At 39.3% G+C, this 60948-nt stretch overlaps 1 protein-coding gene across 3 annotated transcripts; it reads right to left on the bottom strand.

Annotated features, from left to right (window-relative positions):
• Positions 1-295: 295 nt before the first annotated feature.
• Positions 296-34193, bottom strand: lrrtm4l2 (leucine rich repeat transmembrane neuronal 4 like 2). 3 transcript variants are annotated; one of them, XM_035380152.1, is made up of 4 exons: positions 34094-34193; positions 33480-33504; positions 16217-17829; positions 296-2293 (listed from the first exon to the last, which is right to left on the bottom strand). In XM_035380152.1, exons 2-4 carry the CDS (start codon positions 33481-33483, stop codon positions 2228-2230), a joined length of 1683 nt encoding a protein of 560 aa, XP_035236043.1. In that variant the 5' UTR covers positions 33484-33504; positions 34094-34193; the 3' UTR covers positions 296-2227. The 3 variants fall into 3 exon arrangements, with proteins under 3 accessions (XP_035236043.1, XP_035236042.1, XP_035236044.1); XM_035380151.1 differs by having other exon boundaries at positions 33962-34167; XM_035380153.1 differs by having other exon boundaries at positions 16162-17829; positions 33480-34167.
• Positions 34194-60948: the final 26755 nt, after the last annotated feature.

Raw genomic sequence — 60948 nt, 5'->3', positions numbered from 1 at the left:
ATCAGACACGAGATGGGTATCAACCTTAATTGGAAATTGAAAAGCCCACCGAGGCTTGGCACGGCATTCTTGATACGTCAGCACAGGAAACGAAATGAGAGGAGGTACGGTGGTACTTACTGGAAATGGCTGCCCGCACTGCTGTTGTAGCAAGCAGCTGCAAAAGCATAAGGCTGTTGACTGTAAAACCATTTAACTTGCTCTTCTTTTTCACGCACGCTGTGAACTAATAGCCTGCTTGATTAAGTGGCACAAAAATATACATCTCCATGAGAGAGCAGTAAACCTGCTCAGCATCTTTTTATAAAGTGTTTATTATTTTGCACATGTACTTATTTATTTTATTTTTTTTACACAATAATCTCATTATAAAAAAAACATTACAGACTTTCATTTCAGTGACAATTCATATAATTCATTAAAAAATATCTATACATTTTTAAAGGGTGGGGGTCACTCGGGACAAAGAAACACTGTGTACACTGTGAAGTACAAAATGATTTTCATTTACTGTTCACTGCTATCTTCCACAGAACAGCAGTGTAGAGGGGCTTCAGCTGGTTTCAGAGTACTGTCCATGACGACATGATAGCAATCAATGTAACTGGGCACTGAGACTGCATTGGAGTATATTTGCATTGCATTCTTTTGTTAAACAGACGGAAAATAAGAGGTGAGCCATAATTTAAATGTTCTGGCCCAATCTCGCTACCAACACCTGAGGCTGCAGCATGGCTCATAATTCCATCTTCAGAAAGATCAGGCTTACGGCAACTAGGTGTAATCCATCAAACTGTCCGGGGCTTATAGCAGGTTGATTTCATGTTACAGACAGAGTGCACTGCGTGAATGTTTTAGTGGGCGCACTGGTAAGGTCACACCTTCAGAACATCCCCACCTGACCCAGTGGGATATGGCATTGTCCAACCGTTCTTTATAACCATTCGGACACCCAGTCAGCTTCTTAAATAGTTTTATAATTCCTCAGGTAAAATCCTTTCCTTTACTCCTGCATTTGTTATTGGTTCATTTGGTTCTGTTTTCAAGCTGTCAGAAGTCCGCATCCACTGCCGTGAAAGAATAGGCTTTTTCTATTTCTGAAATTAAGCAGACACAACAGTTCACTTACGTCCCACGCGATGCCATTGTGTTGCTTGCAGCAGCTTCTAAATTGCTGTTAGAAAATTCCTCATTGATAAAAAATGGAAACAGCTCCGGATTCTTAAATCCCATGTTCTTAATTGTAGTTTAGAATCACCGAAAAGAGATTTATTTATTTTTTTTGTCAAATTTCAATAGTTTCTTGATCCATCAAAAGGTATGGTGCAGGGGGAACTGAAAAATGCTGTCTGGTTTTTAGAAAAGAGGTAACCAAACCTGGCTGCTAACCAATTCTGAATTCCCCTATCTGAATAAAATAATAGTGAAGCTTTACCAGGCAGGTTTCTCAGCAGCCTTCTTTTGTCCTTTTTCAAATGAACTCACAAAAAAATCTAACTCTTCCGGTATAAGAGCTTCCAAGAACTTCTGCATGCGCAACAGAGAATCCTCTGCCCACTCAAAGTCCTCCTCAGAGGTGTCATTGAACAACCTGAACTGTACCCATAGAGCAATGACGGATCTGCATGTGCTGTGGAGACATGCTCATAGGCATGAGAGCTGTCTGTATACCAGTACCTTTCCAGTTGCCTTGATGGAGGAACTAGCGGAAGAGTACATAGTTATTAAACAAATACATCTGCCTATTCACCGAACACTTCTTCGTTCTTCATATGCTTTTTAATTGGCTCCAACACTGTTGCATTTTTCTGCGATTTGTATGATTTTAATTGACATTTTTGAATGGTCTTTTTTGTATCTCACCTTCTTTTTGGATGAATGCTGCTCTTCCCACAGTACAGCTTCCATATTTCCGACAACCAGTTTATACATGGTGTTCATAGCAGGAAATCCATTGCGACTCTAATCTAGTTAAGGAGAAACCTCTATTCATTATGGATGGGTGGGAGATACAGGTGGTGATTCAGCACAATTTACCCTAAAGCTATTTCAGGGGGTGGTTTGATGGCTGCTTCACATAACCGCAGAAGCAATCACCGGAGTCTGTTTTCATCGGAAGGAGGAGAAAAATCTCTGAGATGGGCAAGCGCAGAGGACCATGGGATAGACAAGTTCTACGCATGACCCTCCTGTCTGCGGTCGATCTGGTGGACATACACTTTCTGTTTCAGTGAATCGTCGGAATATCCCCAAGCCAAGCTCCTGGTAGTGGTCTAGGACAAATGTATTCACTCTGGGGGGAAGAAATGAGACATCATACAATTAAAAACAATTACTGCAGTATGTGATGGTCTTGCAATTACAACTCTAATGACGAACATATGTGGAGTTAATTGAAGCAGCACAATATCAGAGTTTATTGCAGCAGCACAGAGAAATATACTAAAACAAATTAGCATTTGCAATTAGAAATATGATGAAGAACTACTAAGCTTCACATTTTTTCTCTGTCACTGTTTTAAGTTAAGGTGATTCAATCTAAGCCTGTAAACACTGGCAGAGGAGATAAACATATTCATTATTTGAATTCATTTAAAAAATATGAATCAACTTTGAGCAGATTCAATAAAAATAGTTCCATTCTGTCATTGGAATCTTGCTTACATTTCCTCTTATCTTAAATAGAACTACCTTAATGAATACTAATTAACACTGTACGCATTTGTTTTACAGTCCTCTCCTGCCAAGCATAAACATGTTTCCAGTTTAAAAAAATGAATTTAATTTAAATGAGTTTAATCCTTGTGGTGTCCTCAGGGTCAAAAATGACGCTATACAGAGTTTAACACCACTGAAAACCCCTGCAATTAAAAATGTTCAGTGTGAAATGACTTTTCCTGGAGTGACCCAACCTTTTTGAAGTCATTTTTATATTTTTATTAAAGTGGTTCACCATCAGGGTACAAAGATTGTATTATTGAGCCTTTTTAACCTTGCGGTAATAAAATCAGAAGTCATATTGAAAGTTAAGTGCCATCTATTACAGCAAAAAAAATCAATTATGATGTGCGATTTGTAGTAAAAATGAGTGCGGTACAAGAAATAGTCTCTCTGGACTGTGAAGTAGGAAAACAGTTATTCACTAATTTATTGATAAGTGAAAGGTTATTTCTACGTGAAAAATATTGGTTTTGAAATTCAATGAAGAGGCTTCATCACAGGGACCGGGTGAGGGTGGGTCATTTTTGTCCCTGTGGACATGTGTAACATGCGTAATAAGAAGACAACACAGTGGTTGAATACAAATATAAATCATGACCATTTTCTCTTCCTTGCCATATATTTTGTATTCTTGCTGGAGGTAATAATGTGACATATTTCGCAGTTTGCCCCTTAGTTTACACATATCCAATATAAAGGTGAGAAACTATGTATTAATATAATAATTTATATGTATGAAGAGCAATGACAGAAGGGATTTATTTTCCCCCAAAGCCGTTCAACCCCCACACACCCTATAAAATAATAACACAGGCATAGCAAACAAATAAATCCCTGCATATTACAGTCGGTTCAACTCCAATTATACTGCAGTGCATAGCACTACTCTGTGTTCACCTTGAGTGCACAGTTAAATTGTTGAATCTTAATGGTTATTTTTTGACTCAAATGCTGTGAGTGGTGAATTAATTTTTTAACAAAAGGCACAAAAATCCCCATAGAAACAAAAATAACAGATGAGGCTCATTCCAGAGGTTACTTCCTAGCATTTCATAATCATGCGATTTTCATTTCAACCGGAGAACAACAAAGCGCAGCAAAGCAAAACAAAACAAACAACAACCACAAAAAAAAAAAACCTGTGTGTCTAAGACACCTGGTATATTTGAGACAAATCTGATGGTAGGATGGTAGGAAGGTAATTGCAAATGTTAAAAGCTAGATATGCACAGCAAATAATGTACTGAGATCACAGCGCCAGCATTTCTTGCAAACCTTTGATCCCACAGAGCATAGTGCTCGAAATAAAATCTCATATACATATATCTTTGGAGGTCATTTCATGTTTTTAGAGGTTCTCTAAAGTAACAAAAGATGGGAGATTTATGAAGCTGGGAAACTCCTTTAAAATAAACTAAACAGTATCATGAATTTTTTTTAAAACTTATTTATACATGTTTTCTGCTTTCATGGAGTTATCTCACTGAAATGAACATGATGCTTCAAGCATTTACATGTTACAATACACGGTTATTGCACTTGCTTTGGACCTTAAATGTGTCATATTGATGCCCTGTGGCAAATTACCACCTGTATTTTGACAGGAACCTCTTGGCAAGTAGTATATTCACACTTCCCATGGCAACGAAACTCTGATAATATGAGCACAGATGCAAGAATGCCCTGCAGATAAGGGGACAGGCCCTTGAGATAAACACTCACTGCAATCAGCTCCCTGAAATCTATGTGAATTATCATAAAAGCATACAATATGGAAACCATATGTTTAGCTTCTGAGATATCGTTTTAGCCCAAGGTCCAATTTATCACCACATCTTGCAACATAAGTTCATCATCTGACTATACAGCTGTGCCAATTTCAAATCTGCTGGTTATTTCATGCACAATGCATTATAAGTAGCTACGTCTATGAACTTCCAAGATTATGAGACAATTCCACTACCCCCTCCCCCCCTACACTTTTTCAGAAGATATTTTTTAATATATTGTGTTTTATACACAGTCCCCCCATTTCAGGTCACCGTAACGCTTGGGACAAATGACTTCACAGGTGCTCCTGATTAGTCATGTGTGTTAAATTGCGGCCTTAGTGCAGGTATAAGAGAGCTTTCAGTATCTAATCTTGATTACCTTTGTTGTCTGTTATTGGTGTAAATATGAGGACCAGACCTGTACCAATGAAAGTCATGGAAGCAGGAAGAGACATATGCTAAACCTTAGGCTTATCAAAATTAATTGTTTTGAACAACAACGCCTGTACAACAAATCAGAAACACTCTTCAGCAGGCATGCGTGTCACTGACTACTGTCCACGGAAGACTTCACAAATATAACTACAGAGGCTACACTGCAAGATGCAAACCACTAGTTAGCCGCACAAGCAGGATGGATTGGGTACAGTTTGCTAAGAAGTACCTAAAAGAGCCTACAGAGTTCTGGAAGTGTGGAGGCCGCAAGGAACTGCACCAAGATCCAAAGCATCCCCGCCCCCCCCACCTCATCTGGTGGGGGTGTTATGGTTTGGGCAAGTATGACCTCCAAAAGTGCTGCCTTTTCTTCATTGATGATGTAACTGCTGATAGCAGCAGAATGAATTCTAAAGTGTACAGAAGCATCTTATATGCTCAAGTTCCAGCAAATGCCTCCAAACTCACTGGACAGTGTTCCATCCTATAGAAAGACAATGATCCCAAACATACTTCAAAGCAATAAAGGAGTTTTGAAAAGCCAAAAATGGGAAAACTGTTGACTGGCCAAGTTATTCACCCAATTTGAATCAAGCAGGAGCTGAAGATGGCTACAGTACAGGCCTGGCAGAGCATCCTCAAAAGCTGAGAATATACAACACGGTCCAATATCTCCAATAGGTGCTCAATTGGGTTGAGATCTGTTGACTGCGTAGACCATAGCATATGATTCACACAATGTCCATACTCATCAAACCATTCAGTGACCTCTCATGCCCTGTGAATGGGGGCACTGTCATCCTGGATGAGACTACTCCCATCAGGAGAGAAATGTTTCCTCAAAGTGGTCTCTTCCAGGATGACAGTGCCCCTTTCCACAGGGCATGAGAGGTCATTGAATGGTTTGATGAGTAGGAAAATTATGTGAATCATATGCTATGGCCTTCGCAGTCAATAGATCTCAACCCAATTGAACATCTATGGGCTCTCCACCACCATAATCAAACCACCAAATGAGGGAATATCTTTTGGAATAACGATGTCCCATCGCTCCAGTACAGTTCCAGAGACTTGTAGAATCCATGCCAAGGTGCACTGAAGCTATTCCGGCATCTTGTGGTGGCCCAACACCCTTACTAAGACACTTTTCCTTTAATTTGTCACCTGTCTGTGTGTGTGTATATATATATATATATATATATATATATATATATACATATACACACACACATATGTAATGTAAGTAAACAAGCTACAATTAATTACTTTTCACTGTGAATTATGACAAAGCACCCATGAGGATGGCAGTGAAAGGTTAATGTCCCACAACGTTAATGTTCATTTCACCTTCATTAAGGAATGCTTCTCATAGGGGTGGCAAATACTGCAGTAGTTGCAATAAACAACAGATAAATGAATACATTAATAACAATGGATGGCAGCTATACATTTCCTTGTATCTCAGGATCTCAAAAAAAGGAAGGGGAGTAGACATGCCTGAATTGGTGGAGAAGGATTATTGTTCATTTTGAACAGGAAAACATCCCATTGAAAGGTAATGGCAAACCTTGGATTTTATTAACTAGCCATTCAATAACCATCACTATTTTAATAACTCAGTGACAGTAACCACAATTCACTGATGTTATATTAATTACTTTTTCCGAAGAATTTTATTGTCACTTCATAGCTGACGTAAGTGCATTATTGCTAATCCATTCTTCTTTGTACATTTCCCCTGGCTTCATTTCACTGTCTTCTGACATGTTCTTCACACTAGGAGAACACTGTTTTATAATGAGTTTTTAACAGGCTCTTTTTTAGACAAACTCAAGGCAGTCGAGGGAAAGGGGGAAAACAAGGCTAAACACAGAAATTAAATGCCTTTTCTCTATCAGGAAGTTGTGAGGTTTAGAAAAGAAGAATCTTTTTTTGCATACAACAATAGGTGAAAACAAGTATCAGTTATTGTCACATGTGATGTGAATTACTGTCATATTGTTCTACTTTATATCAAAACTATTACTTTTCTGATACAATAATAACATATTGTAACATTCTAGTATAACAGTATTTATAATAACATGATTACATTACTTCTAAGACAAAATCTACATACATTTTGAAAAGATATTGCATTAGTGATGTTGTGTGAATAAATTAGGCAGTGAACAGTTTTTTGCTTCAAAGCTCCAACATAATTTTTACCCCTGCTGTTTTTCTTTTAATATCGACACAATAGATTTGCGACCTGTCCAGGGTGTATTTCTGCCTGTTGCCCAATGCATGCTGGGATAAGCTCCAGCACCCCCCGCGACCCTGAGCAGGATAAGTGGGCATAGATAATGGATGGATGGATGGCTATCGACACATCACAACAAGATGTCTCCCATTGAAAAAACAGTGTTAGAAAGTATTGCCACAATATGATGGCACAGTTTAGACCACCGTGGCAAAACAACCTGCTCTTCCATTGTTTTTCTGCTTAGCCATTGCTTATAATCCCTTAAAATTGATTTTACAGTTGTTTTCACCACATATTCTTCAATTCTTTTTGGAATGCACCCATAGACAAAAAAATAAAATTCATTTCGAAAGGCAAGCACTAAAAGCATAAATGCACAGGTGCATAAATCTTCATTGCTAAAGTACCTCTCTTTGCTTGGACATTGAAATTACTCATGTTGAAATTCAGACTGAGAGACAAGGCACCCGACTGCTAACAACGCCATTAAACACATCAACAACAGCACTTCTAAAAGTTTTCACACAAATCTCTTTTACATTAAGCAGTCATGCTGCGAAATGTGAAGGGGGGAGAGGGACATAAATTGTTTGCATAAACACATGGGTAACTGACTGCCTCAGTAAGCCTGAATACCCAAACCATGTCGATTTGAAGGGTTTCAGCTATTTTTTCAAGTTGCGGTGAAAATGACTGTACTGTATTTTTAAAAGAATATATCAAAAGCCATCTCACTGAGTGGTCTGCAGCCAGTGATGGATTGGGCAATAATGATGACTGATGATGATTATGAGGATGACGATGATGATGGATAGGTAATGGATGATATTATATGTAAGAAAGAAGAAGTAATGGCATTTTGGTGGAGTCATGGAGCTAGCTCATTAATGCACATGGAAAAAGATAATAGACATGCATAGACAAAAAAACACGTACGTACTCTCTCTCATACTCATGCATGCACATGAACATACCGTCTGCTGTGCTGATATTTAATGCCCATGGAGAAACAAAATACAGAGACCCTTATGGGAGTTTAACAAAGGACATTTTGGATGGAAGTAGGGACATAAAAGACAAGCACACGAATGGGTGATGAATGAGTGGGGTTTGCAAGTATTATAGTTTCAATTCAGTAAAATGAACCAAATTATATCATATTTTTTAGAATAGCATGATGGAAATTGTGTGCACATGTTAATATGAAGCCTTAGGGTCATGTCTGCAAGTGACAAATGTGGATTCTGATGTGGTATCTTGTCCCTGATAAAACCAAACTAATGGAATATTCTCACTCAGTCCAAAGGAACACTATATTCCAAGAATCTGCAGCTGTGCTGCAAGGTTTAAATATTGAAATTCATAATAAAAAGCAAAATCATTCTAATCCACCCCACTGAGGCTAACAGTTTCATGCCACTGTTATTGTCTTTTTTTGTACGAACTTCCTCTTTTCATTCACAGGGGCTTTCATTAACATTTTTTCTTCATTTTTTTATTGTTGGGCAAGGGCTCAAAGCAACTGCACAATTGTCTGGGTAACAGTAAACCATATCGTGTGCGCGTTTTATTGTATTTTTAGCCATTATAAAACATGTGCACAGACATTTATTTTTATTTTTGTATTCTGCAAACCCTATCTAGTGTGTAAGGGAGATGAAGAGAGGCAGGGCAAGATTATGGGCATGTAGGTCAGGCTTGTGTTGGTGCTGCCTGACTGATGTGGCTAAAACTTACAGACAGGCAGCATGCAAATACATGCCCACAGGAAATGAAGCAAAATGTAGGTCTTGACAAACCCCCTCACATAGTAGCTTACACGGTACTTAAACAGGAACCCTGAGACATGTGATGAATAAGTAAAAAACAAGGACAATGACAGATGCGTTCCAAAGTGTTAACTTATGTGGACCCACAACCGTTACATGCTCTTCACAGAAAAGGACCATTTACAATGCATGATAAATCCATTCCAATCCTTCAGCTTCTCTGTGAAGTGTGTGGTTATTAGATCCCAGTGTCACAGCGAGCTTTAATAAGTTACATAATTAAAATGGTCCCTGTTTTATAATTCATGCGGCTGGTGTTTTCAGTCCTCTCGCGCTGCTTGAGTAACGGAGCAGGCTAAACATTTCTCTTGTGTGCTGCGTATTAACCCTAACTGAACATGACCTTTGGAGGAAGCAAGATGGAATCCATCTGTCTGAAACTAATTTGAGTTTAGGTTAAAAGCCAGATTTAAGAGTCACGATCTAACACCACTGGCCATAACTTCTTTTCAGCTTAGAATTTTAGTGCAGTGAAATGGTTTAATGCATTTATTTTGAACAGAATATAGTCCATAGCAGGACCATAGATTTAAGCTTCCTGAAGGGACCTTAATTAAATTATGGCCTAAATTATTAGAACTGAGACTGTGATACATCAGATAGCACTGAGGTCTCAAGTACTGAAACTAGAACATAGCTGCTTGGTTGTAGAGACAAAAGCGCTCAGATTGCGGAACTGGTACTCCTTCAGCCAGATTTGTTGCTGCTGATCAGTGGGCAGCGGACACACATTTTGTCTGAGGTCCAGCTCATCTGATTGAGTTGGATACCTCAACAACGTAAACAACCTTTCGCACCCTGGCATGGAAATGTTGTTTTTAATCAGTGCCTATCCCCCTTTGTGAATTCATTCCTGATCCACTGCCCAATTTAATTTCACTTGATGTCGTGGGGAGGCAGGCAAGATGGAAAGACAGAGGGAGAGAGAAAGAAAGGGAGGGGGGGCTTTTGAACAGAATGGGGGCCAGTGGGGCTTTTCTAATAAGAAAAGCGGCCTGCCCCCTGGAGGCCCCCCGTGAGCACGGTTGCTGTCGCCCGTGCCTCTCTCAGCTCCCGCGACTCTGTGGGAGTGCCTCCCTTCCAGATTGAGACGAGCCGTCGCAGCGCGGGGGAGGGGCGGCGTGTCACGAGCTCCAGCTAGTGCGCCGGGCGGGCCAGAAAGGAGAAGGTGAGCAATTAAGGGCTTTTGAAGCAGACGGGGGCTACCAGGCAGGTAAAATGGCGAGCGACACATCCGAGATCTCTCCCATTTGCTACGGCAGTGCGCGGCCGCAAGTCCGCCGTTTCCGGCTGTGCGGAACCTCTTGCCGAGGCACATCGGCTTTAAGGCCTGGAGCCTCTCGAAAAACGACATATTCCCATGTCTAATCTTGCCTAATTTTGCCTTCACTTGATGGACCAATGGCGGCAGCCGCAGCCGCTAATGAATCTAAATCAAGTTACGCGGTTTGCGTTCAGGATGCTAAGTGAGACATCACACGGGGCCCCGCGGGCCCTAAGCTCCACTGCCTTCCTGACTTCAGCGAGAGCTTTGTGGAATGACAAGGCGCGGGCATTTGCATGGTGCCGTGATGTCTCTGTTTGACGGAGGCCTGAGTACAAATAAAAGGGGACAACAATAAAGAGCAGTATTTATTTCCCCCAGTTCTGAAGTTGGAATTGATTGTTTTAAACTGATAACAGTTTTATACTCTATATAAAAAATGCCTAATGCAACCTTGGGTTTCCAAATAGTAAAACAATCTCTTAACATTTAAGTAGCTGGTATTCCCACTCTCCCCCATAAAATAGAATAACTTTTCAGGGCTTTTTATGTCTTTAATGTATTAACAGCTTGCAAACTCAATGTTCTCCGCTGCCAGACCCTTCAGAAAATCTGATAAAGTTATTGTAAGCTACAAGCACATCTCAACAACCTTTTCATGGGTCTCAAGCAAAGCTCCCATATCAGTACAAACCCACAGAAAAATTAAATTGGACTGGATCAAATATTCATTACCAGGTCTCTATGGTAGGCACTTACACATTTAATGGCCAGTTACCATAAAGCTTACAAGAGGCTGTAGGGAGTGGATGGATAAATTGCTTTATTAAATGATATTCAAGGGAAATGAGATGTACAGGGAGGAATAACTGCAGGGCGTGCACAGTCTAGCCTGTGCTGAAAACATATGGAACCTCTGCAATTCTATAGGGGAAAGTCTGATTAGCCAAAGTGTAAAATGGAGGCTAAAAGCCTGGTGACAGACAAGTTCAGTGACTCAGCTTTTTAGATTTATATATCTACAGATATATACAGATCTTTTCTGGTGGCACTGCTGGACGCCGGTTGTGGAGGATTGTTGTGAAACAAGCGTGCACGTTTTTTTAAGCTTATACAGCATTACACTGGCACATTTATCCCTGGACTTATTGCCTTTTCAAACAAGTATGAATAAACATTGCATTAATATATCAGCAAGTGACTAAAAAAACGACCTCTCAATTTTATTTAGATATACAATCATACTAATTTGATGTTCTGTACCTGAAGTTACAAAAGGGTCACTGCAAGGTCAGTATAATTTTGAAATCGCCAGTAGCTGGGGTACAGCGTGAGGGGAATATTAATTGCCCTCGGGAGATAAATAATGGCTCAAATTTTATTTTATTTATTTATTTTTGCCGCGCAGTTTGCTTGTGCAGTCGTTCCTAAAATTAAGCACAGGCTGGCACTTTGATTTGCTGTTCTGACCTACACTTTCTAACAGCTGTCTCTTCTGTCACTACAGCATATCGCATAGGGCTTCAACATAGCTTTACACGGCTCCACTGGGAGATTGCATACAGCACTGCAACCGCAATCAAAAGGCCCAGAGATTGAAGTCTTCAATGGAATAATGCTCTCGTCAGGTTTTTATTGAGTTTATGTACCTTCCTAAATGATTTAATATTGCCAAATAAAGAAAACAGCTTTTTACCAAGCCCCCCAACTCACTCATCCAGCCGTCTCCTAACAGATGGCAGTACATCAAGATATTTAAAGTTTAAAGTTGAAGCACAGATTTATGCAGTTTTCATCGCATTTCCAATAACCTTATACTTTGCGAGGAATATTCACTTTCACTCATAACTTGCAAGACATTTATTCATGACGATTTGCAATCCCTAAAGATTTATTGTGTTATGAATTCTAATTAGTCAATTGTCCCCACCCCACCATATTCCTAAGCTAAACTTCAGTACTTGTAAAATGATATTAGCTGATATACTGTATGCCTTTAAGGAAGACACTAAAGCACTGAACAAGAGCCACTTAAATGAGGGGAATCATGCGTTGATACAAATGAATTAAATTAGTCACGCACCAATATAAGGAAAAAAGACATGCCCTGCAGGTCTTGGAAGGGCTTTGCTGGTCAAAAAAGTCATTTTAATTAAGAGCTGGAAGGACTGAGGCATTTCATGAATTATTTAAGAATCAACTTTCTATAGTTCAAGTAAAACATTATATGCAACCTTATAATCAATGCAACTGAAAGCAAGGAGAGAAAGGAGTCTTATCAAACCAAAATGACATTATGAATACAAGGCATTAAAACTTTGCAACTACTGTAAGACTAAAACGTGAATTACATATTGTGGCTCCAGTTAGCATGTCATGCATTTGAATTATTCAAGCAAACAGTTGGAGTCTTTGATGTCCTACTTTTTATTTTATGCAGAATAAGTAAATAAATAGATTATTTTAATCCGGATTTCAGCTGTTAAAAGCCTGTACTGCTTACCATAAATAATCCATTTTGATATTTCAGCAGGTGTCCATGTGTACACATTGATAAAAAAAATGCTATTTGGGGAAAATAAATGTGGGTTTTCAGATTAAACAGAAATGAACCAGAATTTTTATCCTTAGATAATTTATTTAATTGACTATTTGCTTCAACAACAAAAATGCTTCCCATTGTGACGGAAGATAACCCAGAATTTAAAATGGACAAATGGCTCACATTTCAAACACATATGATGTCTCTGTTATACTTTTATTACACAAAAACTAGGGGTGCATTCCAACTGCTTATTTTCTTACCTCCCTTTCATGTCATTCCCTTGTCTCACTTCCTACTATGGAAGGCCAAAAATACATTAAACTGACGTCTGGAATCACGCGTTATCAATGAGAGTGTGTTCCTAACCGCTTAATTTATTCATCCTTTGTCTCCAAGACATTCCAATCCATTAAATGCTCCTTCAGTGAGATAGGAGCTAGCAAGCTCCTGAAGAATTTTTGAGCAAGGAAACAAGAGTGCATCCTTTGCGGCACTATTTTTTTGGAACGCGTGACATATAATGACCGACCTGTGGTTCCACCTCTCCCCATCTGCCACATCTGTAACTGATGTGGCTACAAACTGACACTTGAAAGCAAAGACGTTCCAATTGCCTTATGCACGTTTCCTCGATTCCTTCTTCCTCACATCCTTTCCTTGCTTTCTTTCCTCAGATGGGTGAGGTTAGGAGCAAGGAAAGGAAGCAAGTAGATTAAATAAGCGAATGGATTGAGCCCACATTGACAATGCGTGTTTCCAGATGTCAATGTAACGCACTGTAATTTTGACCCCTATGGCCTTCCATACTAGAAAAGGAGGCAAGGAAAGGAAGCAAGGGGTGAAAAAATAAGCAGGTGGGATTTGTCCAAGATAAAACGGAATGTGGGATGTCAGAACCTTCGTTTTTCAGATGAGCACCCATGTAGCATTCTATGGGAAGCACATTATACCCTTATCATTGACTAGGTTAGGGAGACCTTTCTATGGGAGTTTTAGTCACTTGTATACATGGCTAATTCATGGACATAACTAGTGTGCTGATGTGTATGATGACCCATTCCACTACACTGTGACCTTGGCCAAAATGTTGAAGACTGTAGCATAATAGAATACAATGGACAAAGACATGTTTCATATGGGAGTCATACAGTATGTTCATTTACACTGTATTTTCTCTTATTTTTTCCACAGCTTTGCACATTTTTCTGCTGGTAAGACTTATCACTTTTCAAATTACAGTATCCAGAATTGAATGGTAAACAACAATATATGTTATTCCCCACGAGGGGAACACTAGTACAGATTTTTACAGTAATGATTTTTTAGGTTAGTTCTTCCAACGTTTCCATATTCTCTTTGACACAAATATGTCATAGATTCAGTCCTCATAAGAATTGTTGGTGAAAAGGTTACAAAATTGAAAATAGTAGACCATAATAATTAATATTTAAAAAATTAGAAATTTCCAAATATAGAAACAATTCACTAATAAATCTGGGCAAGCAGGCCCCTTTTAGAGTTTAGAATTATGTAGCAATAGGTGAAGCAGTTCACATTGTACATTCCATAAACATACACAAGAAACAATAATAAGATCATTCCATCTCATATTTGTATCTGTGATTTTACATGTCAAATCTGGTTGAATTAAAAATTTCAGTCTTTTTTTTTTTTCTTTTCTCGTGTACAGTAAATGAGGTGCTCTGTGTTATGGAAATAACTGACAATGACTGACCCTGTGCCCTCCCACCTAGCAAAATGTGTACATTGTACATGTTATTACATTTTTAAAATACTTAATGAAGCTCTGAAACTGAAATACTTTATCACTAATTGCTGATATTCACTGAGGTTGTTTAGTGTTTATTTAGAAGAGTAATCTCAGAGATTACTCAGAGAATATGTTATACAATAATAATATTCAATTATTTAACTGGCTGGAATAATTTACAATTAAAGAAATGAAAAATTAGAGAGTTCATGTTCTGTGATTAATTCTGGCATAAGCAATGAAAGCAACATTATGCTAAACAAGCATCAACAGTGAAGTATCACCCTGTTTATGAGTAGATGTTAATTCCATAAAGTGTATAGATGTTGAGTAATGTTTTAAATGTATTGCCATCACCTTGATTAAGTTATAATTATCATTTGTAAATCAACATACATGATAATCAATCATTCATGAATGACCAATTCATCAAACTGCCACCAAAACATTGAGTAAAATATTCAAAATCCATAGCCCTTATTTATTCAGAAAACATACACTTCATTCATAGAAAGATCAATATGAAGTATATATGATCTCAGACATTTTATGAATGCCATTTACTTAAAAAAAATAAAATCTTGTAAAATCTAAACTAAGCTGCATGCATCATCTTGCCAATTTTCCAATTGCTGAAGATGAATCTAATTATAAACTTCATAACTCATTCTTTGTCTAGTCCATATAATTCAGAAGTCATATTTCTTCTTCGTAAATCTGCTTGAGCAGGTTGAATCTGCTCAATGAACTTTAATATAAAAACTGCCATGGGCTGTTTTGACCTCATTTAACTTTCTCCTTAATTGAAGAAATAAGTGCATTTGTTCATCCAGTGAAGATAATTATAGGAAGAGGCAAACCAAATACCTGATTTAGCACTTGTCAGAGAATACCAGGAGCAGAATTCAGTTTTAAGGTAAGTTAAAAATGTAAAAAAGTTGTCTGGATTACTTTAACTGATTTAACTTATATCACAGCAACATTTACTGACATTCTCTGTGCCTTACCACCTACCAGTAATTCCTCCACATTCAGTGACATGCAGCATGCTTAGAAATGATATCAAGGCAGAATGTTTGAAATATGTGGCGAATCACCAAAGTGCAGAGTCAGCTTGTATCTGTGCTTTAAAATGCAGCTTCTGTGCCTCTTCACATCGCGGTTGTGCAGTGACTGCACCTTAGCAGATACATGCCGTGCAAAGCAGACATGCAAGGATGGCTCTCTAAGCCACTTTTCCTCTCCAAACGTTAGCACAGAAAATGGGGAAGTACATCAGGAGAAGATGACACAACATTGGACACAAAATGAGTCACATATGCACAGACTTAAACTAAAATCACATTCCAGTAAGAAAAAGGGTGGGGGGGGGGGGAGGTGGTTGGTGGGGGGTTGTCTTAATAAGGGGTAGGCACACTTGATTCCAAGCATTCAATTTGTGAATTTTTATCAGCAAGATGGATTCAGTAATGAAGAAGCAATTAACTTGTTTTTATCACAACTGCTCAAATGGGACAGTCAAGAGTGCTTAGCCCTACTCTCAAATCAGTCTTACGGTACATTCCAAGAAAACATTTACCTCTCACTCCCAGCCGTAGAAAACGTTTTTAGAGATGGGTTTCGAAGGATCATACCTCACATTCTCTGGAGCCCGAGATGGTGCAAGTGCAGGAGCTCGTGCCATTGACCAGCACGTCCATGGTCTCAGAGTTTGTGGGGTTGTAACTCATGTAATACTCCTGCAGCTGGGAGTTGAGGTTAGGCTCAGACTCCTGCACCTTTTTCCTGCGCTTGCGGCCCATGGAGTGCTGCTGCAGCTGCCTCATGGTGTTGGGGTAGCGCTTCCACGACACGTAGATCACCAGCAGGATCAGGGACACAGACAGGAAGAGTGCCACGCTGCCTGCGATGATCTTGTGGAAGGACATATGTTCAAACTCTGGCTCTGGGGTGAATGGGAGGTTGTCGGAGGAAGGGGGGGTAGCAGGCCGAGAATTCCTGGAGTCCATGTCTGCCAGATTGGGAATTATGGGCTGTGGAAGGAACCAGCGTTTCGATGAAGTTGAAGGAGATTGAGTTGTAGTGGTAGTGGGAGGTGGTGGAGGCTGAGTGGTAGCTGCAGCTGACGTAGGAGTTAGCCTCTGGGTCGGTGCGGGGGTTGGTGCTAAAGTGTGAGTCTCCTCGCAGATAGTGTAATTCCTCACTGCCTCCATTACTTTCTCTCCCTGCAGTGACTTTGGGCTGCTGCATATCATAGTGGTGTCCTTTGTGCCTCTGAAGTTCCTCAGCCAGGCCACCAGGGGGCAGATGCTGGGGCTGCAGTCCCAGACATTGCCTGCCAGGCTTATGGTGGTCAGGGAGATCCAGGCTGTCACTGTCTCCTGGGACACATTGCTGAGCTTGTTAGACTCGAGATTGAGTATTTGTAGATGCGGCAGGCACTGGAAAACAGCTGGGTCCAGGGCTTGGATCTCATTCCCAGAGAGGTCCAACTTCTGCAAGGTGTACCAGGTCCAGGGCAAACCCTGGTTCACAGTGCGGATGCGGTTCCACTGCAGGTAGAGTGCCCGCAGGTTGGACAGGCGCGGGAAGAGGAAAAAGTTGATCCTGGAGAACTGGTTGTGCTCCAGGTGCAGCTCCGTCAGCTTGAGCAGCCCCAGGAAGGTGGTGCGGGTGAGGGTGCGCAGGCGGTTGTATCCCAGGTCCAGGAACTCCAGGCTGCGACACTCGAGGAAGGCGCGTATGGGGATGCTCTTCAGGCTGTTGGAGCGCAGGTGCAGATTCTGGAGCTTACGCAGCCCGTGGAACTGGCCCGGCTGCAGGGCCTGCAGCTGGTTGTAGGACAGGTCCAGGTTGCGCAGGTTGGGCACGGCATGGAAAGTGCTGTTGTGGAGCTGCATGATCTTGTTGGAGCTCAGGATGAGCTCCTTGAGCCTCCGCACGCCCTGGAAGGCTTGGCCGTCCACGCCGCTGATGGCATTGTGGTCCAGGTAGAGCCAGATGAGCTGGTTGAGATGGGCAAACTGGTAAGGCAGCAGACTCAGCAGGCTGTTGTAGCGCAGGGACAGACCCTGGCACCCGGCAGAAATATTTTCCGGGATATCCTGGAAGGCACCGGACTCGCAGTAAACAATCTTCCCCTCACAGCGGCAGCTCGAAGGGCACATCCTCTCCCCTGTGCAAAGGAGCACCAGAACAGAAACCTGGAGAAGGAGACATACCAGGCGCCCTTCCCAAAGTAGGAACCCTGCAACAAGGAAAGGAACAAGACAAATAACATCACAGAATGCCCCACCTGAGCTTGCCCACACAAACAGGCATCAGTGATATTTACACTGTTTCATTTCATTCCATGCTTTTAATCCTCGATTATTTCCTTAAATGAAATAATTATAATAATAATTAAAAATGTGCTTAATTTCAATTAACAACAAAAATTCAATTTATTTTTAATGAAGGATTGACTGCTAATGGTAGATAATTTTTCTGATTTAGCCTCATAACACACAGTCACCTGTGTCTTCCCTATGTGATATCCTAGCATGTACTATTTAATCTTCAAACCAGTTTTATTTTTATTCTGTTTCACTCCTTTTGCTTTGTGTGAGCTTGCAGCATACCAGAATCACATCTCTAGTCATGTACAGACATTCCAAGGGAATTGCAATGTAGCACTATAAAATAAGACATTTGTAGGTGATTTATGTATGTTACAGCAGATAAAAATGCTATTAAATATGTATACAGTTACATTTTGTTGACTAGCAGCCTTCATTATCAGTATCAAACAGCAAACATTTCTTGCCGGTTATATAGCTTCTCCTGTTCACTCAAAAATTCCAATCTATTATACTGTGATGCTGCATCAAACTTAATTGTTCCCATTACCCTTAATTCTGTTCTGGCCAACTTTCTCCAAACTGACGTTACTGGCTTGATTTTCTCCATTAAACTCTATGGGCCTGATGAACCTGTGCTGTTTTTATGTATATAACCTCATGAAGATTTTGACATTAATTCCAATTCTTGATTACATGTGCATGTCCTTGGTGAAATCCACACACTTCAACCAAGAAGAGTGACTGGATTTACCATGTCAACTCTTAAAATATCGAGCTTCTTATTTCATGATGTCTGGGTTTGCCAGCTTTATCTGTCTCAACAACAAACCACATCAAAGCAACTTTTAACTCCAGATAGAAAACTGCATCGCTTTGAGAACGGTAATATGTACAATCTGAAGATAGCAAAGAGGTATGAAAACGAGGCCCAGAGGTTCAAGGTGATTTTTTCCCCGGCACTTTAAAAAGCAGAAGTGCACTAGAGAGAGGCTAGAACCAATCAGGCATGTGCAACAATTTACAGAGTCATCAGTTTTGCCCAACAGTAATCCTGTTGATACAGTTTGCGCGCACAACTCTGTGCCCGGAAATCACTCTCCACTTAATTCAGTTATATATCAGTGCAGCTACCCTTCGGAAACCTGCCCCACGAATGTGCGAATATTGAGAAAGGGGTTTAATGGATGCAAATGCATAGGTCTCGGTAAGAACCATGCACCCATATCTCACCGAGGGCAAATCCCAGCTCCCTCTACTTGATATCACAAGACACAATGATCAGTGCTCACCGACTTAATACCTGAGGTTCACTCGCTGAATCCAATATAGCGCTGCCATCGCTCACAAGAATTTACAATGGAACACATTCAAAACGTCTTATCAATTTCCTTGAGTGCTTTTTAAGTGTGAGGGAAGGAAGTGGCTCCCTCGGTCTCTGATTGATCTGCTCGTTGTCGCTGATTGTTAATGGAACATACTACTCAGTAGTGATGGGGACCGTTCCTTTCCTGTCCTTGGGTTGCTGTCTGCAATCTGTTTGATTTTGAATATCTTAAACCGCTGGCAATGCCATGCATGAACGTACTGACCATTTTTAAAATTTATTTTCTTTTTATAGATATTTTGCTTTTAAGCCTCCTTTGGCAATATTTGCTTTCTACAGCCTGTGATCCATTATGCAAAACACTGTAAAAATGCAATATATTTTGTTCATTAATCAATTTAATTACTTGGAAGAACTGCATACAAGCCAGGTTGGTTTCAAACCCTTTTATCTTAGCCTCAGCATCCTTTCATCCAAAGAACAGTGAAAATTCTAACATTACAAATGTTTACAGAATGTGAAAAATGAAGCCTGGACACCAACTGTACAAATATAGCTAGGATTCTGTTTTACAAGCATTTTACTGAACAAATGTGCACGGCAAGCCACATACACGGTGTTCTCCTTCCAAAAAAGAAATGTGAATTTTCTTTTGTTGCCATTACAGAAAATCACATCTATTATTCCTGGTGACATTTTTGCAGAAAGCACAGACATAGAGAGACACAAACACACACACACACACACACACACGGACACGCACACGCACACACACAAAATTCACACAAAATTCACACACACACACACACACACACACAACTGTGATAAGCTGATGTCATTCCACACTGACCAGAAAGTTAACTTAATTTAAAAGTGACTAATTTCAATTCTCTCGCTTCAGAGGCAGTGGTGTTTAGCTCTGAGAAATCTTTGGCAGCTGCAGGGGAGTCAGCCACCACGTCCCTTGGCAGACTGACAAGTTTCGCCAAAAAAAGCGGGAAAAAAAAAGATAATAAAAAAAGAGGACATGCTGCAGTGCTTTATTACACTGACACTAAGTGCATTAGTGCATTACCCCCAGAGGGCTCCCTAGGACATAATCAGGGACAACCTGCGTAAAGTTGTTTTTGCGGAAAGCTCGACAGCGACATTTCGAAATATACGAGTCAGATAAATGCCACGGACAAACATCTCCCTGTTTCTGGTGGTGATGCGGGTGTAATTATCCTGTGATCTGTGACCCCCATAATGCAGTTCATCCTTGATGAAAACACACTTCCTCCCTGAACCCTTACGGGAGCCAAAAGAATCAAACCAAATCACTGCTCCGCAAACCATCTGCTGCAGTGAATGATCCAGACAGGTTAAATGAAACGAGAAAAAGTGCAAACGTTTTCTTACTGCTTATGTGGGTAGTGCTATCAGATCATGTGTGACTTTCCCATCGATGAAAGGTTCACCCCTTATATTTGCCAACGTTTTCTGGTCCACAAAGGGCACAGATTCATGGTTCAAGGTTCAGACAGGATTACAGTGCAGCAGGCCTGAGGCCATCCATGCCACAGCAATCTTGCTGTACCATATTCTTATATTTTTCTCACAATTTAGAATTCTCAAGTGCATTTGCAGGTCTGTTCCGTACCTCTGACCTCTTCTGTTGGTTCTTAGAGCACAGGTTAGCACGTAGCCAGCACCATTGCTTCTTACCCCTCTGCAGTGAGTCAGCTGTATGGTGTGAAACCATTATGTCAGATGACTACACCACTAATAAGAAAATGAGAAGGTTTGATGATAACCACACATTCGGCATCAAGGTAGTCCTTTTACACAGATAGACTATAGACACCTAATCAGCTTCAGTATCTGCTCTTGAGCATTGAGACAAGGAGAACTCCACTGACTGCAACACTCCCACCCTGGGCAATGTTATTATAACTGTGTGCCAACATTTGGGGCCGCCCGCCTCAGCTGTTATTGGCCCATTCAGGATTTGGATTTTGAATGCAAGGAGACAATTAATTTGTGCTTAACACATTACCATATAGCTTTTCTGACAATTACTAGACACAAACCTGGCTTGATTAAGACATTGCCCCACAGAACTTTTTTCCAATAAACAGATACAACCTTGGGAGTGTAAATAAGATCAATTGTCAGCTCTCATATGTTAGAAAATGAACCAGAAAGCATGACTACTGTGCATTAATGTAATTCCATTAAGTGATTAACATAACTGATGACAGGAGAGTGAAAAGCATTAATGCTTCAGAAGTTAATCAGTAAAAGTATGCCATCAGTTGACAGTCATTTTCTCACTGGCAGCTATGACTGCACACTTAAAAAGAAACAATGAGTTCTTGTCACTTTCAGGTTTTTGGCTATTTTCAATGGAAAAAATCCAATGCTTTAAACACATTTTTAAAGAAGGATGATATCTAATTTACTGAAGGTACAATCCAAAAAACCCAGCTAAAGTAGTCTGCTTAATTGCTTTTTTCAAGAGAGTGGGAAAATCTCCATCCCAGAATGGTATTGGTAATTCAGTGATGTTTTACACTTCCAGTGTAAAACAGTGCATGAGAAAGCTCTTTCACCATAAAATTGGAAATTAATGTAACCAGCCGAAGGAAGGTGGCTTCAGTACTGTAGATGACCATTATAAATGTCCCAAACCAGAAGCAGCAAATAGTCATCCTGCATAATAATGAAATAAAACCTGGTATTCATACAGGTACTTTCATCCATGGATTTGAAAGCATACTGCAGTGAAGGGGAAACTCAATTAATCCAAGAATTTAAGCATACAGTGTGTGGAACAACCAGGTCACTCAGTAGGTATAGGGCCCTAAGGCTACGTTCAAGCTTTAGCTTTCAATGACTGGGAGTTCAATGATTGGACACAACAGGCTTCATCAAAACAGGAGTAGGATGACATTAAGTCAGCCAGATTTCCTTAGATTACTGCTGCCTTAGTATCTTCAAGTGATCCACCAAGTTCCCAAAGGTTACCACCTGCCATCAATAAGAAACACATCTAACCTAATTTCTGCTAGCTGAAGCAGTGAGAAGCTACACATGTACAAATGCATCAGAGCAATTAACATACACAAGCAGCAGCAGTCTTTGTGTCTGTGTAAGTCACACTGCAGGGAGCTGAGAGGCACAGGGCGGGTGTGCGTGTGTGTGTGGGTGGAGGGTTCTGGGTTATCACCAATGTTGTAATCAAACCAGCACCCCAGAATTTAAATAATAGGAGCCAAATAGAGAATTTTAAATAGTAGGCCTCTTTACTGAACTGGCAAATCCATACTGGAAAATGTCTAAAACCAAGAAAATAGGGCCCTCATGTTCAAGCGCCATCTCGTTACAGTATTTACCCACTCATAATGGAATAAACAGCCTTCTTCAGGGCAAGACAGTTAAAGGCATTTCTTATTTTAATGTCAACATTCAATGAGAGGATGCAAATTCCCACAGAGTCAGATAATCTGGATGGATTTTTCCTCTTTTTCCCACTGAAGAGAAATACCCCTAACCACTGTTATCTCCCCACAGGGAATGTCCTAAGACCTGTCCCAGGAAAGTGTATCTCCACCAGTTCTGGCCCAAATTATCACCTTCGCACACCATTTCTACCACTTCAAACTGAATTATTCTAATTTACATGCAGCTGGATCTGGCTCTAAAATAAGTGTATAAACTTCAAGACATTGATTATCCGTAAAGAAAGTTGTAAAGAATACTGGTATAGTATACAATGCAACCAATTTCCTCAGGAACAATGAAAAGCTGTGAAGTGTTTTAAATGGCTTTTTACAATTACAAAATAGAACAAAACAGTAATTTTACTGATAAGAAATGTCAGTCACCCACCAGAGAGCTCAGGTGAAATTGGCAGAACAGCATAAAAACATCTAAATATACCACCGAGGGAGTGGTATAGCAAGCTCTAAGAACAAAAGCCACTTATAACATTCCATCATGAGACAGACCATAACTCAACTGTGACAATGGACACATCATGCCTTGGCACCTATGGTTGAAACTATGGTCATCCCAGAGGACACATTAGGATGAATGGGGGAAGGTTGTGATGGTGAGCAATATCCAGTGTTTCCCATTATCTTCAAGCAGACCACTGTTTTTTTGTCCAGCTGAGGATGGACTCCCCATCTATATTTGAGTTTCTCTCAACATTTTTTTCCACCAGGGATTTTTTGTTGTTGTTGTGTTTTTCCTTCCCAGGGTTTATTTTTTATTTTTTACCTCACTTGCTAGATTTTTGGGGGTTCAGACTTGTTCCTGCATAATTTTTCCTGTTAGTGTAAAGAGACAGTGTCTCTGTAAAAACCACTACATCTATACAAATAAAACTGAATTGAACTTTGATGAACTGAATTGAATGTTTTTATGCACTTTCTTTAGACATCACCTTAAGTCAAGAACCCTTTGGACGGTTAACTTGACATGGCTCTACAGACACTTATTTGAACACCAGACCAGTCAGCAATGCAAGACAATTCCCTGTCCTTTCAGCTTCTTGCCACCTAGTTGCATTTCATGAAAAGAAAAAAGAAACCTACAAAGAAAATATAGGCAGCTGAACATGCGTCACAGAATAAACATGTCTAACAGCAGTGGCTAACTCTTATCTCAGCATTAAGGCTGTTTAATGAACAAGAACAGATGATTCCAGGCATCCTTTAAATCAGAGCAAACATTCATCGTTGCTGTGTGCCAGCCTTTTTTATTCATTAGCCAGGAAGATCCAATGGCTCTAGATTGATCAGAAAGATGAAGACAGTTTGTCTCTGTGAAAACGGTATTACACAATGGAATTGCTGCTCTGAGATCAATTGGAGCTCTCTTTGAAGATGGCGACTGGACACGTATGTCCTTTCAGCCAAGAATGGCTTATTTTAGTATAGGTGAACCTTTCCTGTTACCTTCAAGTGCCACTCTAACACAAAAACTACACTGGCACAAAGTCTTAACAAAGCCGATGTACAGCACTGTGATGGGGCAGTAACAAAGCAATCATTTGAAAAGGGATCTGAGAAACTTCACTGGTAACGTCAGGTTGTTGTCCCCCTCAGGTTCCTGGACATTAAGCAGCTGCTGTGATCAGTGCAAATGCAAGACCATTGTGCACCGCATGGCTGATAGTGAAGTACCCGTAACAACCAAGCTTCAACATGTTCTTTACCCTGGGTGCCATTTACATACTGTAACATGAATATCAATACCAATACTTCCTTCCTGGTTTTGGTAACAGTGACTAATACCACAAAAGCAAGCCTTAATAGGCTGTTAGCTTTTCTGTCTTTACCGTTACCTCGCTTCCAGTTTGTGATAAGAGGCTTAGAATATGTACGTGCTGTGCCTATGAAATGTTTTTTTCTCCTTTAATATTGCTAAGCCTTTCTACCATAGCCTGATTCACATTAGATTATACAACACATTTTGCTCAATGGACACTCTACCGATGAACAAGCACTATCATTTAATGTGCAGTGGAGTGGGTAACGCCATCGTCTGATAGGAACAGTAATGTAGTTGAGCATTTGCCAAGTAAAACAGCTTTCCTGCACATGCCCAATATGATATTGAATCCCTTTTCGAAAGAAAAACCCCATTGTGAAAGTTTCATCAATCATATTCTTTCATCACGCCATGACATCAATGGTTCTAGAAATTTGCATGATCACTACCTCAAGCATAAAGCCAGGAATGCTGGGATTGCTTACTGTGTGTCCTACAACCAAAATATAAACCATTAAATTGAAATATTGAAAACTGAAATAGTAAAAAAAAAAAGATACGTTGGATTAATTCCATTAATTTATATCAAAGTAACCTTTGAAGTGAAGGCCAGAAAATGCCACAGCATTACTGGCCACGTGATCTGAATTACATTAAAAGCAGAAAAGATGTCTCATGATGGTTTTCACCATCATTATACCCTCGATAGGAAAACTATCTTTGATACTATCTCCCACAGGCTGACAAAAAAAGAAGTCTTCAATACAAGTCTGTAAATATGCAAAATGTCCATCTGGTAGCATAACACATAGTACATCATGAATTGTTGTGGTTTTGATGCAAGTCTAATGCTTTTAATTTACTTGGTAAAACAGTATTATCGTGTTAAAATTACATTACATATGGACAGTAGCTACCTTTATTTAGACTACAGAGGTGGTTAGCCTGAAACTACAAAACCTCTCTCTCTCTCTCTCCCCCCTCTCTCTCTCTCTCTCTCCCCCCCTCTCTCTCTCTCTCTCTCACACCTAACAAAAGTGAAATAAATCTGCATTGTTGTGTTTAACAACACTAACCATACAAAATCACAAAAGAAATTATATGTGTGAGAGCTGAGAGGCTTAACTTGAATTTTCCTGATCAAAAGAAACAATATCTATCAAAACATTTATATTTTGTTTATTTGGTTACTGTTCACCGAACAAAAAAATAAAATAAAACATAAGTCAAAAAAATGCCCCAGTTAACTACAAAGTTTTAAAAGGAAAACTTGAAATTTGCCCTTTGGCTTATTCGTATCAGAAAAGCACTTTTGCTTTAACAGACTATTCAGTTTAACTGCAAAACCACATGAATGGTGAGTGAATGGCCTGTGATAGATTGACAACCTGTCCAGGGTGCCTCTCGCCCAAGGCATGCTGGGATAGGCTCCAGCACCCCCCATGACCCTGATCAGGAATAAGCGGGTATAGATGATGGATGGATGGATGGATGGATGGATGGATGGATGTATATAAAACCACATGCGCGTCTGTTGGCAAAAAAATGTTGGAAATAATCTCACAGTATGTTAGTGCAGTATTATAAAATAATAACATTTTACATTTATAATTTTTAACAATCATTATCTACACAAAGAAAATCCGCAGACACATTTTATCACCACCCCTGCTAACCAGTCTACAAATAACTTCAGTTTGCATGCCATTTTTCCAATTTTTACTTAATATTAGTTCTCGTCACTTGTTTTGCCTCATTTGTTCATATTCCATCGGGGTTTATACCATTTTCTGATAATTATCACACATTATGGATCAGAACATAACACCTAAAAAACTATTTCTGGAATGGAAATCATACATAAAAAAAATCTGTCATTTTGTTTCTATTTCCCGATTTATAATTCTAAGAAAAATGTGTGAAAAATTCTAAAATTATTCAAAATATTACCACTCATTTTGAAGTGCCTCTTGTCCAGAAATGATAATAATAACAATTATTGTATCTGTGACAAGCTATTTTTTTTAAGGTATGTGTCTTTGATCCCATCTGTCCTGTATCAAGACCTACTGTGACATGTTATCATCTGTTGCCGAATATTCCTGTGGTTGGATTTCAATTGATCTAATATTAGTATTCTCATTGGTATTTAAGCAATGATGTACCCAGACAGACAGGTAGGAGAAAGCAGGACACAACTAGCACAATGCATTTTCTCTACGCCTCGCAAGAAAAAACAACAAAAGCCTTTTTTCAGGACTCAGAGGTCATTTGCTACTGTCAACCACAACCTGAGCTTAGCTCCAAACAATATAAAAACTGATAACAGCACAAGATGTAACAGACCCTTTTCTCAGAAACTCGGGATTTAAATGGTGGTTATGACAGCTGGACAGAAAACATGAGTGCAACCTAGGAGTGCACTGGTATGGATGAGGTAGCCTACTGTAAAAAAGGAACATAACATCTTAATGGCATACCGGGCAGGCACAATTTCAAGAAAATGATTTAACCTTTTACAAAATCAACAAAAATAAGTTTAAAATAAGTATCCGTGAGTTGGATTTACCCAATCAAGGCAGAAAACAGGGCAAGCACTTCTGTGCTGTCATTTGCTTCCATACTTGATTTAGCACCCTAACCACTCACTTGAGAATTTCATGGCTACTCAGCTGTGCTCACTCCACACTGGGAATGACAGAATTGACAAAAATTACTGAGCACATTGCCCGGAACTATACTTTTGAAAGGATGTCTACAGCAGCAGAACCAATGTCTTTATGTTGATAAGCTGAATATAATATATAAATTAATGAACAAACGAATGAATATGTTCAATACATCTTGTAGCTGAATCGAAACATCTAGTAATGTAAGTGGATTTTTCTCCTACTCTTTTTCACTGTTGAATCCCCAGAGTCAGAGATAAAGTTTTAGGCTTTAACGGAGAGTGAGCTTGTATGGTGCTTTATATGGAGGGAGTACCATGTCACCACACTGTAAAATACTGAAATACTATACTGTAAATACATCCTAGCTGAGACTATATACACTGTCTGCAGTCTGAAAAAATAGGCTAATTCCAAACATTGCAAATATAGGATGAAATAATGCTTATACAGATAGTTAAACATCCATTTTGCACTCACAATATTAGTACAGAATAATACTGTGTCAGTGGCTACTGTCCGACATATCAATCTTATAACGATAAGTTACAGTATATATCAGGATGTGCAGCGACTACACTACTGTTTCTATGCTCTGAACATCTTTAGATAACAAAAAGAAGTACCACAAGCTACCACACGCTTTTTGGAAATATAGTTGAGCAAGGAATTCATGCAGTTCTGCTACTCCCCAACACTGTCACCTATAATGTGGAACATATACATTTATGAAACAAGGTCTCTCCTCAAAAACCTAATTTGCCGTTTCTTCTCAGTCTATAGTCCAGACGTTTGTACAGACACTTATTTGGAGGACAACAATTCATTTGTAGCCCATGCAAGCAAGCTATGAGTGCCTGACTGATAAGAGCAATTTGCCAGAGAATGACGAATCACAAACGTACAGCCAACTGATGTTCCTGCCCGCGGCCAAAGCTAATCATGTGCTTCTTTGCCAGGTTGCCATCCACAGCTGGCACTGACATGATCCAGAATGTAGGACCAGTCCACAGCGGCTTTACAGGATAAGCCACTCAACAGCTCCTTGTTCAACATATTTTAAGAGACCAGATGGTACAAAACAAATAATTTGGGAACACAGAAGAACCTCCATTTTCAAACACATGGCACATTGCAACATAGTTTCAAATTACGATCTGTGCAATCTGTGCTATATATATATATGCAAAAGTATTGGGACATTGAAATAATTTTTGTTGTTTTGGCTCTGTACTCCAGCACATTGAATCTGAAATAAAACTATAAATATGAGGCTAAAGACTGTCAGATTTAATTTTATTCTCCACTAGCCAAGTGCAATCACCCATCCTGAATCCAACTGAACATGTGTTTCACTTGCTGAAGACAAGGCTGAAGATGGCTGCAGTACAGGCCTGGCAGAGCATCAGGAGGGAAAATACCCAGTGCCTGGTGATGTCGATGGGTCGCAGATCCATACAGTAAGCTCAACAATGTTTGGAATTGGATTTGGCTCTAAACTCCACAATTTTAGATTTGTAATCAAACAATTCACACGTGTTGAAGTTACAGCTTTTATTAAAGGATGTCTTCATACATTAGGTTTCATCATTACAGTACTTTTTATACCTAGTCCCTCCTTTTCAGGTAAACATAATGTTAGATACAGATGGCTTCACAGATGTTTCTGATTAGTCAGGTGTATTCAACAAGTTTTTCGAAGGCAAAAACTGGAAAATTCTTGATTGGCCAAGTCATTTACCCAATCTGAATCCAGCTGTTCATATGCTGAAGAGAAAACTTAAGACTTGCCCCCGAAACAAGCAGGAGCTAAAGATGGCTGCAGTACAGACCAGAGTACTTCACCAGAGAAGATACTGAGCACCTGGTGATGTCTATGGGTCACAGAATTCACAAAGTTATGGCATTCAAATGATATGTGACAAAGTACTAAACATGACTGCTTTCATTTACATAACATTAACATGTCCCAAAAAATGAGCAGTGGTGGGGTGGTGGGGACCATGTAAAAAAAAAACTGCTGTAATCTTGACGTGGTGAATCCAAGGTTTCTAATACATATCCTTAAATACAATCTGAGATCTTGCAAATTGCAATTACACTGACAGCAATAGAAGTGGCTGCAATAATGGTAAAAAAAACAGTAATATCAGTAAATCTAAAGATTTGCCCCAGCAAGACCTTTTCAGCTCCTTATTGCTGTGGAAACCACCATGATAGACTTTCACAAATTTTCCTTAGGTTTTTATGATTCTCTCATCAAACACAGAAGAAGATAAGCCTCAGAAAGAAGTTCTCTCACAGTATGTGTTATTTTGATTTGAAAAATGAAGTATTCTGGTCTGATTATATTAACTCAATTTTTCTCATCTGCCAATTCATTATTTGGTCATTCATATCATTAATTGTCACTGCATAATGTACATTATTATTCTACAGGAGGTTGCACCTGTAGAGTTTGATTCTTGTGAAAATAAAGATGCATGAAAGAGCAAAAATATTCTGCTTGTCCACAGCCATTGTACCAAAATGGCCAGCGTTAATTCAACTCTAACAGAGTACATACGTGTCTAGTAGGGACCATATGTACTCTGTAAGGGTTGATTTAACACTGATAATTTTACTATTTCGCTTTGAGGTTGAACTACTGTAAGTCAGCTCATACAATGATGTAGCATGATACAAGCATAAGACATCCTGGGATCTCAACTGTCACTCTCTCTATGGGTTCATCCTGTTGTTAGAATGTTCTTGGAGGATCATGTGTCACCATTTGCACAGTGTAACTTATTTCACTATAACCTTCTGGTACGATGACAGTGCATATAACAGTTAAGCTTTTGAAGTCTGTGATTGCCAGACTGGAGCTCTGCTGAATAACTGCGGCATCGCTTGCAATGATGTATCTCAGCCTCAAATACCATGCAGTGAAAAGGCTCAAGCTTACTCAGATTCTATGAGTGGAATGCAAACGGAATCAAGCAAAAAAACTTCCACAACCTGCTATGACACATGATTATGAAGCATGCAGCTGTGTCATTTCTAATCGTGGCCATAAATGCATTTTGTGTTGCTATAAAACATGGTTAATGACAAATGGTAATAACTGGCACAATCAAAAGATGAATGCAAATGCACATCCTATAAGAGAGATAACTTTGATTGTGGTTATGCTTGATAGGTTTCAAATAATGGCATCAGAATACCAGACTACACCACTGAAAAACTGTCAAAAGTCAGAAGGAATACATAGTGTCTGCCTGATATAATTATGTAAGACAATGTGTTACAATTATATATTTACATTAGTACAATTATAATTTGTTGTAACTGCCTGCCAATATTACAGTACAGATGAAAGGGCTATACTGTGCTTATATATATATATATATATATATATATATATATATATATATATATATATATCTAGTTTAGCCCTTCATCTGCACTGTAATATTATATATACATACACTCAATAGCCACTTCATCAGGTACACTTTCTCATTAATGCAAAGAGCCCGCTCCTCCCAACTCCAAACAGCAAATCACGTGGCTGTAGACATGGTGAAGAGGTTTACTCTTTTGTTTGACCAAATATTAGAATGGGCAAGATGTGTGATCTAAGTGACTTTGACTGTTGGAATAATTGTTGGTGCCCGACGTGGTTGTTCTAGAATCTCAGACATGGCTGCCCTCCTGGGATTTTCATGCACTACATGAAAATGTTAGGCTTTCTGTTGAGCTTACAGAAAATGGTGCAATAAACAAAAAAAACATCCAATGAGTGGCAGCTCTGAGGCCAGAAACAACTTGTTAATGACAGAGGTCACAAGCAAATGGGCATAATTACTCAAGCTAACAGGAAAGGTCACAAATGTACAAAAAACAGCTGTTTACAACAGTGGTGTGCACGATGGGAATCCCTGAATGCACAACACATCAAACCTTGAAGAAGATGGGCTACAGCAGCAGAAGGCCAAGCCAGGTTCCACTCCTGTCAGCTAAGAATAGGAAGATGAGGCTGCAGTTGGCACGTGATCACAAAAAATAGACGACTGAGATTGGAAAAATGTTGCCTGGTCTTACAAATCTTGATTTCGAAAACCATGGGTCCATCCTGCCTTGTGTTAATAGTGCAGGCCGCTGGTGGTGGTGTAATGGTTTGGAGAATGTTTCCTTGACACATATTAGCCTCTCAATACTGACTGAGCATCATTTTAATGCCACAGCTAAGCATTGTTGCTAACCATGTGATTCATTTCATGACTATGGTCTACCCTTCTACAAATGGATACTTCCTTCAGGATAATGTGCCATGTCACAAAGCACACATCATCTCAAGCTGGTTCCACGAACATGACAGTGACTTCAGTTTACTCCAATGGCCTGCACAGTCCCCATATCTCAATCCAATAGAGCACCTTTTGGATGAGGGGGAACAGAAGGTTCGCAGAATGAATGTTTGGTTCACAAATCTGCAGGAACTGTGTGATGCTATCAAGTCAGCATGGACCAGAATCCCTAAGGGATGTTTGTAGGATCTTGTTGAATCCTTGCCATGAAGAATTTAGGCTCTTCTGGAAGCACATGGCGGTCCTACCCAGTACTAGGTAGGTGTACCTATTAAAGTGGCCGGAAAGTATATATATATATATATATATATATATATATATATATATATACACACTGTATATAGCTTACCCATATCCTACTATATTAAGCTTCTGGTGAAAGAAAAATGCAACCATTTTATTCTAAGCATCCTGCCAGTATTCTCCTTTCAGCTCCCAGTATTGTGTGCATATTGAAAACTGAAAAAGAAAAAATAATAAAAATATATATGCTATGGCTCAGTCCAACACTGCTCTGTATTATATAAATTATTTATTATGATATTAAATCTAATAATCTAATTTGTTCTAATTTCAATTACTTACTGCACACATAAAATAGAAAACATTCACACTAAATTGTCAACCTGTTTCGTCTTATTAACAAAGCCTTATTGAAGAAGAACGTTTGCTTCCCCCTGTGCATCGTAGAGAGGAGGACCATTTATCCTCTTAAGTACTAGCACTGCTTGTTCATTTCACTGCTTACTCATGTAGAAGATATCTGTAATGTTCAACCAATACCACTGGCTTAATTTGAACGATTCCCAGAATGATTGTCTGTATAAAATCCGGTATTGACAGAGCGGGAGAAGCAGCGGTAAGGTAAGGTAGCCTACTTATTCAACAGCCCACCTGATTGTGATCTAGTAAAGGAATAAAATGCACATTGGACGTTTAATACCCTCAAGTGGAGACCCTTTTGAGAAAGGATGTAGTTTACTGTAATGTGGCAACGGGAAGACACCGTTAACAATCTTGTCACTGATGTCATCTGCCCACGTCTTTGCCTACAACGGTAACTTGCTGCAGAAGCACAATAAACATCATCAGGACAATGCATGAGCTACCGTTTGGCCACAGAGACATACAATAATTTTTACAAGCACACTGCAGGTCATGTTACACAAACGACCGAACGCAAGCAACCAAATCACAACTAATTACGATACTTATTCAAACCACAGTGTTACCATAGCAATACTGCATTCAAGCAACAATTGTCAATATGCTGTTGCATTTTTGCCCTTATCTGAATATATCAGATATGTGCGGTATGCCTATGTTCATGCCTACCAAAAGTAGGAGGGCACGATTTGCCAGACTTGCATACAGTAATTATCTGCACCTTGCCTGCGATCAGCGTGTCATTAGAGCACTAGCTAGCACTTAGTTAATTGGCAGCCATGTTCAATGATGCATAGATATGCAGCTGGTACAGTGCATGACACCAGGCAGACACACTTAAATTAAACCACTGTCAGAGAAATACATGGGATACCATAGGAAGTCTGTAACTGTCTACACATCTACCGTTCCGTTGTCTCTTGCCGTAACGTAGTTAGTTCATAGACCAATTTTGAATAATGTGAAAACAGGCTTTACAACCCAGCAATTAATAAATGTATTTATAGCTGCAAATAATGTTGAGTATAACACCAAACCACTTCAAACCATTCGAATGAGCATGTTTCCCTTTCCCCCCGGGCACGCATCAACTTACTGCAAACAATTAAAATAACCTATACAGTAAATATACCAAACGATTCATTGAAGTAACCATGTGTCCTGAATTATCTGGCATAGACACATTCGTGAACTGAACACTGACAGGCAGTTTTTTGATTTGTTAGTGCCCGATTTACTGAAAACATTTATTGCGCATACCATGTAGCATTACGTGTACTTACCCATGTCGCGCGTCCAGTTGTTTCTCTGTGCAAACACCCCAGAAAAGAAGAAAAAACAAGAAGAAACCCTTTAAAATTCTTGAAAACTGCACAAAGCTTTGTTTTCTAAAATTCGTCTTCGAGCCAAACTGTGCCAGCCGCTCAACCGGTAGCACAGATCGGGACGCAGCTGTCCTTCCTTGCGACAAAGGAAATGGGTAAGATAAAGAAGAAGTGTGTATCAACGACACCTCAATTTAATTTTAACCCCAAACACCTTGCTGGACCTTCTATTCACCCAGTTTCCTCAACATGTAGGCGACACAATTTAATGTTCTACGACCGTGAATGATCACAAATGGGTAATTTTAAAACAGGAACAAAATTATTATCCTCTCGTCCTGTCGGGTGTTCTTAAATTGAAATTCGTAGTACACCACAGTACCACCAAAATAAAGCTTTCAAAAAAGTTAATGAAATGCCAATAAATATACAATTTTTACCCTAGAATATTCTGCCTGTAACGTCCATTCAACTCATATAGAGGCAATGCGACAGTCAGCACTGAAGAAAAAGCAAAAATAGCAGCCTTGAGTAATTCTGTAGGTTGGCAGTGAGTGAATGAGAGTAGGTACCGCGTTGGGACTGCTCTGCCTGTGCTGTATGTTCAGTGTGAAACAGCCGTGGAGAAACAGCAGCAGTGCTGAAGCTGTGGCAGAGTGCAATCTCCAGGCTACTTAGCCTACTCCTCTCTCTCTCTCTCTCTCTCTCTCTCTCTCTCTCTCTCTCTCTCTCTCTCTCTCTCTCTCTCTCTCTCTCTCTCTCTCTCTCTCTCTCTCTCTCTCTCTCTCTCTCTCTCTCTCTCTCTCTCTCTCTCTCTCTCTCTCTCTCTGCACATGTATGGAACATTTGAAATAATAACTATCCATTGATATAGTTATATATCCTATGAATATAGTTAAAATTTAATGCTTATTTTCTCGCTGTGTTTGACTCTTGAATTGGAATTTAAGTTTAGAAATGTCTCAACCCAATCATGAATCTATGCTCATCAGTGACTCTACTTTTGAACAATACATAGGCTAAGACCACCAGCTATAGTAGTAGTAGTAGTAGTAGTAGTAGTAATAATAATAATAATAATAATAATAATAATAATAATAATAATGTCACAAAGTGAGAGATTATTTTAACTTTATACAATTTAATGTTGCATGAGCTAAAAAATCTGAAGATGAGACCACATCTAGTCTTCAATATGTAAGTCTTATTCAGGGATGGCTGATTTTATGTTCTGAGTGTCCTATTCAGAATTCAATCACTGTGATTTTTGAACCACTGGAAGCCTTAATGTTGTTTCTGTAGATATAGTTGCAACATTAATACGCTTCTGCTTCTGATATCCTGATTTGGGTATTTAGAGAGGCCCGCAAGTACTCACTGTAACTCCAGTTCAAGCAGCTGTTACTATGGGAGCTAATCCCACTAGGGATAAAAGGTTCCTAATAGCATCATGTCGTCTTGTTTTCACATAAAAGGTTTACATGCAGGTAATCCTGGGACTATGCATTCTGAATTCAGACTTCAAATTAAAGGTAAGAGAGATACTTGTTCAAGAGATAGTCTTTCCACACACTGTTGACATTGGAGTAAAATACAAGTAAGAGCCATCTCATCAAGTACTCTATATTGTTTTTGCTTCCGTATGAGGCGAGTAAACGGTTTGACTGGCATCCGTCAGCTACATTAGCAGAAGCCCCCGAGTAAGATTGCTCTCTGTCGGTGCTTAAAAGATAACTCCCTTAAAATATTCAGAATTTCAGTTTGGAATCACATCGTGTCAGGAAAATCCACATGTTCCCCTGTAGCAGATCCTATCAGTTTCAATCCTGTCACAGCCGCTAATGCCTGTTAGGCCAATTTGGAAACTCTATGTGACTATCTGACCGAAAATCTCTATCTTTGTAGGGTCAAAAAAATCCTAAACAGTGCAGTATGTTAGCGCAATGGAATGGAATGCAAAACTGATCATTAATAAGCAACTTCTGTTAATTCATTCATTTTGGGTGTCATAGTGCCGAAAATGCTCAAATGAAACCCTGCACCCACACCGACCCTTTTCCGATAAGATTGGGCACCCCTGGTCTATAGCATTAGATGTTAACTAGCCTGTGATGCAAGTGATTTGCATGTAGATATTATGGGGATGTGGGGTGGGGTGGGGTGGGGGGTGGGGGGTGGGGGTGTTGGGCTTGCCCACCTCTCCCCCCACAAAATGGCAGAGGTACACATTAAATTATGTGGAAGTTGATCGTGATGACCCTGAACCCCTCTCCCAATCCACCTCCTCAAATGCAAATGCACCTACCAGATACTGGAAAACAGGAGAAAAAAATGTGTGAATTGACTGGAAGAAAACTTAAAAAGTACGCCACCTCCACCAATTTTGTCTGTTCTGAAGTTCTTCAGTTTGTCAAAGCCCAGTATGTTTGTATTTCAACCTCCCCCACAGCCCCAAAAGGAGCTCTTGGCTTTGCTGCTATGCCTGAGTGACTGCATATGAGTGTGAATGACACTTAAATCTCTGGGGAAAATTCAATAAACCAAAGACAGGGAAGATGATCCAAGAGGAATGTTTACTTTTAAGTCTATAGTAAGAACCCCTGTCACTGTGCAGAAGTACTGGCTGGCAGTATGACTTGTTTTAGACTTTGGATGATAGCAAAAGAAAAAAAAAAGAAAAAGTCCTGGACTATAATGACAACATTTTTTTAACAACAAGCAGAACTAAGGAGTAATTCTAAGACCAGAATAGTTTTAAGTAAACTGTTTAAATTAGCATTTGTTTGCTCCTCTATGCCAGTCTGATTTTTGGCAGTAAAGCTGGCATGAATCTCAGACTTTGCATTCATGTCAAATGTAATTATACTACAACGCTCTCATCATCCACTGAAATCAGCATCTGCTGTGGCTTTTCTGGTAAATAAGAGATAAGTGGCTTTATTAGCATCAGGCTTTTTAAACTCCAACATCTAAAATCTGTACCATGTGACAACAACAAGTAATATTTTCAATATTTAGAGTTGTTGCTACAGTTGTATTTTATTATTCATGGTGTGCTTTACTTCAAAAACCATTAGGTAGCTATTTACATTCTGTCAATACACAAGTTTTTGTAAATATGTGAGAGTAGTAATTGGTTTTGTATATATTTTGGATTCTTAACTTTTTCTGGAGTGATGAGTTCCATTGAGCGATGTAGAACAAATTAGGTTGATCATTCTGCAGTCAATATAAATGAGAAAACATGTTTTGCAAGTAAGACAGAATGTCATTTTATTTTCTTGATAGATAGTTTCTGTACACATTTTTATATATGCCTTGTGATATCCTCCTAAGAATAAAACATATTAGAAGTGCTTCACTGTTGATGGTAAGGAAGCTCATGGCCAAATACATTACTGATTCTAGATGATGAGCGAGCACTCAATTGAAAAACCTGTTAACCACCATGGAAGGATATAGGTATATATAGTTTCATGAAGTAAACAACATTTAAAGAAAAATGAAGAAAGTAGCTCAGATAGCTAAATTGTTCTGTTAAAACAACAGCATTTTTGTTTACAAAAATGGATTTGCAACCCCCCCCCCCCAAATGAAGCTTTGCATACAGCTTTTTTATTTGTGTGGGCCAGTGCAATGCTGCTCAGGCCACATTGCCCCTCTGTAGGCATAATTCCAATGCTAAATGCCAGGAACTAAACAGACTTTGCCCTGTAGGCCTTGAACCTGGCTAACAGAGGCAGTGAGACAGTCCAGCAAGCCAGAGCAAGTGAAAGTTTTAAAGTGCTCTATTGCTGATTGTTTGTCAGTTGTCTGAGCTCATGTTCTCATTTTAGATGTGTTTCTTTGTATGCTGAAAGAGACAACAGTGTGGTCATTGTCATTACTTACCAAATTCATTTACTAGCCTTGAGAAACTTTTGAACCGATGAGTAAAAGTTCTTGAATTATATATTTCTGGTATGTTTTAGCTCCAGGAGGTTGTCTTTAATCAGAAGCTTGGGACCATACATAATGAGGAAAAGGTTCCTTAAGTTCCAGGCCAGGATAGGCACCTCACTTATCACACACTAACTCACCAAAAGGTTGGGACAAACTGGTTTATTTCCAATCCGCAGAGCACAAACAGCCTGTTACCGGACATCATTCTGAATCCAGAAAGCTAGGCTGGATTTCCCAGCCAAAAAAAGATGCTAACAATGTCCGTAGTCAGACCTGCTCACCTCTAGCAATGCCCACAAAACCGGCATGCTGCAAACACAAATCACACTCCTGGAGGTGTGGCTGTACATGTTCTGTTTGGGTAAAAAAGGGTAATCTTCACAGCCTGTTTGTCAGCACAAGTGACAAATGAAAGTGCACACTAATTGCCTTTTGCTGTTTTCTGTCTCATTTGTATTGATCAAGTGAATGCAGTGGCTTTCTTCTTATTACTCTCTATGCTCTTTTTTGATGGCTGTTGTACAGATGGGAAGGGAGATGGGGAAAAAAGAACCAACAGAATCAAAGCTTTTAGCCAATGGCAAATGGAAATCAAGACAATAAAACATACACAAATAACTGTCACCTAACAGACAATTAAATGTTAATGAAAGTCTGGTGTAGCAACTGAAAGCATTGTTCAAGAATGTCTTCATAATTAAAGGCAATTGTAGCAGCATTGCTGTTGTAAATGTGAAGTGATGCTGAATTACTTTCGGTTGGTCTCTTAAGACAATAGTTTAAGTGTTTATTTTGGGTTTACTGTAAGTTTCAGGACACTTTCCAGATAAGTGCTAATAATTACCTTGCTGTGATGGGACTGAAGTTTTAAAGGATTAACCTGCTGTTTTTCTCATTTGCTGGAATCTTATTTGGTCAAGAATGTGTTTTTCTTGGTGCAATTACTGTAAGATAGTTTTAAAAAGTAGCCATGTCTTAAGGTATATGTTCACTGGAAAAGGTCAATAGCTATGAAACGCTGAAATAATTCACACAAATATGAGAAAAACCTGAAGATAAATCTGAAAACTAATAGGCAATAGATTGGAGGAGGAAGTTTAATCAAGATTTTGGCCTGATAAAAACCGGCGATAGTGTCAATTGTGTCTCAAACAACATTTCCTGCCACTATTTATCACATTAAAAATTAACCATAATTGAAGAATTATATCACGTATACTGCTAACACACAGAATTCTGCCTGGATGCAAAATGATACAGACAACAGCTGTGGCCCATGAGATCTCTCTATGTATAGCTACGGAAGACAACAAACATCATGTTACTTGACAAGAGAGAAGCGGTGTTCGTACTTTGTAATGCAGTTGTAGATCACATCATATGTTACATTATTCATGCTAATGAGAAACCAACAAATGTTATATTTTAAGCCATTGCAATCCGCCCCAACCCACACCCAGCGGACTGCAAAAATACTGCAAACATGTCATACTCATTGTGACACAGAGCCGCATTAAGAGCGCGATAAATAAGTTAAGTGGGAACTGTACAGCATTGTCGGTTCGTAATGTTACAGTTATGTAACTCAGCAGCATTGACTCTCAGTGACAGCTTGAAAGACTGCGGATTTCTGACTGAAGAAGACTTCTTGCATTTACTCGATTTTGAAATAAAATTTCATTAAAGTGAATGCTCTCTGTTTCCTGATAACATATGCATTAATATTGCAGAAAGGGGAAACGTTCCCAGGTCCTTCTGGAGTCTGGATATCCACTTACATGATTGCATAAGTCTCTGGGGGATTAAAATGTTGGTGCACAGTGTTTTTAGGCACTGAGTATGGCACTGATGTGACTTCAAAAAAATGTGTCCTTGAACATATTCACAAGCAAAAATGGATTGGTCATTGTTTATTCTTACTAGTTTTTTTTAGTTGTTGACAAGAATCAACCGTGAAATGCATCCTTGTGAGTGTGTGTACATATGTGCTTACACACATATGTACACACATATACAGTATAATAGTGGCTTTATACAACCACAGGAATGTATGAGAACAACACCAACAATAAAGGAAAATCAAGGAGTCAAAACAGAGGGTACTGGAAAAAATGAACCATAATCCAACGATTACAGATGTTACAAGAAATATCTGATGCAGCACAAACACGCACACACACACACACACACACAATAACAGCAATAAGAAAGAGGAACCTTCTCATTCAATGTTCAAAGGAAACTAAAGCTGAGCATTATGAATAAATCCATGCCACCATTTATTGTGATGCATATTTCCAATAATCTCATTTATTCCTTTTAGTGTGTTCTTAATAGTCTCAATGTGTGTGTGTGTGTGTGTGTGTGCGTGTGTGTGTGTGTGTGTGTGTGTGTGTGTGTGAATGACTTCTGATGTATATACCTTGGGCCAGGCTGTTTGCTTTCATTTTATTTCTTAATTTTAGCAGCCTTTACCTAAATTATGCAGATATTACTCAAAGAAGTGACACTTAAATTACAGTCTTAATTATTTAACAGGAATAAAAATATGTTCTAAACCTTTCATTTATAAATATATATTATCACTGAATATGGGTTAGCTGAGTCCAATTACTGACCAGAAGCACTTTCTCTCAGGTTTCATCACCAAGTAATTAGTAAATATGTGTTTCAAGGCAAGTTCATTTATGATGTGATGTCTTTCAGAGGTAAATATTAATCATTGAAATTTACTACAGCTAGCTAAAATATAAACACATTTACTCAATCAAAATAGAATTTCTCAAAAGATGAGTATGTGTGTATATACAATCACAGAATATTGCTAACATACATTTGGCGTGAAAAATTTATCAGTCCAGTTATTTACAGATTAAAGTTTTTACAGCTGAGGAATGCCATTGTAGCCTTGAGTAAGATACTTGAGATAACCTGAGTGGTTTCATTAAATATCCATGTGGCTGTATTAATGGATTGTATCTTAAAGAAAAGTAAGATGTGTAAGTTACTCTGGATAAGAGTCTACTAAATAATGATGTCCAGTGCACAATTTAGTCCATACATTTTAAGTAAACATTTCAAGTAAATGCGAGCTGCATCAGATCCAAAACCAAGCTAATTAATTAAACAGAACATTCAAATTCTTGCTGCTGAAGATGTGTTCAGACTGTTTTCCTTTAACTACCCCCTTACTCAAGCCAACATATGATAATTTTGATGATCAAAATGAAATTTCTATCATGTGCATTTCAGTAGCAAAATGAAAAAGTGTGATGCACTTACCTACACCTGTCATTTTAATAAAACATTAAATATTCACATTAGCATTCTCAGATAATTGGTGTTTCATAATGTGAAACATGACTGATTTTGTATTTCATGTCTTATTAATGATATTATCATGAAAAAGGAAAATGCACTTCAATTCAGAACTGACAAATGTGATATTCCCTCTTAATTGCAATATAGCCAGTCTAATTATCTATTTCATATTCAGATCACCTTTTATCCTATATGCAATGCATTGACCTCATAATGAACGTATTTACAATTAATTAAAACTATTTTGTACAGCAAAAAATAAATTCTGGATTTGTTTGCCTGAAAATTGTTTTGAATACTTTCATTGCTTTGAGAAGAAAAATTTAGAAATGTTTCCTTGGTGCATTTTATGCATTTCAGTACAATTTATTTTCGTTTAGTTTTTATTTGCTAACTTGCAGAAGTTATTTAATGAGGGTAAATTGTTGAAATAATATATATTTTTACATTGCATGTGCTCAGATTTTAATAGGGATACTTGTACAAATGTACATACGTGACTGTGTCACAGATAACTAAAGAGGGACATTTTAATTTCATATCCTGGGAAAAATATACTTTTTAGGAAAGAGAGGGAAGAACAATATGACAAAAACCAAGCTTAAATATTAATTTCAGCTAAGACCGAAGAACATTGTAGACAGAGTGATTAAAGACATGAATTTAAAAAATGTTTAATCGAGCTTTTTATTGCTGAACCATTTTCACGAGACAGAAATCTGTTTTGCTGGCTCATGTAATTAACAAAAGTATTTACCAAAGCAAAGTGCTGACTTCTGTATTTCAGGTTTTGAAGCAAATTTTTTAATCCGAAAAAAAAAAATTGGCCAACTTGCATTCTCGGGGAAGAAAGGTAATAGACCCAGAGGATACTTCAAAATACAGCAATAAAAAGACAGCATGGCACTTATATTAAATGTTATTTCTTGCTACTTTATTTCATGGCTGAAGAGACTTGCTACTCCCAGTGCTTTATTGCAACACTGATTTAGGTGACATACATTGGAAATTCTGCTGCAATTGTTTATTTCTCATTTAATTATTCCGGGATTACAATTTGCTTTCTCCTGAATATTATATGGGGACTTTCTCCTGACAGGCAGTGTAATAATAGGTTTTAGAATTTTACAAATAAATAAATAAATAATAATAAATAAATAAATTAAAAGCTTATTTTGGCAAACCAACCATCTTTGGATTATAATAGAGACCCCTGTTTTGATGTGGATAATAACGTGGCATTAAAACCTGAAACAACAGGCTTTGCATGTATCCAAATTATTGCACACTGACTGTATAGTTATAAGAAATCAAACACAGTGAATTTTTCCGCCTTGTGGAATTAAGGTTAGTAATATCTGTTATAAGCCCATGGTAGCCATCTGCTGTTGGGTTGTATAAGAAATTAAGCACAGCTCAGATCAGCATCTGCATAATGCAAATGTAAGCCAGCCGCATGCCTTTGTAAGTAACTGAAGTGAGACGGTGAATCCTCGTTGGCTGCTTCAGTTAGCCGAGGAACGTACTGTAGGAGCAGAGCTGAAAAGACTGTTCATAAATATCAGCCCTCCATGATGCTACTTCTGGGCTGTGTCCCCAGTCAATCATCTTGATTTTTTTTAACGTAAAGGGAAAAGTTCAGGGTTCAAGTTGCCAACAAACAGATCCAACCTCTATGAGTTCGGAATGACTCATTTCTGATGATAATTATATATATATATTTTAAAAATGGAGGACTGGTGTTCAATCTATATTCTATGGGCTCTATTTTAAGGATGTAAAAGTGGTTGGCAAATGCGGGCATAAGCACCAGTGCTTATTATAAGGAGGCATGACTAAATCAATTTTAGTTATTTAAAAGAGCTTGTGCACATTTAGCAAGGTGAAAACGGTCTATGAATAACTTTAATCAATTGAGGTTCTGGCAAAGGCATGATTTAGCAGTGACTATGCAAATATTTAATTAATATTTGCATCTCTGCTGTCATTTCTCCATGTATTCGGTACAATGCACATTCATTCTTAATCACTTTGTATAATATTAAATATCCATTATACTTCTAGTATAGAATTAAATCACTTTAATATTTCTACACAGGCATTCCGATTTCCAGAAAAAGCTTGTTCATTAACATTCCATTGAAAATGTGCAATTATGTAGTGCTATGCCTGCTAATTTATTTTTAAAAAGCTTAAATGGTAAACCTTACAAATCCATAACACCATAATTATGACCTATCCAACCTCTGAAATGCACATGTTCGCATGAGCATTTTCAGTACCGCCTCAACACAATGCACCACTGACAGCCACTTACTGAAAGCTTGATGTCTTGAAGTTGTGGATTAAATTAATTCTGTTTCTTTATTGGCAGCCACCTGTCCCTCTGGAATTTTGTAGAGGACAAAGAAGTCATGAGCAGGCCAAGGATAACTGGTGAATAATGTGTTACATGGCATTTTGAATTAGTGCACTGGCAGAGTGGCCGTCAAGGGAAATGAAGCTTGTTCCTGTATTCAGTTTTTGTCATGTTTAAATACGTTACTCAGATAATAGTGTGTTTTTTTTAAATACCTGCATTTTCTCAATTTGAATTTGCTTGTCCGAGATGAGTCATACTACATCTATCAATTTTGGAGCAAGGACTCTCCTGAAAAAAAAAATGCTATGCCAAGCTATTATATGTTTTCGCCTTGTGGTACGCTGGTTAAGCTCACCGGGACGTTGAGTTGGAGGAGGACACTGGGCACCCAACTGCCCAGAGGAGGGCACTGGTGCTTAAAGTGCTCCCTCTGGGGGTGTTACGGACTGCCATTCCACTCACCACTAACAGTGCCTTAACAGAATGAGCCACACAGCAATGCTTAGATATTAGATTTCCGCATTGATCCTGCTATTGTTGAACCTGCTATTGACACTATTGCTCTCCCTTCATACATTACCTATTGCAGTTGTGGATTGGGATTGCAGGATTACATTGATGTGATTGAATTATTGAAATGGGGGGTAAATGATGAACGCAGTGTAACAGTAAATAATAATCCACAGTAAATCATTCACCATTCTATTTAAAAAAATATATAATATAATATATAATCACAATTATTTATGCTGCTGTAACAGATTTATATATAGCTGTTGCTGCTATGGAGGTGTCTGAGTGTGGACACCTGCCATCATTATCACCCCAATTAAATTTTCTAGCTGGGTTTTTCTCATGTGGCATGACCATTAAAATACTACGGAACAGTGGATTTTTGGCAACCAACAAGTGAACCAGCCCTCATCAGATAATGCAACTGTCATTTTTGGATTTGCACAGCTTCAAAATATCAGAATTTCACCACCCAACTGCATTGCCCACTCTGTAAAAATGTTGCGGTATCCTAATTATCTTTGAGAAAAAAAATTGGAGCTGTTATATGTAACTGTTATTCTTATGCTATCCATTTAATTAATTCCAGTGTCTGGCAAAGTCATTATGTTATTCAGGCAGGGTAACACTGTCTATCAATGACCCTTCACTGGAACAGCCTTTATTCAATCTAATAATTGAATGAAGGCTGGCCATGTTTGGAGTCTTACATATGTGGCTCAATTCAGATTATTCTTCAAACTGATCTGATTTGTTTCTGATTGTCCATACTATATCTCATAATAGACTCATAATGCAGCCCTGTGTGTTGCTATATTGCCCCCTGAAACTGTGTGCATGAATGCAATGAAGAAGCAAACAGTACACAGGGAGAATGACGTTTGTCATGGGCAAAGAATTTCAAAGCAAGGATTTCCAATCTGAGTGTCCATACAAAGGTCACATCCACAGAATCGGAACTGAATCAGAATTGAATACTCCATAAAATTTTTGTTAAACTGACATTTGAAAAGGTCAACATCCATGTGTTTTTGCCATTTATTCATTAAATGAGTTTCATAACCAATTTAACTCAAATCTATGATCAGATAATCTTAACGGTCTAAACGTACCCTACGTAAATATTCAGAAATGCACAAATAGCCATATGGGGTCCTGTTTTAACAGTCAAGGCACCGTTGTCAATCACTAGTCCTAACAGGTGCTGACGAAACTACCATTCCTGGTGCAGAAGACAAATATTCTGTTTGCGGGATACAAAACTAGCAATTCCACGTGCACCCAAGTGCGTTTGAACTTACGTTGTCACAAGTAGGTTCCATGGTGTGTTGTGAGTGAGAACACTCATCCAACGAGTGACAAGAACATGCCATGCCTAGTGACACTATATGGATATTTGCAGTTACTGACATTATATATTTTGAATGTCTTTGTAATGTTTATGCTATTGCTATGTAGTGCTTATGAAGGCTTTACATGGCTCTAATGAACATTCATGTGCTGTTGTAAATGTACAGTTAGTGCCACATTATTCCAATCTCTGTTCTGTTAGTAAAACAAGAAAATGTACAGTATTATGAAATGGCACTGGTGGTGTAAGAATAATAATGTGACAGATTGGTCATCCTCCTTGCAACCTGTTAAAATCATTTATTTTTTTAACTCTAGCCTTACCCTCTCTGATCGTTTCAGCTCAGATTTTATTAGGTTGACTGTCTAAGCACAATCTTTCGTTTCAGTTTTTAATTTTTTTATGTTACATATATTAAACCAGGAATATATTATCTCGTTGAATGTTCATCCCCCCTGTTTCCCTCTTTGCCAACTGCAAAGCTGGTCTTAGATTCGCCACAGCAACACAGGGCACATCAGGGGCATAGCATTATGAGATGTACATCCACGAGCAAAAAGGGCCAAGTCTGGGGGAAATTGGCATGACATGAAGGATGGAAATGGGGAGAGTTGATCTGAGACAGAAGGACTAGCCTGACCTGAAAATTGAATGCGAGGGAAGAGTTTGATAATCAGGAAATTGATGCTCGGTCACTGGCATGAAATCACCTCCAAGCCATGTCTAGAGGAGCAGTAAACTGCATAGTTTGATGCTGGAATGCAAGTGGAAAAAGAAACTCACAAACAGCGGGGAAAAAGTATCTAGGCTGAGAATTTAAACAGGCTAAATAGGAATTCTGGGTAGAGGCTGCAAGGCCTACGTCAATTCATGTCGAAAAAAAGGGTATGTCAGAGGTAGGATAGAAGATGGCAAGGCAAGGGTGTCAAACTGTTGGGCATAGGTGAAACTGATATGAGACAATTGATTCTGATATTGCTTGCTGATAGCCCTGAATGAGACCTGGACCTGCGGTGAAGATACAATCGAACAGGTGCGATAAACGTGCGTGACTTTAAAACAGAGAAATTATCATCTTAGGCTACAGGTTGACTGCAGTTTCATATTCAGAAGGGCCAAAAATCCAGGACAGTGGTGATAAGTTCCTCTAAAGAAAACAGGCAGAAAATATACATAAAATTATGAAAAACTTACAGGGTTGAATAAAGCGTATATAACGCCCTGTTGAAATGGCTGTCAAGGTCGGCTACAGGGATTCAAGTCCAGGTGAATACAGTTTGTGCAGATATTCTTTTCATTTTCTAGTTCCCTACTCATATGATCTACCAACTTAGCCTCTTGTCTCTACTTGAGCTCGATGGAACAGCACATGAAGATTCTGAAATGTTACTCATGACACTCATAAGCATTTGGCTTGCTTTCTCACTACCACCCTGCATACTTCAAGGATTGCAATCAGTTCTGTGGGTGTAGCAACTTGGAAGATGTGTATCTAGGTGCTGAATGTGGAGCTGCCGATTCTCGGTAATTAAATGCTGGTGAACTCATGACAGCATCAGTCCCTGAACAGGTGGCACATTAGCCGCAGTGCTAGTTTTATCGCAATGGACAATAGGCTAGGAGTGACATGTATTACATTCACCTGATTAGACCACATAAACCATTTCTAACCACATTAATGTGTATTCATAGGCATCTGCGTGGGGGATCTTGAAAACTTTTTATATATACAAATTAACTTCAAAAACTGAAAATGAACAAACGATTGTGTGACTTGCGAGGTTTCGAGAGAGGGTACCCGGAAAGTACAGAAAGGTCCAGAAGCGAACGCCCTCATATAAATAAAAGCCCCACGCACTGAAAACCAGTGCAGCTGAGCTGGTAAGCAACATAAAAGTCATATTCACATTAAAAGGAAATTATTTTTTTGCTCAACATGAATCTGCTCAAATGGTTTGTCTTGAACAAATTTAAATTATTTTCTAGACTGGAATTGGAGGTTACATTGGAGGTTTCCTTCACAACACTTTACATGTTTTATCATTAATACTGATGAATACAATGTGGGAAAGTAAATAGTATTAAGAAAGGCCAGAACAAAACCAAACAGTTCACAAATTGGTCCAAAGATAGCAAATTACTGAAAAGGAGTTCTATCATTCAGATGGCAAACACAGAAATAATTATGTTCTAATGATTGGATATTCTCCAAGTATGAGTGAGTTATTAACTGTAACCTAGGTTTATTGAAAAAAACATAATCTATTAAAACTAAAGATAACACTAGACTATATGCCAGTTCCAGATGTTGGATATTCACCAAAAGTTAATCATTTCTTGTATACTCTTCACACCAGGATGCATTTTCACAACTGTATCTCAAATAAGGTATGTGTGGTGTGGGGATGGCTGGTTTAAGCAGCCACACCTGCCTGGGTCAAGCTAATTAGACCTGGCCAATTGGATAATTGGTTAATAATTAGATAATTGGCCAGGCTAATTGGACCCAGGAACAGGAGTGGCTGCACCTGTGCGTAGTGAGGTAATCACTGCGCACAGGTTAAATCTGCCATCCCCACCCACACAGGGGAGCCTCTCTGTCATGACAGTGTGTTAACATCTGCTCCTCGGCTATAACATCTTGCCGACCCTTGCAAATAAACGTGGACTGTTTTAACATCATCTCCCTGTGTCTCTGTGCTGGAGGGCCCCAAGGAAAGCCACTTCGGTGGCCTGTGGCAGGCGTGTTTGTCACAGTGGCGCCCAACGTGGGGCTTCTCCGGCACAAGAAAGAGGCACAGGAGGGCCAGCCAGGAAGCACACTGGAGGAGGAACAGCTGCGGTGTTCCTGACAGGGCTTTGGGCGGATCCTCCAGGCCAAAAACGGGGAGCGGGAGATGACCACGGAGGGGAAGGAAGCGATCCTCAGCTGGGACGCTGGGGAGCTGGACCTGGCCGTGAAGGCAGGTCAGCTACGGGCGGTGCACGAGAGGTGGTCGCGCCGTGAGCTGGACTTGGCCGGGAAGGCGGGTCAGCTACGGGCGGCGCACAAGCAGTGGCCGCGCCGTATTGCTTCCTTTCTTGTCTGTTGGTTGTTTTAGTTCGTCGTTTTGGCCTGGTTGGGTTGCCCGGAGCCCGTGAAGGGGAAAGCCTGCACCAGCCTTCCAGCAGAGCCGACTGGCGGCCACCACACCTGCAAGGGTTCCTGGTCCCCAGCGCCACAAGGAAGCCAGCCCAGCCAGCCCACCAGCCCAGCCACCCCACCACAGCCCCTGGAACAGCCCAAGCCGGTGACATCCCCACCAACCAGCTGAGCAGCCCAGGAATCCCCGCGTTCCGAGAGGGAGGAGGGGGGAGGGATGCCTCATCATCCGGGGGAGGGTCACGGCTGTGCACTGGACTGTTCCGGGGCCCTTAGTGTTAAGGGCGCTTGGTTTTTTTGTTTCGTTTTTTTTTTCTCGCTTGGTTGGAGTGCTGGGGGGGGGAGTAGGCTTCGGCCAGGGATTCTCCCTGGCCTCAGTTTGGCGTTGGGGATATGTGGTGTGGGGATGGCTGGTTTAAGCAGCCACACCTGCCTGGGTCAAGCTAATTAGACCTGGCCAATTGGATAATTGGTTAATAATTAGATAATTGGCCAGGCTAATTGGACCCAGGAACAGGAGTGGCTGCACCTGTGCGTAGTGAGGTAATCACTGCGCACAGGTTAAATCTGCCATCCCCACCCACACAGGGGAGCCTCTCTGTCATGACAGTGTGTTAACATCTGCTCCTCGGCTATAACATCTTGCCGACCCTTGCAAATAAACGTGGACTGTTAACATCTTCTCCCTGTGTCTCTGTGCTGGAGGGCCCCAAAGAAAGCCACTTTGGTGGCCTGTGGCAGGCGTGTTTGCCACAGTATGATGCATACCTTTGTAAATTCTAGCCCTTGCATTTTAGTATGTTATTGCAACACCATGACCAATCAACAAAATATTTGTTCAGTGACCAGAAATGAGTTCTGTGATGGGTGAGGGAATAACTGCCCCTTTTTGTGGTAGGATATGTCTTGGCATGTCACAGACAAGGGTGTCTGGGTAACTATAAATAAACTGTTAACATCTCACTATTGTAACCAATCAGATGTTATCTTATAGTATTCATGGATATCAACTATATGGCATTGGCAATATTGTTTCATTACTTTCATGCCAATATAGCTGTTTGGATTTGAATTGAATTAATTTGACTGTAAGCTTACTGTACATGCAAGGATAATTTTGTTCTACAAAGGATAGCATGGTACAGTGATTTCAGCAAATTAAATTTCTTTTCGTACATAACCACCTATGCCTACAATAAATATTGAGCTGTTTAGCTATACTGTAGGTTTTGGCATGATGGCTACCCAAGCATCAGATGTGTGTGGTTTAAAAAGGACACAGAGACTTGAAAAACTACTGAAAACATTTAAACATCTGCGCAAATTGAGGTAACTGACCCAAACTTTGTAGACAGTGTAACTACATGTGAAGTGACTAAAACCCTACATTGAAAACATTTAGTTTTTAACTGGTAGTAGAACGGGCAATACTGCAAACGGATTTCTCAGGTCCACATATTGGCTACTTTTGTCTTTCCCTTCCATTCAGTCACAAGAGCATTAGTGAGGTTGAGCACTGGTGTTGGGCATATTGTAAAGCCTGTCGGCTTTCAAATTCATCCCAAAGGCGTTTGATGGGATTGAGATCAGGGCTCTGTGGAGGCCAGTCAAATTCTTCCCCACCAAACTTTTTGTAGAACTTGCTTTGTGTACGTGGGCATTATCATGCTGAAACAGGAAAGGGCCTACCCCAAACTGTTGCCAAAAAGTTGAAAGGGCACAATTCTCTAGAATGTCATTGTATGCTGTAGCATTAAGATTTCCCTTCGCTGGAACTAAGGGGCCTTGCCCCAACCATTAAAAACAGTCCCAGACCATTATTCCTCCGTCACCAAACTTTACATTTGGCCAGTACAGTTGGCACTATGCATTCCACCAAACCCAGATCCATCTGTTAGCCTGGCAGATAGTGAAGTGTGATTCGTCACTTCAGAGAACGCAGTACCACTGCTCCAGAGTCCCATGGAGGTGTGCTTTACACCACTCCAGCCGATGCTTGGCATTGCACATGGTAATATTAGGGAAACCCATTTCATGAAGCTCTTGATGAACAGTTGTGCTGACGTTGTTTTTGGAGGTAGTCTATAGTGAGCGTTGCAACCAAGGATAGATGATTTCCACACGCTACACACTTCAGCACTTGGCAGTCCCATTCTGTGAGCTTGTGTGGCCTACCACTTTGGGGCTGAGCTGTTGTTGCTCCTATGTTTCCACTTCACAATAAAAGCACTTACACTTGACTAGGGAAGCTCTAGCAGGGCAGAAATTTGACAAACTGACTTGTTGGAAAGGTGGCATTTTATGACAGTGCCACATTGAAAGTCACTGAGCTTTTCAGTATGATCCATTCTGCTGCCAATGTTTGTCAATGGAGATTGCATGGCTGTATGTTTGATTTTATGCACCTGCTAGCAACAAGTATGGCCAAAACCACTAAATAGAAGGGGTGTCCACATACCTTGGGAAATGTAGTGTATATTAAATTTCTAATCAGTAAAGTATATTAGGATTCCAATCAGTAATCACTTTTAAAGTTACTAGCAATTATTAGGGAACGAGAGCTGTAATTGTGACTCAGATTTTCTGATCAAGTTTAGTTTATCATATTTGACAAATGGCATTTGAGTCCATGCCTGCATGTTAAAATCAAAAATGAAATAACGACAAATTCAAAGGGTACTTAAGATCAAATTACAGTTTAATTAGAAGACTAAATATGGAAACTGGTTGGAAAGCAAAAAAGAAAGTAATAAAACCTAGCAATAGCCTAGACCATTGACAGGGTGTTTCTAGAACTAGTTTGTGCATAAATTCCTGCCACTGTAATAGGTTACATCTGTGAACAAGCAAGCCCATTGAGAACCCTTATCATATTTTCATTATATATTCATGTAACACAAGTGGAATTACTGTCTGTGTATGTGGGCCAGCACACTTAATGTCCATCAAATCCATAGACCATACAGTTCTGCAATGTGTTTTTAAATTTAAATGCTTGTGTGTGTGTGCATGTGCGTGCATGCATGTGTGCAGGTGTATGTGTGTGGAAAGGTGTTAAAAGCAGAGTAAGTTATTTTTGATGCAGATGATAAGCAGCAGTGGTTAGATATGGCATTTCCACTGATTGTCTCCAGTTGATTTCCTTCATGTCGATAAACAGAATTATGTAGTTTGTGTCATAATTGACCAGCTTTATATTGTGTCAGATAGTTAGCTAACATTAAATTGTGTCAGATAATTATTTATCTTTATATAGAGTTCTGTGCTTTATATAGAATTGTTCCATTTTTACTAGCTTATGCATGAAATGCTACAACACATGATGTTCATTATTTAGATAACACAAAATCCCCCCCCCCCCCCCCCCCAAAAAAAAAAAAAATAGATAAATAAAATAAAAACACATTCTTGTCATTTTGAACATGGCATATTATTACTGGCTGATTACAGGAAACACTGTCAACCAGCAACCCTTTCTTGTGTTAGCACACTGTGTTATGGATGGGCAATTTGAAACAATATTTCAAATAAGATACAAGGGTACTGTATCTACTGTGCCAACTCTTTCTCAGAGAAAGAAACTACAGTAGTTAGTTTCAGAATTGTCTTGAGAAGTTTCTAAATGTCACCATGTATTCTATTCCCATTGCTCCTGAGATGGAGCTGGATGGCATTCAGAATCATTTAGAGAAACTATTTACAGACACATGCAGACTAGATAGAAACAGTGTGCTCCACTGATTATTTGTGCACTACCTAGTTACCAGTGATTCCATTGTTATTACTGCGATTTTCAAGGCATTTAATGATTACTGGTTTAGAGAACGTTTTGAGAGGAACCAATGGAAAAGACGGGCTGCGGCTGCTCGGTGAGAAAAGCAACCACTGTTAGCCAGTATATGCTGGGGCCAGCCCTAGGGCTTCCACATAGTACGTCTCTTTCTTTCCTGGGGAGGGACACTCGGGCAAATGCTGGCTGCCAGGAAATGACTGCTCGCTAGGCAGCAGCAGCTGTCAGCTCTCACTCCCTCCTCCTTCCTTCCAATAATGATTGATTGCATTGAAAAGTCACAGGTTCGCCACTAGTGGCGATTGAGAAATAAAGTTGTTTGGGTAGGGTAGGGGGTTCTGAGAACTGGCTAAATGTAGTGAAACAAATTAATCAAGTAGAGAACTCAACAAGAGATATGCCAGTAACAAATACAACTAACTAATGTAACTAATTAAGCATACTGCCCTCTGCTGGGGGCAGGAAGGTAGTCTGCTTAATGCTGCACTTATCCCATGCTCTTGATGCCTGTCCATCTGCTCCGGTCTAAAAGTCTAAAAATGTCCCACGCCCACAACAATTGTGTCAAGTCCAGCAGGATCCCAATCCTGTTGAAGGCTCTTAGTCACCTCTTCTGTAACTTCTTTTTGCACCACCACAGGATATCCTGTCAAAAATGACTGGCTGGACAACGCATTTTCTAAAACCTTAACATTTAGGTCCTTTATTCTAAGTGCTAACACATCCAAAACAAAGCAGTAATTTAGAATTTCATAATGAACAAGCATTCATAATGATCTATTATGATGTAGAAATGGAGAATATGTATTTTCGGTGTACATGTGTGTAGCACAGAGAGACAGTGAGCGAGTGGCGGAGACGGTTTGGCAGCAGGCAGACGCGATCGTACTGACGGAAAGCGATGACAAAGACAGATCTCACGGGAAGCCATGTGAAAATAAATTCATATTTTCAACAAGTCCATGCCTGCTGTGTGTATCACTATTGTTGATAACATTTGCGCCTCACAGTCTTGTACAAGCTGCATTTATGCATGACTTGCCTGCACACATTCAGCCTTCCTCTTAAAAGCTCTGCCTCCTTTTGTCGTGGCTTTCATACTGGAGCCCCAGGGCATTAATCTTGTCAAAGGAATGGTGTGAATTGTGAACATATTAACTAATTCCCACATATTAGACTGAAGCTATGTGTGAAGATCCTAATAGATTAATGCGGAAGCCTCCATTTTGTAAGTGTTTTGCAAGAACATCTTTTATAATCAAGTTCCTTCAGTTCAAAAGAAGTTAAAAGGACAATGCCTCAGCTTTGTATGTTATGATTCGCATAGGTGTTTTTCATACACCAAAGGGCATCATTGCTCTTTTAGGGGCTGTGTGACACTTGACAGTTGTAATTTCTGTGCATCGTATAAATTTCTGAACATCAAAGGGCACCTTTTATTGCTTCAGGACAGTCGGAAAGAACCAATTATGAGACCGTCCTATACTTTCAAAAGACTATCTACAGATTCATGCCCCCATCTCCCATCCCCTTGTCTGCCAACGTCTGTTCTGTAGGCAGCTGCATTACAGTAATGTCAAGCAGGGCGCTGTGCTGGAACGGTGGTCCTCCGGGTCATACTTATGGCTTTGGGACAAAACAATCCCATTGTTAATTTCATGGTCTTAATTGACATTTTAGTTGATATAAAAATGCAAAGAAGCTACATATATCTTAACTGACAAATTAGATTAGAATACTGCTTCTATCCTTTACCATCTGGCATGATGACACAATTTAGTTATCTATACCTTAGCTAAAAAAGCCAGGTAGCATTGATAGCTGCCTTGTATAGAGATTCAGTCCACTCAATGAGGACAAGATGCATGCACTTAAAGCGCCACAACCAGATCTGGAAAAAATAGGCATGTATGCAGTCAAGCAAATGCTTCACCTTTGGCAGTAAATTGCAGAATTGTTTGGACCAGTGGTCCAGTGCAAAATCTTTCCTTATTGTGAAATGACGGGAAGGATCCATTAACTAAAGATGAGTGCATGCAGAGGCATCTACACATATATACACTTTTATGCAGCAGTGAGCCTTGATGTTTGCATTATTTTCTCTCATAATGATAGTTCCACTGATGTACTCATTTAATCATTGAATAACTAGAAGCTTGGACAGCAGAGTATATAATTCCTTATTACTTTTTATAGTAACATGATTGTGTGTGTGTGTGTGTGTGTGGGTGTGCATAATATGATGTCAATATGACTATCCATTTTTATGTTTGTATCTGTAAAAATATAAGAAAAGAGACTAAAAGTATGGTGGGAGAAGAGCATACAGTCTAATGTAGTTATTAGTGTAATCAAGGATCTCCTCCAAGGTTCTCTGTGAAATAATATAACGTATGCATACAGAAATCCATAGGGATAATCTGATGGATAAAATTCCTCAGAGATTGATACATATTGTTCCACACTGTGGTCCAGTTCCTACAGCACCAATGGCTGTCATTCTTCAATTACTGAGAATCATTCTTTCATGTATTATAGTAATGACTCAAGAAAGCTTACATCACCTTTCTATTATTCTGTTGTATATATTTAGAATTCTTCTAAAATGTTGGTGTTTATCAGTGCTTATCAAAAGCAAAAAAAGGAGAATAATAACATTACTTAAGTGAAGTGAACAACGAACACATTTTATTTTCTTCATAATCCATTTGCATTTGAATTCATAAGCAGTTGTATGCACCAAGTAAAAATGTGAACCAAATACATTTATGTGTGTGTGTGTGTGTGTCTCTCTTTCTTTTACATACCTAAGAAAATGTTGAAATCTCCCATTTACTGAACCATGGGGGAATAGACATGTCTCATAGTAACAGGTGAACAATGTATTCAAATGTTGGCTGTACCGTTGGGAAATACGGTAATCCTGGAAAAAACAAATTGATAGAGGGTAAAACAAATTTCTTACAATTGCTTACACACATTGTTCTATCTATTTACCTTTGAACACAATAACTATTTAATTAAAAGTTGTCTTTAACAGACTGACCTCCATCTGTCATTTTCTTTTAGAATTCAGCCTGTCCAATGTTTATGAATTATGAATTTGTTACATTTAATTATGAATGAAGCCTTTTTAAACATTATTTTCACTTACACTTACATCTGAAACATAGGAAAAATATTGACAAAAAATTAAATTCAAGCTGTGAGCCATGTATCTTTTGGCGAATGTATAATACAGTATGGCATACTCCTCCAGACGACCTCATACCTACCTTTCTCAATGATAAATCCTCTTCACAATTGTGCATAAGTACTGACCCATTAAAAGCCTATAAGCAATAAATAATGCTTCAATGAATCTGGAAGGTAGTATGCTGTCCGCTCTCAGGAACCCTCTCTTGCCTGCAATGTAAGGCCATCTGTCCCTTTTGGAAGTGCAACTGTACTTGGCCTGAGCCAAAATTTTGATACAGAGGAGAGTTCCATGCAGGCAGTATGCCTGGACGCTCCTGGGATGCGACAGGGACATTACACCGCACAGACAAACTCCACCCGTCTCCTGCTGCTGCCAGAGGAATTCAGAGGCTATGCACGGACAGCGTTCATGAATTTTCATATTCGGTCTGTGTGTACGCGTGTGTATTCGTGTGAGAGAATGGCTGTGTGCGTGTCCGCGTGCAGCCATGCGTGTGGGGAGGGAGATGAGAGGCTTATCAGTTTCAGTCAATTGGTTTTCACCATTGTGTAAGAACGTTTTCAATATGTTATACAGGAGACTGCAAAACCAGTTTTCTTGAAAGCGTAATGGAATTCATCCATTGACCCCTCTGAGTCAATGTGGATAGATCTAAATCCTAAGGTACATAGGACTCTCCTTTTGTTCTCTTCCAAGCTTGTTTGCTTGTGTACCTGCAGAATTGGATCATACATTCAGCCTCGAGCTTTTTAGAAAACACTGAAAAGCAGTCCCACACAATACATGACATGAAAACAGGGAAGAAATTATCTGATTAATATCGTGAGCTAAAAGAGTGGGTGTACAGAAATAAATCAATTTGGCATTTTTTTTTGTACTTAGAGTAAGAAGCCCTGTTAACAAGATCTCCATTCGCCTTTTGACTTTGCGAGCAGACTTTCATTTTCAGATACGTGAAAAAGCTATTTGGTAATACGAATTGGTGAAGCTGTTTAAGCATTTTGGGGTAGATTTTGGGTTGCCCTTAAAACACAAAACAAAAAAAAAAGAAATACTAATTCATCTATTCAAGCTGCATTATTTATGCAAAGCTTCTTCAGTCGCTACCACCAGCTGTGTACACGCGGCCCTGGTTTTTCTATTGCAGTGTGGCAGCCAAGGGGATACAACTGCGCAACAAATTTGCATTTGAATTAATTTTAGATGCCCATTTCAATGGTGACTTTTGTAGAAGAAGTGGCTCATGAAACACTCAGGCCACATACCTTCAGGCTTTCTTATACATTTGTAACAAGGGTTTAGTTTCCCATCCTTCCTTTTTCCCCAGCCCACATCTCTCTATCCCTTTTCTCTCTGTCTGTGCTCTAGGTGCCAGCACAGCCACCGTGTCAGTAGTTCAATGTATCTGACACCAAGATTAATGCCTTGCTCATTCTGAGGTAAGTGTCCTTGTGCAGACTACCTGGCCACACAAGAACCATTCAGTGGTCCCACAACTACTCTGCCAACTGAGCAACAACACTAGTCTCATCTAGGATTAGAGAGTCAATGAACTGAGCAATCCCATGCAACACTACAGAGTTGTACAAGTGACGAAGAGAGACACACAGAGTGAGCTTAAATGTTTGACCTTAGCACTCATAAATGCACAACTAACACAACTGCTGTTCTACAGAGAGATGAGCACTCTAGCCATGTCAGAAAATATGCAGTCGCCGCCAGCCCAGCCTTACGCTGCGATGCTGCACTGTCAAAAATGAAAACATCTGGCAATGTCTGCAGCAAGATCACAATCACACATCTCTCTTCTGTCTTCCTCGTTCTGTGCTCCATTCACAGCTTGACACCTAACCCCATCCACATCTTTATGTTTACAAATCAGACCCTCATCTCACAGTGGATACACCCACACACTGATCTCGAAGAGGCAGTTAAGCGAGAGCCCTGTCCATAGCTAGCAACGTTCTCTCTCTCTCTCTCTCTCTCTCTGTCTCACTCACTCACTCACTCACTCACTCTCTCTCTCTCTCTCTCTCTCACTATCACTGTATAAAGGAAAGATATCCATTCTGTCATGAGAAAATTGATACATTGTTAGCAACAGATGAGGTCTTTTTAAATTAATGAAGGAGCCATGCTTGACTTTAGTATTGCCTGTTCTACAAGATGACTAGGTTTGTTTTGTCAATCCTATATTGAACATGACTTTCTTTCAAAAACATGGTTAGAAATAGATTTGCTTGATTTGGATATCATAAGGTTATATTATATATTTGGAAAGAGCTGTATATATATATACTGTATATACATATGCTCTACATGTAAAGGGCACGTGATATACAATACACAGATTGTCAGGCTTAAACTAACTCTGAATAACCTGACCATGCCTTCCCAGGCACCACCTTCTCAGATACCTTCAATAGACGTGTTCACTCACCATGACCCTGCATACTTACGGCATCCTTCTCAAGCTTTACATTACATTACAGGCATTTAGTAGATGCTTTTATCCAGAGCGACATACACAACATTTTACAAAGCACTCACATTGCATCCATTTATACAGCTGGACATATACGGAAGCAATGCAAGTCCTCAAGTACGTTCCTTGGGTACCAACATTATTAATACATTCTCTGGAAATAAAATCAACTGGGCATTAGGTTACTCTCCCTGTTCATATGACCTCTAATGCAAGAATTTTCTTTACACTAAAAATTATTTTATAAAATCAAAAAAAATTGAAGAGATAGCATATATTTCTTTGGTGTCTGTATTCATTCATTCATTTGAAATATGGAAGTAGACACCAAGAAGGCATTTGTCACATTTCCTCCCAGCTGGGGCAACAGTTATTAATCAAGGAATTACAATTTTTTTTATTTCCCTCTGGTCAAGCAAGAGTGTTCATGCCTTGAATGATTTGTTTGATTGACCAGCTCTTTGCTTGTTCCAAGATTTAAAGATACAACTAAAGTCTTATTTCATGTATCACAGACTCTTCGAGAGTAAGTGCCCGAGACAGGTCATTATTGTCCCATTAATCTTTCACTGCTTCTGAATCCATTTGGTAATGTTTCCTTCCTTTAAATTATGACTTACATTCCTAAATGCTAAAAATACGCCTGTCAAAATAGCTTTTGTTTGGTATAGGGTGGACCATGCTTTAAGAATTTATTCAGATTGGGACATTGTTTGAGATGAGTATTTTTCATTCTAAAAATATGACCAGTGACTATAATTACATTATGTTGCTGGTCCTTTTTGGTGAGGTCACCCTTGTGCCTGTTTTAGGGCAGAGGCCCACTCTTCTACACATCTAGATCCTGCATAGACTGTGAAAGGTCTATTGCCATTTAATTTCTGGTGTGATGTGTAATTGTTGCTCTGTTCATTCATAAAACACTTTAATGATCATACAGTGCATCATTGTAATTAACAGATAATTATGCTTGCATTTATTTTAGATGGCTTAATCCTGAATCTAACATAATTTCATTTGTGACTGCTTACAGCCAGAAAAAGAATGATGGTTGGCAGATTTGCAGAGAGGTAGGTGGTTTGTCAAAGGTGAGATTGTGGAGGTGGTTAAACTGGCATTCAGCAGGTCTCATCAGCATAGGAGGAATATAAAATTACTGCCTATACCACCAAGCAAGGAATTTATTTGTTAAAGTATTTTCTAAAGGTAATTGGGTAAGTGAACACAGGTCAAATACATACATTGAAATACGGTTTTCACTATTAAATAACTTGTCATTGCATGTGAGAACCTCTTCCAAGAAACATAAAAAGGAATTAATTTCAGAATCAGGGACAATGACATGGAACATTTGGGTCATGTACATTCAACTCCACTGAAAAGCCAGAAGCTAGAAGAAAGGAAATGCGACATGGAGAGAAGCACCAGCCCTGTAGCAACAGCGAGTGTGTGAATGTGTGGCTCTAGGTTATCTTTTATTCTTATTCAATATCTCCTGCAATGCCTAATGTTAGCTTTTCTTCTCCCAGGGGATATTTCAATTGAAAATCCTCCATTGAAATTTATAGGCACTTATGCTGACAATGTCTCCTCCTAGCACCAACTCCAGGTCCTACCTCAGTACATATGTCTAATTTTAAGTTAAAATGCATTTTCCCCAGGCGGTAAAAAAAAAAAAGAAAAAGAAAAAAACACACATGCAATTATCTTTCTTATAGTTTTGGCCTACCTTGATGAATCACACAAGTTAGTTAATTAGCATTTATCTGAATTCTCTCCTCTCAAGCTCTTATATCAGAACATCCAATACCACACGTGCACCAAGGCTAACCTGTAAAATTTAGCAGTCACATCTTTTTGATGTTTATTGTAGGCTTACACACATTTCAGAGGAAACAGAATATAAAATATAGACAGGCTCTATTTAGCATGTAATAACTGGTTGGGTATATTGTGCTGTCACAGCAAAGTAAATCTGGCTCAGAGAGTTCACAAAGTCACAGAGTTCCATGCTTGGACATAGTCATGTATAAATGCTATTGTTCTCAAAGTTATAGTTAGTACGATGTCATTTTGTGTAGGCCGTGGTCTAGATTTAATCAACATTTTGTCAATAACTTTTTTGGCCATAGCTTACTGAATGAAACGTTCAAAAACCAAATGTTTCCCTTTACAAACATTGTTCAGTGACTGCCAAACCCGCCAAACTTTTTGTAATGAAATATAAATCAGACTTTATTTGTCAGTCAAAGTTGAAAAAAAAAAAAATGTTTTTAGAATCCAGGCCAGTGTCCTTAATATATCCTCCTCCCTCTATCTGAATTGAATTCTAAATGTTTCGGGTTGCACTAATATATCTCTCTCTCTTTTTCTTTGTCTCTCTCTTTCACAAACAGATTTCAGAGGCCCTGATAGTGCCAGTGTATATCCCTTCTTAATTGACTGTGATGGAATGAGCTTACAGTTTCCATTCCAAATTGGGGTGAAAGATGGGGGAAAACAGAAAACAACAGAAAAAAACACTGAATTTCAGGCCTCTGTCCCCTTGTTAAAAGGTTTGCAGTTTTCTCTTACTCAGAATTTGTTATCAGTCACTGCCAATTATCTTGTGACATGTCCGGTTGTGATAGCTATCGAGAACCAGATGATTTCAGCGGAATTACAGGTTATAAAACCAATTTGCTGAAGATGCAGGGCTCTAGAGTACAAACAATGTACGTGTATGAAACTCAGAGGAGGCGACATTTTAACAGGCATTTAATATACAGAAGCAGAGTAGTTGAACATTAAAAGTAGGTGCCCTCTATACGTATTTAGCCACCTGAAACACAGGTTGCTTTGATGCTGGAATGCTGTGGCCTTTAATTTAAGCAATTTTGGCAATTTTGGCAATTGGCTTTCCTCTGCCCTCATCCCGCGGAGGTGGGATGTCCTTCTGCACTAGGGAAGATAAATCACTGGTTGTTTTCCCATAAAACTGAAAACCTACTTTTTCAGACTGCAACTGATTTAATGTTATTTTCAAATTATGACTGTAAAAGTATGTTTGCAAAATGCATAAAATGTATTTTTTCCTTGCTAAGGTTAACCAAAAATTGTGAATTTGCAATGATACACATCTCTGGGTCACTGACAGCCGTGGCATTAGCCCGAGGCAATACTAACAACAGCTCTGCATGAGTTTGTGGTTTAAATCCTGTTCAGTTTTTTTTTTTTTTGTCTTTTGTTTAGCCAAGGAGTAGGCTGTTTCAGAATACCTGACTTTCACGCTTGCATGCCTTTTTTTTGCCAGGATGGTTGACTCTGAGGGTGCTGCCTGGAG

Source organism: Anguilla anguilla, chromosome 10 (genome assembly GCF_013347855.1).
Source record: "Anguilla anguilla isolate fAngAng1 chromosome 10, fAngAng1.pri, whole genome shotgun sequence".
NCBI classification, from domain to species: Eukaryota; Metazoa; Chordata; class Actinopteri; order Anguilliformes; family Anguillidae; genus Anguilla; species Anguilla anguilla.
Note: the sequence above shows the minus strand (reverse complement) of the source record. Positions and strands in the feature narration are given on the sequence as shown.

Bases quoted from the DNA above. Each gene is read 5' to 3' on its own strand.
- lrrtm4l2 (XM_035380152.1), bottom strand. The intron at 2,294-16,216 runs GTATGATCCTTC...TCTTCCCCCCAG, and splicing joins CGGGCTCCAGAGAATGTGAG to AGTGAATACATTTGTCCTAG.